The following is a 72,089-nucleotide window of genomic DNA, read 5'->3' on the forward strand; positions in this document are numbered from 1 at the left end:
AATGAAGGAACTTACGGTATTCAACAGATGGAGATAGAGGAACAACAATGATGTTGTGAATAAGGATTCAAGCTCAATCAGCTAAGAAATGAGCTTATCTATGAAGAAATGGTCCCAATTCAATACAATTTGAGCTCAAGGAAGAAGAAGAGGATGAGTATTGAAGAGGTGGATAGAAGACCCGAAAAATTAGGGCATCTGAATTTGTTGTCCATTATATTTTGCAATTGTTACTATTTTTGTCTATTTGGTTGTAATGGACCCGGTTTGGGGCAAAACAATTGGGCTCATTTTGAGTCCATTAGAAATTAAATAATAAAAGTCCATGGCCATCAAAATTTTTAAAAAAAGGACCTCAAAGGAAACCAATAGAGACCAAGGGGCAGATTCGGACCCCGTGGGTGTTCGCCCAGGATCTGCATGAGGGAGGAAAGCCCTGGGAGAAGGACCCTGAGCCCACTGAGGAAGAAGAACCAGAAGAAAAAGAGGAGGAACTAGAGCAAAAAGAGGAAGAACCTCAGGACATGGAAGAGCCTATCGACGTAGGGGTCGAAGGAGAAGAGAACCCGTTTGATATGTTCTCCGAGTTTCAAGGAAACGATGCAGATGAAGAGTCTGTTTATTATGCCCTCACTGATGAGGGAACCGACTTCTTTGCGCTTTCGCCCACGATGATACCCACCGTCTCCGCTATGGCTTCGGAACACTTTGGAAGGGTGAATCTCCCCACCCCAGCCTCGTGGAGCATAGCCTTCAAAGCTTGGTCTTCTCCATTCAGGGTAGCCCCGCTACCTATCACCTGTAAGGAAATATTCAGGAAAATGATGGCCGTCGGGATGAATTGCACCACTAGGGCTAGGTTGCCGGTCCCCGACTTGGTATACGCCTACAAAAGATGCCCATTTCACCTCAACCAGGCAGGGCACACCCTAAACGAGTGCATAGCATGGAGAAAAAGGATCGTTAGTCTCATAGACGACAAAATCATCGCGACCTTATAAGGGCCACACACTTTGCTGGTTCATGACCCCATCACTCCAGGAGAGGGGGTTACCCCCCGAAACCCAGATATGGCGGTACAATTTTACTGTCTTCGAAGAATCATATGCTCGCCTCTTCGCGACTTTGGCTTTGTTAAAAAGAGTCAGGCCTGTGGAACCTGCCTACGAGCCCGCACCGATAGGGCCCAACAGGAACAAGTTCTGCCTATACCATACCGGAGCGAGGGGACATGATATTAAAGAATGCCACGCTTTCAAGCTCGAACTCAAGAACATGATCAGGACCGGACAAATTTTGGTCCTACTTTCGCCGTGGTTCTGAGCAAAGAAAGGTCCGATAGAGAGAGAAAGTCCATAAGGATAACGGCTTGCAAGGATAATACTTTTGGGTAGATACTAGGTGTCCCATCTTTTGCACAACTGTTGCCCCCACCCTTATAAAAAATGTAAAGGAATCGCGCCGACCTGATATCCCAATGGAGGGATACGAGGGAAGCCCTAGTCGGGTCTGGTCTGGAAGGTCTGTAGCTAGGACTAGTCAAAAGGATATTTAGGAAAAATGTATATCCTGATTTGTAATTGAACTACGTAGGGCCTAATTTCCCACGGTGGGATACGTAGGCAGTCTACTTAAGACTCGGTCTTTTTCTGTTTCAATTTTAATTTCCCCGCCTCGTCCGCCTAAATGACAAGGCTCAGGGCTCGCTATTCTAAGTTAACCGCAGGGCTACCATACCAAGACCCTCCCAAACATGAAAGCCCAAAATATCCCACACTTTAGAATATCGGATCAAGAGTACTCAAGCTTCAATATACGATCTTATGTGCTACTTGCGTGGTAAATACCCATATTTGATATTGTGCTTTTTAATTGATGTGCAGAAAACTAACTCTCTTTACTGTTGTGTTATTCTTATCTTATAGAAAGAGGCCGGTTAGTGTGGTGTCAAAAGATGGCATATTTCACAAGATCCAAAGTCGTGTTAGCATCCCTCTCCGACAAAGGGAAGAACAAAATGACTGGTACTCCCGAGGAAACAAGAAATGAGCTCGTTTTTCGCAATAGGGATACCCAGGACTAGCAAGAGGCCGCCTCCCAAGAAGATGTAATCGCGACATTGTTAACTACCATCGCTACCCCTTCCCTGTGTTTAGTTCCACAATGCTCGGCCATTTTCTCATCTACCCGGCAGGAACCATGCCCTCATCACTAAACTTCGCCAACCCAAACCATGCCGGCCCTTCTTACTGTACCCCGCCACTAGGTAAAAATGCTCAAGGCCCAGGGCCATTCATTCGGTCCCCGCATGTCAGGCCCCCCAGCCGGTATTCTGCAATCAAGCCAGTCAAACGCACACACCAACCCCTCCTGTGGGACAGAACGTTGCCACCCCATTCAACTATGTCATCCCCCAGATGTCCTTCTTCACTCCCAATGTGCCAAATGAATCCTCCCCAGGGTACAAAGAACCAGATCACTACGAGGAAATAAAAAGGATTTGGAGAGCTGAATAGGATAAACGAGAGAAAGATATGGAGAAAAAGATGGAGGAGTTGCTGGAAAAGTCCACAAGGTCTACAAGGAAGGCGACATGCCTAAGCTATGACGACTTGTGCATGCATCTGGACCTAGACCAGCCAGAAGGGTTCAAGATCCCGAAGTTCGAGATGTTCAATGTAACAGGGAACCCCAAAGCGCACCTCAGTTCGTACTGTGACTAGTTGGTTGGAGTTAAGAAAAACGAACCTTGATCATGCGATTTGTTATACCCCGTATTTTTATACGTCTAATTATTCGCAAAGAGAATCGACTCAAGTTAAAGACTGGATCATTTTCGGATACAAAATAGGAACTTTTAATTTTCAATTTTAATTAGTACACAAATTGTTTATAAATTTTATTTAGTGTAGAAATATTATTAGAGATTAGGGACTAATTAATTGTGATTAGATTATTAAGTAAGAATTAGGGATTAATGAAAATTAATTAAGTTAATCATACCTTGAGTGGGCCCCACCCGTTTTTAATAAAACAAATATATAAAATAATAATAATTATAATAATAATAAATAAACAAAAATAAAATGATGATGCATTAAGGGGGGGGGGGGGCACGTGTAGGATCATTAGAATGCCTATAAATGGCATGTTAATGACTAAATATTAGCCATTTTAGCTCACTTTCATCTTCCACAAAAATTAGTTTAGAGAGAGAGAGACAAGCTAAGTTAGAGGGAGAGAAGGGCTACGGCCAGCTTGCTATTTTTTTAAAAAATAAAATAAAAAAAATTCTTGCTTTGATTAAATTCAAGTGCATTACAAGTTCAAGGAGGTGATAGCAACATTGGATATTAAGTTGGAGAAGAAGAAATTATAAAATTGGAGCAATTGAGCGTAGAAATTCCTCCGAGAAAAATTTGGTAAGATTTTCTTATTTTCTGGTGTAATTGTGTTAATAGTATTGGAATGGAATTATTAAAATTGGATTGGATGAAATTGGAATTAGGAAAATGCATGAAATTGTTGTTATATAAAAATTGTGGGTTGAAATGGATTCAGAAAGGTTGTTAGGTTGTTAGAATTGTTATGGGCTGAATTGTGCGAATTATGTACGTATATCTCTATTGTTGGTATTTCTGTGTTAACAGGAGGATAATTGAAAATTCGGGTTAGGCGAATATACAGGGGAAATGCTGCCCGATTTCCGTTAAGTCTTTAACTAATGAAAAACCCTCATCGAGAAAGTATAAGTTAAAGGATGAGTTCTATAAGCAATGAGCTATGGATTTACGAACTAGAAAGTATAGTTACTAATGGTAGCGTTACTTTTATATTAAATAGGCTAAAGGGGCGACGAAGCGAACGAGATTACGAATAACCTTCAGCAGGTATGTAAAGTTAACCCTTCTTTCTTTTTGGCATGATCTTTATGAAACGAACAGACGATGTGTATATGGTTCCAAAGAAATTCCTATTCTTAGAGCCACTAAGATGGCTAATGTTCTTGATTCCCAGAACTTACTTTATTATGTTTTGATACGTACATATGGTTCTAGAGTTCTATTTTGATATAATTCACAGTGACATTCGAAAGGTATTTGATATGACTATTGTCTTGATTTGTAAATGATGGTTCGTTTTGATTAATCCATTGAGTCTCAGATATGATTTAAATTGCATATAGTTGCTCACTACTCTGCTCGTGCGTGCCTCAATATGTCTTTCACTGAGTCCCGGGCCAGGACACGTTTTCGTGCACAGTTTCACTGCATTGTTCACCGAGTCCCTCACTAGAGGGTCGGGACACGTTATATATATATATATATGATGTGATGTATGATGGTGTGATGATGTGATGGTGTGATGATGTGATTATGGCGCCAAGGATGGTATGTGGCGACCTTATTCACCGAGTCCCTCACTAGAGGGCCGGGACACGTTATATATATGATATATGATATTGATATACATGATTTTCATTTCATAAGGCAAGTGTATTGATGTTTTAAAAGTCATACTTGTTTCTGATAATCTTTATTTCAGTTATGATCCTCTTTACTGTATTTCATGCTTTATATACTCGGTACATATTCCGTACTGACCCCCTTTCTTCGGGGGGCTGTGTTTCATGCCCGCAGGTACAGACGCTCGATTTGGTGGTCCCCCAGCTTAGGATTTCCTTTCAGCTGTCTTGGAGAGCTCTGTTGTTCCGGAGTCTAGACTTTTGGTACAGATCCTATGATATGTATGTATATGTTTATCCAGGGGTACGGCGGGGCCCTGTCCCGTCACATTTCGCTATCGATACTCTTAGAGGTTTGTAGACATATGTGTGGGTTGTGTATAAGTTCTGTTCAGTTGTGTCTATACGATGTGCTATGGATATGTTCGTCTGTAGTAGCAGCCTTGTCGGCTTGCATATGATATGATGTTCGTCTGTAGTGGCAGCCTCATCGGCTTGCGTATCATTTTATGATTTGATTAGTTGTGACTCCTCAGGGGACAGTATATCTGGATATATATATACATGACGACGTTATGAACCTTGGAGTTCCTTTACAAGTTTCCATATTGTTCTTAGATTCTGTATGACTATATCTAACAGGTACGTATACGGGTGTCTAGGTCGGGCACTAGTCATGGCCCTCGAGGTTGGGTCATGACAAAAGTGGTATCAGAGCAGTTCGTCCTCGGAGTGTCTACAGACCGTGTCTAGTAGAGTCTTGTTTATCGGTGTGTTGTGCACCACATCTATAAACAGGAAGCTACAGGACATTTAGGATGTTACCTTTCTTTCATATCTAAGATCGTGCGATAGATCCTACCCATAGGAAATGAAATTCCTTATACTAACCTTTGGTTTCAGCTGAAGAACGACATACACAGAAAAAAAAAGTGATTGATGATGTTGGAAGCTACACAGTACACAGGTAAGCAATGGTGCGAAAGGGGCATGTCGGATAAGGTAAGAATATTGAAATATGATTGAAATGTAAAGTTGAAGGATGAAAGAGAAGGTAGATGGAAAGGTATAACAGGACAGATCGTTAAAGGATCAGGTACGTCTCGAGGTGCGATATGTGAGGTAAGTTCCGACACCTTTATACTTTTTACTGGAAATTGGGAGCCCTGTGTGGCTATGATATGATATGATATATGCGTATATATGTTGGCCCTGTGAGGCATTGTTGGTATTTCCTATGTGCAGGTTTTGGGATAGTACGAAATACAGAGGAAACTCTGCCCAAATTTTCCCAGAAATAAGAAAAAGAAGAGAATGAGATATAAGTTCATAATATATCTTGAAAGTCGTTACCGATAGGGAAAATTTATTATGTTGGACTAAAGCTTTAAGAGATACTCCATGTCATTCGTAAAAGGCACCATTCTTATTTGGAAAATTTTATTTCGAAAAAGCATATATGAGTAGCAAAGTTTGGAATTCATTTTAACGGACCAGAATACTTTCCAACCACATTTTGCCTTAGAAAAAGGCTCATGTTGAAGGGAAAAAATGTCCAGTAATCAAGTTTCACTTTATTGGAAGAGTACAAAGCATACATCAAGTAGTTTGTGAACTAAATAGTTCGTTCATGACCCAAAAACAAATCTGAGGGTAAACTGTGTGAATTAAGCAATAAAAGTCTCGTGGTGCTTGTTGGATTCTAGTCCTTCTTGTGTAGTTTCGGAGGATGCTTCATGGTGACGTAACCTTGGAGTGGGAGTGTTCTTGTGTTCTCGAGGTAGCATTTCATCATGTCCTTGAGTTTATTAGTTTTAATAAACTAATTAGAAATAGAATTTGTGGAAGGAAAACTCAAACTTGTGAGCTGTCATGGATCATGTGTTCCACGTGTTATTGATGAAAAGCTAGGATAAATTGGAAAAAGCTTATGACACTGAGGGATGATGTAGGAAGAGGTGGAAAATCTTAACAAAACGTTTTATTGAGGTATCGAGTGAACCGATAAGTAGGGATAAATTACGACGAATTTACAGTTAAAAGGGAGTAGTAGTATGATGAGATAAAAATATGGAGGAGGAAGAGTTATGACAAATTATGAAGGTATTGATAAGACAGCTTGTGAGATACTAAGGGTAAGATCGATCAGAAAGGGTGAAGGGTTAAGCACGCCTAGCCCACATAGTGTAATTAAAACATAGTAAGAATCGTGAATAAGATTAAGAAGTGTTACGTTATAGGATGGATTACGAACAGGATGTAATGTGAATACCATAAGGATTGTTATAGGAATGAGTAAAGAAGTAACTAAAGGATATGATGTGATTAGTGTGAAACGGAAAAAGCAAATGTAGAACGAATAAGAAAGACCTACAAGTCCTATGAGGAAAGTTTAGAATAGAAGTCAAGTGGTAACGAAAGTAAAAGCGAGCACAGGAAGAGAAGAAGTTAATTGAAAGAAGAAGATAGGAAGAAAGCGAGTGGGATTACAGTGTAGCGATGTGTTATGACGAGCATAGCTAAGAAAACGAGTAATATAAATGACAGAATTGTGAAAGACCAACATAAAGGAAAATGAGCAACGAGATAGAATGAATGCCAGAAATGACTGGTGTGATAAGAACAAATAGGGATGAACAGAATATGTTTTGAAAATGAGAAAAGGGTTATGTAGAAATAGTGTTTACCGAAGGATACATGAGTAGCATGAAATTTCTCGTGCATAAGATAAAAGTTGGACATAGACTGGTGAAATGAAAGGAATACTAAAGGAAGCACTCAAGACAGACATAATTCATTGAGTATGAGTATAGGATAAAAGGGAAATATATAGCTACAAACTTAAGGTGTAGTACGACGAAAAAGGTGATAAGACAAGACCACTATTAAGACGAATTTGATATGATTTTGAGTAAGTTAGAAGTTAGCGTTGGATATACAACAAGAGAGAAAGAGTATGAGGCATAAAGGAGTACTGCGTATATGTGACCTCACCTCAAAAATAGTGAAATCCTTAAAGGACAAGGATTGTGGATTTGTGAAACAACTGATGCATTGTGAGTTTACTAGAGGAAACATGTGATATCCGTTGGGATAAAGATAGTATTATAAGAAAGCTTGGGACACTTATCATTAGAATATAAATTCTACCTAATTGAGAATTTGAAATGACTATAAGCACTAGCTAATTACTGATCGGAATAAATGGAATGTGGCTTCGGATAAATTGCTACATCAATTACACTACTTGAGTACCAACCATCAGATAAGCTTTTGTACTATATATCGAGAGTTCTCATCGCCTCGTGATTGTGTTGGGGTTTCATACATGGGTAATCTAAGTTATAGGTGATATAAAGGAAGACATGGATATGATGCAGTATACCAAATGTATTGGAAAAGAATCATATGAATTTGAAAATTTGAAATGGGGACATAGAGTAGAATATAAATAGATAATGATGTGGGTACACCCTAAAGGGGGGAAGCAGATGAGAGAAATGCAAGTGTAAGATGAAACCAACTGACACTGCAATACATTTAATGTGAAAACTTAAATTTTAAGTGAGATCCCTTGCTGAAACAAGTTAGTAAGATTTGAAAGCCAGCAATAAACGGATAGAAGCCAAGATGGTATTTAAGACAATACTGAGAATTATTGGTAAAAGATCTTGGATAATATGACATCAGAAGGCGGATGCTTATAAAAAGGAAGAATACGACAAGAGAATGCAAACGAGTAACGTAAAAGATATTATAAGGGATAGCAAAACTTTACTGGATTAGAGGTTAAGATGTTGGCAACAGAGTTATTGGCTAAGGATATTGTGACACATAAGTAGCAACGGAGAAGGGATAGGAAGCCTCTCCTATAGTATGATATGAGAAACCCAAATGGGGAATAAAGTAAAGGAAAGGAGTATGACAAGAAAGGCCACGAACGAATTTTAGTACGGATACATGAAGCATAATGAACTAGGAGAAGGAAGGACTACAACTAAGATTGGACATACTTTATACGAGTTGTATAAGAATAGTATGCGACCTATGAATATTTGTATGCCAAGAATGAGACCAAGGGAGTACTTGATAAGAAGATTAAGAATTCAGTAACAACAATGCGGTTGCGATATTTTGGATGCATCAAAGAAAGGTGTAAGATGGTTCGAGGCAAAACTACTGAGATAGAATTAGCACTGAGGGAAAAAGTCATAGTTGAGCCTTGATATCAATTGAAAGAGATAAGAGAAGAATATAGGGTCTGCATAAAGACTAGCCTGGTGACGCTAAGGTATTTTCCGAGCTGATTAGAACACCTACACATACTCGGGTAAAGATTGCAATAGGATGCGTGATAGGAGAACTAAGAGCAAATTTGAGTAAAGGGGCAATAGAAGAGTTTGAGTCAAAAATAAAGAAACGACGCGAGATAATATGCCTAAAATATTGCTAGTTAGGTTAAGGGAAATTACGAAATGATTTAACTGAGACAATCAGAACAAGTGGGTTACTGGTTACTAGATGACAGTAAAGTTATAACATGAAGGGACCCTAACGCTATTTGATAGCCAACCCTAAAGATCGAGATCAAGAAGTAAAAGAAAGTGATAGTTAAAGACCTTTAAAAGAAACTCAGAAAGTGACACATGATGCTGAGAATTTCAGAATACGGACAGTCATAGCGGAGTAAAGCAAGGACATTAGAGTACAAAAATGATACCCTCTGGGAAATTTCGTTTTACTCGTAGAACCTGTGAAGGGTCTACAGGTTACCAGAGGCATGCAATACTCTAGGGACATTAAAGTCTAATGAATCGATGGAGGATGTCTGCGCGTCACAAGATCGTGTTTAAAGATAAGAAGGTAAAGTGAAATGAATGATACATCATCTTAAAGGGGTAAGTATAGAAAGAAAAAGAGTCGAGTTATGACTACGTGCACCATGAGTACAAGTCTAAAACAATCAGTGACAATACAACTGAACAGTATGCAGACAAGAAAGACAGTAACATCTCAGCAGAAGAGCTCGCAATACAACTGACACCCAACTGCGAAATAAAGAGAAGAGTAAAGATAATGACGTGGAATTATTACTTCAAGAAGCAACTGAAAGAGGAAATATTACGGAAATGGTTACTTAGAGATCTGGGGTGAATTATAACAAATTGAAGGGAATCGACCGACGAAAGAGGCATGTGAAGGGTATAATTCAATAAAAAAAAAGAGGCATTTCAGGAAGTATTGGAAGCGCAGGACTAGTTCAACATTCGGGGACGAATGTTCTAAAGGGGGGAAGGATGTTACACCCCGTATTTTTATACGTCGAATTATTCGCAAAGAGAATCGACTCAAGTTAAAGACGGGATCATTTTCGGATACGAAATAGGAACTTTTAATTTTCAATTTTAATTAGTACACAAATTGTTTATAAATTTTATTTAGTGTAGAAATATTATTAGAGATTAGGGACTAATTAATTGTGATTAGATTATTAAGTAAGAATTAGGGATTAATTAAAATTAATTAAGTTAATTATACCTTGAGTGGGCCCCACCCGTTTTTTATAAAAAAAATATATATAAAATAATAATAATAAATAAACAAAAATAAAATGATGATGCACTAAGGGGGGGGGGGCATGTGTAGGATCATTAGAATGCCTATAAATGGCATGTTAATGACTAAAGATTAGCCATTTTAGCTCACTTTCATCTTCCACAAAAATTAGTTTAGAGAGAGAGAGACAAGCTAAGTTAGAGGGAGAGAAGGGCTACGGCCAGCTTGCTATTTTAAAAAAAAAAAAAAATTCTTGCTTTGATTAAATTCAAGTGCATTACAAGTTCAAGGAGGTGATAGCAACATTGGATATTAAGTTGGAGAAGAAGAAATTGTAAAATTGGAGCAATTGAGCGTAGAAATTCCTCCGAGCAAAAATTGTAAGATTTTCTTATTTTATGGTGTAATTGTGTTAATAGTATTGGAATGGAATTATTAAAATTGGATTGGATGAAATTGGAATTAGGAAAATGCATGAAATTGTTGTTATATAAAAATTGTGGGTTGAAATGGATTCAGAAAGGTTGTTGGGTTGTTAGAATTGTTATGGGCTGAATTGTGCGAATTATGTACGTATATCTCTATTGTTGGTATTTCTGTGTTAACAGGAGGATAATTGGAAATTCGGGTTAGGCGAATATACAGGGGAAATGCTACCCGATTTCTGTTAAGTCTTTAACTAATGAAAAACCCTCATCGAGAAAGTATAAGTTAAAGGATGAGTTCTATAAGCGATGAGCTATGGATTTACGAACTAGAAAGTATAGTTACTAACGGTAGCGTTACTTTTATATTAAATAGGCTAAAGGGGCGACGAAGCGAACGAGATTACGAATAACCTTCAGCAGGTATGTAAAGTTAACCCTTCTTTCTTTTTGGCATGATCTTTATGAAACGAACAGACGATGTGTATATGGATCCAAAGAAATTCCTATTCTTAGAGCCACTACGATGGCTAATGTTCTTGATTCCCAGAACTTACTTTATTATGTTTTGATACGTACATATGGTACCAGAGTTCTATTTTGATATAATTCACAGTGACATTCGAAAGGTATTTGATATGACCATTGTCTTGATTTGTAAATGATGGTTCGTTTTGATTATTCCATTGAGTCTCAGATATGATTTAAATTGCATATAGTTGCTCACTACTCTGCTCGTGCGTGCCTCAATATGTCTTTCACTGAGTCCCGGGCCAGGACACGTTTTCGTGCACAGTTTCACTGCATTGTTCACCGAGTCCCTCACTAGAGGGTCGGGACACGTTATATATATATATATATATATATGATGTGATGATATGATGGTGTGATGATATAATGGTGTGATGATGTGATTATGGCGCCAAGGATGGTATGTGGCAACCTTATTCACTGAGTCCCTCACTAGAGGGCCGGGACACGTTATATATATGATATATGATATTGATTTGCATGATTTTCATTTCATAAGGCAAGTGTATTGATGTTTTTAAAGTCATACTTGTTTCTGATAATCTCTATTTCAATTATGATCCTCTTTACTATATTTCATGCTTTATATACTCAGTACATATTTCGTACTGACCCCCTTTCTTCGGGGGGCTGCGTTTCATGCCCGTAGGTACAGACGCTCGATTTGGTGGTCCACCAGCTTTGGATTTCCTTTCAGCTGTCTTGGAGAGCTCCGTTGTTCCGGAGTCTAGACTTTTGGTACAGATCCTATGATATGTATGTATATGTTTATCCAGGGGTACGGCGGGGCCCTGTCCCGTCACATTTCGCTATCGATACTCTTAGAGGTTTGTAGACATATGTGTGGGTTGTGTATAAGTTTTGTTCAGTTGTGTCTATACGATGTGCTATGGATATGTTCGTCTGTAATGGCAGCCTTGTCGGCTTGCATATGATATGATGTTCGTCTGTAGTGGCAGCCTCGTCGGCTTGCGTATCATTTTATGATTTGATTAGTTGTGACTCCTCAGGGGACAGTATATCTGGATATATATATACATGACGACGTTATGAACCTTGGAGTTCCTTTACAAGTTTCCATATTGTTCTTAGATTCTGTATGACTATATCTAACAGGTACGTATACGGGTGTCCAGGTCGGGCACTAGTCATGGCCTACGGGGTTGGGTCGTGACACGATTGTTCAGTCGCAGCTTGACAAGTGAGGCCGCGAAATGGTTCGCCACACAGGACATGCGACAGTTGCTCCATTGGAAAGATATGGCGGAATCCTTCATGGAAAGGTTTCGGTTCAATATCGAGACCGTACCAGACCGCTACTACCTTGAAAAGGTCAAGCAAAAATCCATGGAAAATTATAGAGAATTTTCCAGTAAATGGAGGGCCGAAGCAACCCGCGTGCAGCCGCTCATGAAAGAAAGGGAGCTCATTTCCGTGTTTATCAGGTCACAAGAGCCGGATTTCTATGATAGGATGTTGTCAATGGCCGGAATACCATCCTCCGAGTTGGTAAAAATGGGAGAAGCCATAGAAGATGGCCTTAAGTCTGGGAAGATTGTCAGTATCTTCAACAAAACGTCTGGGCAAGCCTGTTGACACCCAATTTTGTCCCTCCTTTATTTCAATTTATTTCCTTGGCTTCTAAATTTATTAACGAGCTAAATACTTTATTTTCACTACTATTTTTATTGCCACTACTATTAGTATTATTATCTTTCTTATTACTTTCATCTTCACTATTTTACTATCAACATTACTAGCATTACTTTATCACAAATTTCAATGGTTTGTCATCATTTCATTTTAGGATTTGTACTCGTTAAATTAATTAATTATACTTTATTAAGTCCTTTATTTTCTACATATTAATCACTAATTGTCATCATAATATATATACAAGTAAATCACTTAGAAGTTGTAGAAATTAATCACTAAGAAACCCAAAAAGAATTAAGTTGAAGGAAGAAAAGGCCATAAAATTCAGCCAAATTGAGCCCAAATTAGCCATTACAAGACCCAACCCACGTTTTACACCCCAAGCCAAGCCCAACCAATGCATACACACTTTAATCTTCCTAACCTAATCTCAAAAGAGCCGCACCCTTCTTCCTTCCCCTTTGAGCAAGGTTCCAAGCTCTTCTCAGCCATGGCAGACTTTGCCATGCCATTTTCATACAAGTTTTTTCTCTCTCTTTACCTCAACATTCGGATTAGAATGAGTTGACTCAATCTCGAATCTTTTTAATTTCAAAATCCCGCCCAAACGAAACCCTAGAGTTTCAACTTCACCTATAAATAATCTCAAGAACTCAGCAGCAGAGAAAGGGGGGAACTCGACTGGTCATACAGATCCTTGCTCTCTATTTATTTACAATTTCTCATTCGATTTATCCCACAAGAAATACGAAAACTTTAGTTCGCTTGAACCCTCAATACTTTCGCTCGAACTTATTTGGCTCAAGATTCGGATCTGTTCATAACGAGAGAGTAGAATCGAGACCGTCGACGTCCCGTTCACTACACCCACAAAAGGTAATTTCTCTTTTCTTTCAGTAGTTTCTATTTTCCAGTTCTGTTAAGTTATTTGATTTTTCTGAGTTTGAATGTTTGTGGATTTCTCTTGGTCTTCGTGTGTGCAAGCATGAAGTGACCCTCCACCATATTTAATTTATGTTGTTAAACTTCTTGTGATTATGTTGAAGTAGGCATTTACACTCCTGTTGCTTTCCTTAACTCTGTAGGTTTGTTAAAGAAGCATAATTTTTTTTCTCTGTAATGTTCATTTCCATTATTAGTTAAGCCCCATTTGAAGTTTAACATAGCTGAGATGACTGTCTGCTTGTTATCTTTTTATTTGGTTCTATACCCAAATCCATGTCAAGTTTCATGTAGAACTCATGTTTCCATACCTTGGCCTCTACTTGTTTTAGGAGATGTAAGAATGACTATAGGAGTTGGTTGTAGTTGTTTTTTTTTAGTAGTATCCCTGCCTTCCCATTTCAGTCTTAGTTCCTTTGAAGATCATTGGGTGTAAAATGGTGATTGATCTTGTTGTGAGTCTGTCCAAGGTCTAGTTAAGTTCATGCTAGTTTAAATCTGTAATAAAAGGTTCTCTTTTAATCCTGGTTGGTTTATAGCGGATGAGGAGTCATCTTGGGTTTCTAATAGTTTGAGTGAAAGCATGCTAAGGCTAAACAACTTTTTACTGTCTTGTATGTTCATTGAGAATGTAGTTGAACTGAAATAATCCTCTAGGCAATAAAGAACAGTTCAAGAAACCTAAAAGAGGGCTTAACGGTGAAATACTCATCACGTTCTTAATTTCTATGCTCTTATTCTCTGTCAAGTCGTGACTTCAGTTTGAGAATGAATATGCACCTGTGATTTTTATTTATTGTTTTCTGCATTAGTTCAGTGTTGGTGGAATCACTTGAGCATTAGGAGATCAATTTATATTCTCTTCGTGCATTTACTGGCTAAATCCATACTCTCTGTTATGTGGTAAAATAGTCTAAACCCGTGTCAAAATTCTGTTAGATTCGTGAGTGTATCCCATGAGTTAGAAATCATGTGTTAGACTTTCTCTAGAGTTATGAAATCCCAGCCGTTAAAAGATTGCTTGCTAATTTGTTCTTTTAAATATTGTGTATATGCTGTGTCCCAAATATGATTGTTAAAAATCATGCCATATTAGTAATCTTCCTCTAAACCCCTGATGTTATTTGGCTAGAATACTGGTTTTTTTTTTTTTGGTTAAGCCTGTGATAAGCGAATATGACTTAAACTTTCTTTTATTTCAAGGTTAGAGATCTTGTCTGTATGCTAAAGCTAAAATGATTTGAAGACATCTTCTTATTACTGTAGTTGGTTATGCTATTGACCACAAGTTGCACTAGAAATCATGATTTCAAAATAATACTAGGCTCTGTTTATCTCCTTCTTTGTACTCTCATTTAGATGCATGACATGGTAAACTTTGATGTATATTAGCTTGCACAGTGATTACTTGGCTGCATCTAGTTTATTTTCTCTATTTTCTTACTAATGTTCGAGAGGCAGATGTTCCTTTTCTAATGGTTTGTCTTTTTATTTTCTTTGTTTCGCATGTACAACCTGAGCCGAAAAGTTTCACTTTGAAACTCAACGACACCGCTTACGGAGTTCGCATCCCTTCATTGTCCACCCGCTTATTTCGCTTGATCGAAAAATTGGTAGAATATCGATACTCCTTATGAAAGCTGGAAATGGCTTTTACCATTTTATGCTATATATTTTGCTTCTAGTTGGTGTTCTTAAAGTTTCCTGTGTTACTAGCTTTTTATTTCCATTTTTTGTGTTATTGACTGTTATGACCTAAGTTACCATCTAATTTATAGGTAATATTCAACAAACGTTTTAGGTTGTCACCCGTTTTTGTTTTACAAGTGAAGAAACATTTTCAAATCAAATTTCAGTTATTTGTGTTTGACTAAGTAGTAACGTAACAGATTTTTAAGAAGGTATGCCCAAATAATTAATTTCCTTTTCTAACATGAAGTAAGTTGTTCCAGATCAGGCAGCCTTTCAACATGTCAAGTTTGATTTGTTTAAGCAATTTAAATGTTTTCTACATATGAAACTTGAACCTCTTTAAAGTCTTTACATCAAGATAATGGCTACCACAGCTAAAATTGACATTTACAAATATTTTCTCTAAACTTAATACTGTTAGCTGTTTTCCTCTCTACACTTGGACTATAAAAAAAACATTAAGTTTTATCATGCGTTAATACTTAGCTTTTTTTTTTATCAACTCTAGGTCCGACCGGTTAACCATTTTTAATGGATCTTAAAGGTTGCTTAATACCTTCCCTTTAGATTAATTGAACCCTTACCTAGAATCTTTTGGTTTCGTAGACTTTAAAATGGAGTTAACTTTAGATAATTACTTTAATCAACTTTACGTGCCCTAATTCACCATAATAATTAGGTGGCGACTCCCTAACTTTAATTAACCCCGAAATTACCGGAATGTTGTAAACCATTTTGACTCCGGTTAAAATAAGGTATAACAAGGCCGCCACAGGGATCTTCCACAAGAGGAAAGAAGACGTGGCAAACATATCCTACGTCTCCGACCAAAACCCAAAAGGACCCTCACCATCCCACCAAGCCTCGCCCCTTCAAAATTGTTCCACCTCCTCATACAGCCCAACTCCCGTATATTACACCCAGCTAGCATTTACCATGGCTGCGCCAACATAATTGGCTCCGCCTGGCATCTGGGTATCCGCCCCTGCTTACCAACCACCACTACAATAGACATACCAACCACCACCACAACAAACATACCAACCACCACTCCAGCAAAACTACCGCCTACCAGAAAATAACCCCCCGCAAGCCTATCAAACCCAGAACTACCAAAATCAGCCACCCCCTACATATAATACGCCACGCCTAGCTTTCGAAAAGAGACCTATGAGGGAATTTATGATGCTTATCGAGCCAAGGGCCTGACTATTAGAAAGACTGCTGACCGCGGGACTAATTCAGAAATCCCCGCCGAAGTTAGTGCAACCTGGGAGCCGGTTCAACAGGGCCGATCAAACTTGTACTTACCATTCGGGAGGGATCCGGCACAGCACTGAAGATTGCATAAACCTAAAGCACAAAATGCAGGATCTAATCGATAAGAGAGAGATCGTTTTGGAGACTGCAGCCCCTAACGTAAACACAAACCCATTGCCAAACCATGAAAATAGCGGTGGTCCATATGATAGAGAGAGACGAAGAATGGAAAGCCTGCGCTACGCTGTCCCCCAGAATCACCCAGCCTCTGGAATAGACGATGGCTTCCCTCACACTCTAAGAACGTCCCAAGTTCAGAGTCTTGATCCCCAGTCCGAGGGTTCCTAAGGCCGTGTTCAGAACTTTGATCCCAGCACCTATGGTGACCAAGATAGTGCGACAGGCTGCGCCGGATCCCAAAAGGACGGTCACCGTGCAGACCGCGATGACCCGTTCAGGGAGATGTTACACCCTAGAAGAATTAGCCCAAAACGCCATAAAGAAAGAGAATGCTCAGAAAAGGGCGATAACTAAGGGAGAGGCCGAAGATTTCTGGCGACGTATGCAGCCCAAAGACTATTCCATCGTCAAGCATCAGAAGAAGAAGCCGGCATAAATTTCGATGCTGTCACTGTTGTCCAGTTCGCCGTCTTACAGGCACGCCCTCATGAGGGTATTAGATGATGCACACGTGCTAGCAGGGACCAGCAGTGAGGATTTAACCGGGTTGGTCTGTAAAGAAGAATTGCCCGTTAAAGGGACCTCCCACAACAAGGCCCTCTATATCACCCTGGAATGCCGTGACAAGGCGGTGGGAAGAGTATTGGTGGACAACGGGACAGGCCTTAATATCTGCCCCGCTACCACCTTGACGCAGCTTGGCTACGACGTAGGAAAGATTTGCCAGAGCGCAACAAGCGTCAGAGGTTTCGACGGGGCCCTAAGTGACTCTTTAGGTGAGGTCGACCTATAGATCCGGGTCGGATCTTCCTCCTTTACAGCAGAGTTCCAGGTCATGGCAATCACCGCCAATTACAACATACTCTTAGGAAGGCTTTGGATCCACTCCGCCGTGGCGGTACCGTTAAGTCTGCACTAGGCCATCAAATTCGAGTGGCAAGGACAAAAAATTATTGTGGCAGCTAAGAGGGTTGTTCAGAAGCCGCCTCACAACACCATCTCCACGATTGAAGGAAATTCCCTTTTCTTCGATTTTCACATAAGGAGATATGCAGGGGCAACCCATGCAGTAGAAGAGGTCAGCAACCCTATGCCGACCGTCTACCAGATGATTGCCTCTACACTGTTGAGAAATGGTTTCGAAATAGCAAAGGGTCTAGGAAAAGACCTCGAAGGGATAATAGAACCTGTGCCGATACCGGAGGAAAATTACCATTTTGGTCTAGGATATACCCCTAACGAGGATGAGCTCACGAGGGAAGTGAAAAGGGAACCCAGAACGGGGAAACTGCCTCGTCCGATCCTGAATTTGTACTAGTCATTCCCCAAAAAGATGCCAATGCTGAATGAAGAGGAAGCTGTTGAAAGTCTCAAATCCTTGTTTCAAGAAGAGAGATGCCACGTCGAGGCCGAGCCGGATGGCCAACCATGGTATGCCGACATCAAGACGTACCTGGAAAAAAGGCAATACCCCCCCCACAGAGTTCGACAAATCAGAGGAAGACAGTCAGAAGACTGGCCAACAGTTTCTTCCTGAACAAAGAAGTATTCTACAAAAGGACGCCTGATCTCGGTTTACTCCGATGTGTGGACGCTGAGGAAGCCACGAGATTATTGAAAGAGGTACACGCAGGGGCGTGCAACCCTCACATGAATAGGTTTGTCTTTCCAAAGAAAACACTAAGGACGGGATACTACTGGATGACCGTGGAGCACGACTCGTGCAAATTTTTGCAAAACTACCATCAATGCCAGATACATGGAGATTTAATCAAGGTTCCTCCTACCGAATTACACGCGATAAGCTCCCCCTGGCCCTTTGTAGCCTGGGGAATGGATGTCATAGGACCCATCGAACCACCTACCTCCAATGGACACTGTTTCATCTTGGTCGCCATTGACTATTTCACTAAATGGGTGGAAGCCACTTCCCACAAGTCGGCAACCAAGAAAGTCGTGACCAATTTTCTCCGAAACAATCTAATATGCCGCTTTGGTGTACCGCCACGGACAACGGTGCCAATCTGAACAGTCAATTGGTTAAGGAAATCTGCGAACGATTACGGATAACACACACAAACTCCATCGCCTACCGACTACAGATGAATGGAGCCGTAGAGGCTGCTAACAAGCACATTAAGAGAATCTTGAGAAAAATGATCGACAAGTACCAAGATTGGCACGAGCAGCTGCCTTACGCTTTGTTGGGGTACCGAACGACAACCCGCACTTCCACTGGGGCGACTTCTTATCTCCTCGTCTACGGTACGAAAGCGGTTATACCCGCAGAAGTGGAGATCCCCTCTCTCCGGATTATCCAGGAGGCAGAGCTGCAGGATGTCGGGTGGGTTAAGAGTCGTTACGAACAGCTAGCTATAATAGAAGAGAAGAGAATGGTGGCAGTGTGTCACAGACATCTATACAGGGAAAGGATATCTCGATCCTTCAATAAATGAGTCAGAACCCGGCTATTCCAGATCGGGCAACTCGTGCTCAACTGAGTGTTTCCCCACCAAGAAGAATATAAGGGATAATTCGCGCCAAACTGGCAAGGGCCATACATGGTCAGAAAAGTACTCTCGGGAGGAGCCGTGGTCTTAGTCGAGATGGACGGGCAAGAGTGGCCCAAGGCTATCAACACAGATGCACTCAAAAGATACTATGTTTAGGATTCCCTTTGCTTATAATTGCATTATTATTTCCTTGTAATCGCATCTTCCGCTTGTACTTGTACTAGAATAGGAGCAAAAACCTAGTCGCCTATGTAATGAACTATGCAATGACTTGATTTCCCATGGCGAGATACGTAGGCAGTCCATATCGGACTCGGTGCTTTATTAGAACCAAAACTCAATTACATTTACCCGAACTAAGTTCGAACTAAATTCCTGCTGCGACATGATACGTAGGCGCTTTTGAACTCGGTCGTCGCAAAATAAAAATTGAAAGCCATTAAGGAAACCCCAGAGGTAATGGAAACGACAAAATTTAAAACGCGAGAACTAACTAGTGTCAGACCAACACTGGGGCAGAATTTTTTAGAAGATCTCAAAAATTCCTACCGAGGAACAATCCGTGGAAAGTAGCGAGGGCCTCTCAAGGAAAGCCCGAACTTAGACAAAATTTTCAAGAAAGGTCTTGGAATCCCCTCGCCAAGTTCGGAGACAGCAGTCGTAGCTCCCAGGGATCTAGAAGACCGCGCCCACGGCCACATGTCATGACAAAATATTTTTTCAAAATGATAATAATACGTATATAATCGTTAGTATGAGCACACCCCAAAATCGTCTCTAGAAATGCCGAGCCCAAGAGGATTCAGAAGAATGTCCAGGGAAGATGCCAGACGGAATCACAATAGCGCTAATCGGCTTTTTAGAAAACTTACAATTTTTCTGTGGATAAAGGTCTTAACAGGAAAGGAGACAGAACCGGGGAGCTAAGTCTGGCGAAGACAACAAAATAAGCAAAAGACGAAGAAACGTCCAAACTAAAAGGGATAACAGAAAGACAAAGAGGCATCAAAGACACATTTGACCAAAGGGGTCATTACAAAGACAACGGGGCATATCCCGCCACGAGGGTCCCAACCCATGCATAACAAATCATCCAGCCACAAGGGTCATATCCGTATCTTTTAACTCCTTTCATTCATTCCAATTCTTTACTTTCCTGACGCTAAAAGGGCCATTGCATATTTATTTTCTGTCGCCAAAAGGACCATTGCATATTTATTTTTCTGTCGCCAAAAGAGCCAAGCCAAAAGGGCCATGGCATATTTATTTCTGTCGCCAAAAGGGCCATTGCATATTTATTTTTCTGTCCCCAAAAGGGCCATGCCAAAAGGGCCATTGCATATTTATTTTCTGTCGCAGAAACGGCCATGCTAAAAGGGCCATTGCATATTTATTTTTTGTCGCCAAAAAGGCCATTGCATATTTATTTTTTTCCACCGAGAAAGCCATGTCAAAGGGGCCATTCATACATTTCATACTGCCAAAAGGGCCATTCATACATTTCATACTGCCAAAAGGGTCATTCATAAATTTCATACTGCCAAAAGGGCCATTCATACATCTCATACTGCCAAAAGGGTCATTCATACATCTCATACTGCCAAAAGGGTCCTTCATACATCTCATACTGCCAAAAGGGCCATTCATACATCTCATACCGCCAAAAGGGCCATTCATACATCTCATACTGCCAAAAAAGCCATTCATACATTTCATACTGCCAAAAGGGCCATTCATACATTTCATACCACCAAAGGCGCTATTCATACATTTCATACTGCCAAGAGGGCCATTCATGCATCTCATACTGCCAAAAGGGTCATTCATGCATCCATTTAACACTGCCGAGGAGGCTATTCATTTCATTACATACTGCCATCACATGTTTGCTTTCGCTGCAGAAAGGATCATTTCAGGCAAATACACGAAGGCATCCGCGATATTATTGAGCTTCAAAAACAGGCGCATAATCTCCGAAAGAGAGCCGACCTGCTGAATCGGATCCAAACAAATCACGGAGCAAATGTGGAACTTTTCTTACACAGCCGGCCAAAAAGGGTGCCCGTGAGAGTTAAGCTCTCCGGACAGGATTTGGAGGACCCCACTCCCAGACTCAGCCAAGCCTGTTTGCTTTTGATTTCTTTTGCTAAAAATCACAACCGGTCGGGTTCATACCGAGAAATTCGAAGGTATTCCCGCATAGTGTACATACCCTTCTCCAGCAGGTCGAACTACATGTGGCCTAATTCCTATAGGCCAGGGATATGTAGGCGGTCTCACTACCAGAGAGCCGGCCACACTTCAACAAAACATCCGAGAAAAGTCGGGCACGATACCGGTGATCTCAGAACTCTCCCGCTGCACACTCGAAAGTCTTTAATAGAGTCGAACTACAAGTTTCTTGAACTCTCGTATAGCCCGAGATATGTAGGGAACCCAGCTGCCCGGGTCCGGCCACACTTATGTGAGTTGCGTGAAAATCGAAGGGAAAAGGAGTCAGGTCAGTCAAAACCAGGGTTAGTCAAATTTCGTTGCTCAGGGATGGTCTTGCCATCCCCGAATACCGAAGGGGCAGTTGTTGACACCTGATTTTTGACCTACCGTAATTTACTTTATTTACTCAAGGTCCTTGGATAATAAATAAGATAATTTTGCACACCCGCAGAGGTTATAGAATAATTTTAAACAATTATTCAGGTTAACATTTTACTTCCATAAATTAATGGTGATACTTTCAAAGCTTTATTAATTATTCAAAAATTTATCAGCATTTTACAGCACCTTCTATAATTCCCCCGGCAACCAATGCAATTTCAAATAATAGTTCATTTAAGTCAGCAAAAATTAGAAGAGTTAGATAAAAGGCATCTTCATTTATTTTTATCCAAGGGACTTGAGTAATTAAAAGAATTCGCTACTTTTACCCCTCGAGCTTTGAATTATTGCTATATAAGCATATTTGTGCCACTTATGGCAAAATTGTTTTTAATTATGATTTCTAGCCTAATTACTATTATTATGCATTAGTGACCGCCTCATGGTTAACCAACTCATGGTTCAATACAGCTGGGGTCGATTTTGCAAATTTCTGAATTCCGAATGACCTTAATTGAAATGTCCAAGTTATGGACGGATTAATTAAGGACGTTGACGCAAATTAGTCTTAATTGGTTAAATTAAATACCGGAGTAAGGCTATGCTTGTAAATAATTGATTGCGAGGATATTTGTGCAATTAATTAGAATGATTGACCGTAATTGCGATCTTTATTTACTAAAAAGACAGTTTGAGGCTTTTTCTGCAAAAGTAGGTTTCAAAACTCTTTTTAATTTCGTTACGTCTTCAATCGCCCTCGTTTTTAATTATTTCTTTTTATGATTATGTACTTTGAGTAACAACCCTTTTATTGGATTATTTATTTATTTATTTAATACTCCCTCGGTATAACACCCCCAAAACAGAGAGGGTGTTTGTTATTTTGTAACACGCCCCTCTATGCTCCCACGCCCCTACTCCCCTTTATACGACTGGTCACATTACCGATACTATTCGCCACTGGTGCGGTAACGTTGTGGGGTGGTTGAAAAGAGGACCAAGTATTAAAAGCTTCATCCTTTTTCCTCTGATTTTCGCTTGATTTTCATCCAATAGTACCTATGAGGTACAATCCGCGATTTACATTTATTTTACTCCACTTTACAGTTGTGAGGAACGATTGTAACCGTTGATGGCCATAAGCCTTGAATCTGAGCCCTTCCTCTGTGGATTTGGGCTTGAAATTGTGAAAATATGGAGTCCCACATCGTTGTTGTTAACCTTAGAAGCATCTTGGGGTTTCTATAAATAGAAACCCCCTTCCACGAGTGAAAGAGGAGAGACTTTAAACGGAGTTAAGAAATTGAAGATCTGAAAGGTCTCAAAGTTGAAAATTTTAACTTTTCTTAAGGTTATTTTGATTTGCTCAAAAACCTAGTCTAAATTCTAGTTTTTTATTTTATTTTATTGCTAGGCTTGTGTTTGGAGAGGGAGTCTCTTTTAAATCCACATTTGGTCTTGGCCGTGCCCAAAAAAAGGTAATAATCTTTTTGTTCATTGCCTTCCCTTTAATTCCTGTCGATTTGCTGTCATTAGTTTATTTTTGAATGATTTGTTGTTAAGTAGTTGTTCCAGCATTTAGTTATTATGGAAATTTGTTAGCTTTACTTAGGTTTAGAGATAAATGTAGATAATAGATGAAGGTTGTTGTTTTGATTAGGGTTATATTATGGCATTTGTTTCAATCTTAGAGAATCCAGTTATGTTGTAGAGAGGGCCTGGTCTGATATGATTTCAGTTGGCTTGTTTTTAAATGGTTTGTTGTCAGCACTGGATAATGTTTTGTTGGCTTTAGTTGTAATGGAAATTTCCTTGAATTAAAGTATAGTGCTGATAAATGTGGGCAGCAGGTAGTTTCGCTGGTTTGATTGAATCATGTTATGGTATTTATTCTTCCTTTATGAAGTCCAATTATGTGGTTAGAAGGAGTCTATTTCTGTGTTATGGGGGGAGTGCCTGTTTTTTGTTTGAACTTAGGATAAAAAAATAAACTATTTTAGTCTGAGATAGTGGTTTGAGGTTTTGTTTGATAATGGCATGCATGAGTAACATAATAGTTTAAAAGGGGGAAGGGAGTGACTAGTTATTTTGGTTGAATGGAAGGAAAGATGAAGTAAGCTTGTAGCTAGTAATTGTGATCCTAGCCTGATCTTAGATAGGTGCATGACCTCCTATTGGTGATACTATAACTGTGCATATGGTCTACTTCTTGATCCTGCTGGAACTTGTTAGGATTAAAATGGTCAGCGAGGGTATATGTTGCAGTCTAATGTTGGTATATGTTTATAGTGTGACTCCTACTTGCTGTTGAAAGGGGGAAGGGTCATGTGATAGCTTATTTGTCTTCCCTATTTGCTTCTTTGTGAATTATGAAAGCCTCTTGTGCCGAATTTGATCATTTGCACCGGATGCTAGTCTCTTGTCTAAAAAAATCCTATTTGTTTGTTCAAGCTATCTTCATCATGTATGTTATTGACACCATGTTTTTGGTCTCTTGTGAGGAAGTAGACTTAAGAGATATAATAGGGTTGTCTTCATGTGGTCTTGTAAGGGTTGGCCTTATGCTATTCCATGATCACCTAGATGTGTCATTTGTTTTCTATCACACATTACCTTAGGTGGTTAGCTCAACCTCTAGTCTGCAGTCTCTTCTTTAATCTGTTACATGTCTTCTCTGTGAACCTCTACTTGGGCAGTGTCAAAACTAAGTCACCCTAAGTCTGCTCTCACATAGATGATATCCCATGTTCCTTTTTTTTACTTGTTCATACTTGTTGAGTAGAGACCTACTCATCTTTTCCTTTAGGATATATGTGTGTGGCCTAGGTGTAGTTTGCCTCCCTTTTGTTAAGTAGGACTTGCTTACTTTCCTTCCTCTTTTCCTGAGTCTTGCTTCATTTTTCTCCCAACTTGCTAGCTAACTTGTATGAACTAGAGTTGAACAATACACCTTGGCACTTCTTTTGACTGGCCTTGAACCTACACCTATAATGCCATGCTTCAACTTTAATCCTCACACCCCTTCCCTTTGCCTTCCCACTAGCCTGGTCATGCTATTTGTATAAGTAACTCACCTAGAATGGACCTGCATATGCCCTTAGCCATCTGCATAGCACCTTGCCAAGCCTCCCTCTTGCCTTAGCCCAGGCTCAAACTAGTTAGTAAGCATGCCCTCTTTCTTTGGATAAGGTGTCCATATGGGTTGATCACCATGTTAGCTGTACCTGCATCCCATGTATACCTCTTGGTTGAAACTAGTTCTGTCTTCTCCTTGAACTGTCACCATGCTTGAAGTTTTTTTTTTTTTTTTTTTTTTGCATATCTGGCTTACCTGTTATTGTACTAAGTGTCTGATCATTCATGTCCTGTGTGTCTCTCTATGCCTCTGTCACCTATCAACAAAAAACATCCCTGCTTCATGACCATTGACTGATTGTCTAGACTGATTAAGTATATAATTTCCCTTTGGCCACTTCATCATAAAGACTTGCCTATCATATCCTTGTTTACCTCACCTTGCTTAGTGTTTGCCTATGTTTGGTCAAGTCTGCTTGTTTCTATTCTTTTTCTTTCTCTCTTTTCTTGTTCTTTTTTTTCTTTTCTGTCCTTGCTTGGTGTTGACATCTATAGTCCCTCCCTTTTTCTCTTAACATGACTGTCCCCTACCCCTATTTCCTTTGTTTGGCTGCACCATTTTGTTATTTTCGCCCCACCTAGTCATGGAGTCCTAGGTACCAACTTTGCCCACTCCTTGTACATTGCTGAAGTTTGCTCCTAACTATTTAATATCAATACAGAAATTGGTTCTTGTGGAATTTTTATGACTTGTGCTGAGCTTATGACCATGTTGCATTCCTTTGATGATGCTGAACTCTTCTGTTAAGACTTTCTTGCTTTGCCTTGTCTTGTTCTATGGTCTTCCCTGCTGGGTAAAAAGGGCCTGTTTGTTTGGAGCATTGGTCCTTTGTATGGCATCTTACTTAGGCTCCCATCATGTCCTTACCCCTGTCCATGCATAGTCTTGTCCAAACTGCCATGCTAGTGTGGTTAGTTGCTACTGTTCCCACACATATGTTTGATCACAAACCTCTTGTTTTAAGCAAGCTTGATGTTGTTTGCTTGTGTGTGCTAATTTTCCTGAGGATATCCCTGCATGGTCCTTGATCTGTAAAGACTTGACCTCATAATGGGCCTGATTGACTCTTCTTCTAGGGTTGATCTTGCTTCAATTGTGTTGTCATATTATTAGTAACCTTTGCTCTCCTTCAAACTTGCTATAAAATACTAGTAATACTCTCATGCTGTACCTCGGCTAATCTACTGAATCTCATCAAATTATTTCATAATCTTACTTGCATTTCTTGTTCCTGGACAGTGTTGTTGTTTTGTCATGTGTAAGCTTAGTTGATTTTGTTTAGTCTTCAAGTCTTATGCTCTCTACTGTCTCTCTTTGGGATTTATTAGTTTTGAAATGAGTTGTGGTAGTTGGGGTTGTCCAAGCTTTTCTCCCTAGAAACCCCTTGGAACTTGTGCGACATCGGGTCTACAGGACAAGGACCTAGTCCCCATGCCATGTCAAGTCTCGAACTAATAGAAACCCCATTTTGGGACTAGTACGGGGTAAGCATAAAACCTTTCTATGTTTTGTTTGATATGTATATATGTACATAAATATAGTTGATTATTATTATAGTGATAAGTTCAGCGATTATAAACTAACCGGTGTTTTCTTTCTTTTCCCCCCTCTCCTCCTATCACATGACTGCTCGGGTCCTAAAATGCATGAACCACCCAAGTAGGAATACCACTTCAAAAAATAGAGTCCGGGAAGACAAAGAAGATAGCGAGGTGCGCAGAAGGCCTAGCCATGGGTGAAAATGGCCAACTAGGGGCTTGGTACGCCCCTAGCCTAACTTAATCACTTCACATTTATTCAAAGACTTGTTCTTATTTTGGTGTGTTTGTACAAAATGTATTCAAACTCATATTTTATTGGAAATCCTTATGATTGTAATTAGACGTCTTAGGACAATGGTCCTTATGACGTTTAGTCGACTTTAGGTCCCCGTACGCGATTTTTCTGAAAAACCCACGGACTCAACAAAATTTCTTCCTTTTATAATTAAGTACTAAAGTAAGGCTTTAAACTGCTTCCAAATAGATCGCCACTGATTTTCCAAGCTTAAACGGACGAATCACGTTTTGTATGACTAAGTCGTTTCATAAAAAATGAGTTTATTTCCTACTCCAAACTAAATTTTCAAAATCAACCTTAATTGGACAGGTTTAACAATTGGATTCAATCTATACATGACCCATTTTTTGGCGTAATATTGGGCTGTTTTTTTTCGAGGACAAAAGATCAAATTTTTGCCTAAAAACATAAAAACCATCTCTAAATAATAAACGAGTGGAAGTTTTCTAGCACAAGCACTGTTTTGGTCCGAAATTGGCCCAAATCAACCTCTATTTTCAGGCGGGATATACTTGTTAAAAAATAAAATATCTTTACAAACGATTGCAAAAGCCTACGCATAATATAAAGTTCCGGATAAGACTGAAATGTACCAATACGTGACAACCCGAGCCTCAGTGTATGAGTGTAAAATAAACAAGTTTTCTTTATAGTTTATTTTTTAAAGGGAAACTATTTACATACGGATAATATAAATCCGAAACTACGATACCCCTATAAATAAAGGGGAATATATTCTTTCAAAACATATGATATGCATGACAGTTCTTCTTTTGCGGGAAAACAAATACAAAATAAGCAGTTTAAACAAATACTCATACACTGGGATTCGAAGGTCAACCGTATAGTACAGATCCTTAATAATGGGGTGCCTAACACCTTCTCCAGGGGATCATCAGAACCCTTACCTAGAATTCTGGATTACGAAGGTTTTGTCACTGTATTTGAATAAACCCTTCAAAACAGATTTTCCTAATTTCCTAAAACTTAGGTGGCGACTCTTTTAAAACAAAGTCCGGAACAGCACCAACGATTTCGAAGTAGCTTTTTTCCAAGGGCTAAACCCGCCCGCGAAAATGCGAACCATTACAGTCATAAGACGCGGTCGGGCACGTGATCCTCAGCGATATCCATATGTATCAACGGACACCGCGACCTTCACGAGGGCTCACAGGCCTACAAAACGCCGGCAGCTGATCCAATATCTGATCATACAGCGTCCATATAAAATCCTGCAAAAACAATTGAATTAGTTAACAATAAAAGACTAAAATAGTAATATATATATATATATATATATATACTAATGTTAAATCAAAAAACTTTCCGTGTCCGATGTCACACGATCTAGCTGATCCCTGAACAGGAGAATACTGTGCTGCGTATCCACATATCATATAATGCCACTCGTCCATCTCCGCGCATATGGCATCGCCTCAACAATATAGTTGAGCGGAGGATCAGGAGCTATGGGTTGAAAAAGTCTCATCCTAGTCCATACCCATATCTTAAAGGGTCATTAAAAAAAATATTTTATAAGGATGTTCGTTTCAAAAAGCTATATTTAGAATAAAATTACACACACTTAAATATAGTACCTAGAGGAGCGGGCAAAATGTAGCGATATCAGTCCTCGCGCCCATAGACGGTCGATAGAATCCTCGATACATGAAAGCCAGAACAGCAGTACCCCAACTGTAACATCCCAACTCGCCCAGATGCTCCAAAAATGGCAAATACCTTAAGCTCACATGAACTCGATGTGTTCGGGAACATGATTCTCTCTAATATGACGAGAAGGTACAGACGAGCACGTCGGTCAACATCCACCGGAGGTGTGTCCTCTGTAATCGGATGCTCCATGTCTATGAGGCGCAAGTGAGTGAAGAGGGAATGCATTGACAGCCGACTCTGTCCCCATATATCACGCTCCTGCGACGCGAAAGCAGTGAGCCTACTCAACTCCTGCAGATACGACTGCATCTGCTGAGGCTCCTCAATATACAAAACGCATCCATCTACCTAGAGACCGTAAATGACCTCCATTTCTTGAAGGGTGATGGTGGCCTCACCAGTGCGGAGATGAAATGTATGGGTCTCCAGTCGCCATTGCTCAATCATAGCCGTCACAAGAGCCCTATCATGCTGTATGCGATCAACAGTGACGCAACGGTAGATACCGCCCTGATATAATATATCTAAGATGCGAGGATGTGGGGGCCGAGCTGCTAAAATATCCCATGCTTGTTTCATAAACCTGGGACGGACCAAGCGGGTGGGATCTACATCCGAATCTCATACTAGCTGGGACTTATGCTGCTGCTGTAGATGAAGTACCTCTGGCTCGAAAGGGCCCCGGATGAAGTGGGGCGGGATCCGTGGAGGTGTCGTATCTGGTTAACGCATTTTTAATTAATCATTAACATGTAATATTAATAATGTAATCTTTTATCGAAAAATTATACTAAGGATATTAAGGTTTAACTAAGGATGTTCACTTATACTAACTAACTAAGACTTTAACGGGAAATTATATTAACTATCTAAATTTTTGAATTAATAATTGGTAATTAATTATTATACTAACTACAATTAACTAACTAATATAATATTCAGGCTATTTGAAATCTTAAATTAAGGATGTTCAAACCAAACCTAAGGATTAAATATAATTAACTAACAAATATAATCTTAAGGATATTATGGTTTAACTAAGGATGTTCAAATCTGAACTAAGGATGTTCAGACCTAAGCTAAGGATGTTCAATTATACTAACTAACTAAGACTTTAACGGGAAAATATATTAATTGTACTAACTAACTAAGACTTTAATGGGAAATTGTATTAACTATCTAAATTTGCGAATTAATAATTGTTAATTAATTATTATACTAACTACAATTATCTAGACCTAAGCTAAGGATGTTCAATTATACTAACTAACTAAGACTTTAACGGGAAATTATATCAATTGTACTAACTAACTAAGACTTTAATGGGAAATTGTATTAACTATCTAAATTTGCGAATTAATAATTGTTAATTAATTATTATACTAACTACAATTATCTAACTAATATTATATTAATGCTATTTTAAATCTTAAACTAAGGATGTTCAAACCTAACCTAAGGATTAAATATAATTAACTAACAAAGATAATCTTAAGGATATTAAGGTTTAACTAAGGATGTTCAATTATACTAACTAACTAAGACTTTAACGAGAAATTATATTAACTATCTAAATTTGCGAATTAATAATTAATTATTATACTAACTACAATTAACTAACTAATACTATATTAATGCTATTTTAAATCTTAAATTAAGGATGTTCAAACCTAAACTAAGGATTAAATACAATTGACTAACAAATATTATCTTAAATTAACTAAGGATGTTCAAACCTAAACTAAGGATGTTCAATCCTAAATTAACAAATATTTCACAAATAAAAATATAAAGATTAACAATTCATTATCATACAATTAACAATTAGCTAGAAAATAATTAACGAATAAACAATTAATTAATGAAACTATTAACAAATATTTAATAGCTAATTAATAAATAATTAACAAATAAACAATTAGCTAATCCGACAATTAAGAAATACTAAATAAATAATCAACAAGTAAAAAATTATCTAACAAACAATTAAGAACTAATTATTAAAAAATTAACAAATAAAAAATTACCTAACAAATAATTAACAATTAATTAATAAAAATTAAAAAAAAAATGAAAAAACGGGCAGTGGACTGCCCATTTGCGCATAAAAAAGTGTGTAGCATTTATTTTTCGTAATCCGCAACTATTACACAACAATGATGCTTAAGATAGTAATATATTTAACAATGTAATACAAAATTCGTAGTGAAATACCTAGATTGAAGGTGGTTTTTAGTTTTTGTAATCGAGTTCTACGCTGCTTTATTCCGAAATCAAAGCTTTGAAACTTGTTCCTTGCCTTGAATATACCAAGAATATTGACTTTTAAGGTTAAAAAAAACACGAAAACAACGTATTTGGAACATGGGGACCACTATTTTTTGGTCGTTAATGGAGGTTTTCTTTTTTAAAAAGGAAGGGGGACCCTCAGGGTGGCGAAGGTGGGGGGGGGGGGGGGGGGGACTTTTAGTAAACAGGTATTGCGCACTAATTTATTGTGTAAAAGGCATTTTGGTAACTTTTTTTTAGTGGATATTTTGGTACCTTTTGTCACTTTTTGGATTATTTAAGTTGCGAACTCGAATAAATACAGTAGTGTACATATTCTATATAATAATGATACAATTTCTATACATGTGCTTGAATTAGTTTAAAAAAAGCAACGAAATGAAATTATTTTAAAAAGGTAAAAAAAATAAATGTCTATTCAGCTTCTTGGGCCATCTGGTTGTCAATAGTTTGACCAAATGGCCATTTATGTTTTTGTCCCAAAATTTTATTGGGGATTTGGAGAAGGAAAGTCCCTACTTTTCTATTGAGGTTCCTCGTTAATTGAGTTGATCAAAGCGAAATATATATATATTTCATTTCATCATTTCTCTATATTCTTAATAGGCAAAATTCAAATTTGGCGTATCGAATTAAGAATGAAGAAGTATAATCCATCCCACCACGCGATTAATGGCGCTAAAAGAAATTAAAGTTACATCCTCACAATTCACAATCATTCTATGCTGAACACACTAGGCTTGTGAATCATGATTAACAGAAGTGGCCCTCCTTGTAAAATGGGCCTAAATGAGCTAGATGTGCAATGGTGTCAAATTGACACATATATGGATATTGTTCATGCTTCGTTTTGATCAAATGATTAAACTGCGCCTCAAAATCACTCTTTGATGTTAAATCTTTTTTGATTAATTTGTTATGCATAATTAAATCTAAAATTTTCTAATCGCTCCAATCATCTTAGCTTCAATTTTATTAAATCTAGAATTTTCTAATCGCTCCAATCATCTTAGTTTCAATTTTATTAAGTTAAATTCCAATACTTTCGAAATGTCATATAAGATGACCAATCTTACAAGGTTTCTCACTTGATACATAATAATAATAATGAACTTCAATACAACATTAAAAAAAAAAAATTGCAATTCTCTTATTAAGAAACAATAAATAAAGATGAGGGGAAAACATAAATACTCAAACACACGATTTTTCATTATTCAAACTGAAGCATTTCTTATAAATTGAAACAATTCTTACAAACTGAAATAGTTCTCATAAACTAGCCCAGTAAATAGAACGCGAAACCTTAGGTTACAATGTAGGTAAACATAAATGGTCAAACACACTATTTTTCATTATTCAATTTCGTTAAGTATATAGATGAGGGGACTATTGCTAAGGAATACGAAAGTAGAGTGGAATAGGATTATGTGGTTCTGGAGAAGAGTCCTACACAGAGAATGCGCAACTGAAATTCATCCATTTTTCAGTCATCTCTGGATAATGATGATCTATCTAACACATCTTTCAAGCTTTCAGTTGTATTCACCCATTCCCGTCCTTTCTTTGTGTATGTCTCCTCATTGCAATTGCTAGTGAAAGATTTATCTGCTTCGAGCCTCCTGGAAATTTTTTTAAATCAACTTTCTCTTGGTAGTTCTATAAGTAGGCATATTGTGCATGAAAGTTGTCTTATTTGTTGACAAATCGGTCGTTTGAGTCAAATTTGAATGGATCAGAAAATGAAGTTAATAGACAAGTCATAATTCAATCTACCCAAATTATGCTTGGATCAATATGAATAGGATCAAAATGAGTCAAATGATTAGTCATAACTTAAACCGCTTGACATGATAACCTCTCCTCTTTTCAATATATTTTTCATTCTAACATAATTTTTTCAAATCGACATAACTCTGCAATTCTTCGGAATTGATATAATTTCCAATCACAGAATTTTGGTTTGCATGCTTATTAGTTTTGGTTGAATTTTGATACATAGGGTTATATTGTTTTGATCCATTTGATTAGATACTTGGCGGGTCATATGGAGTTATTCAACCCATTGAATCAAGTCAATAAACGAATCATAACCTAATTCTTTTAAGCTTGAACCAATTGAGCAGAACGAGTAACGAATAAATGGATTGACTTTGTTACTTTTATTACCAACGTTGATGCCATGAGAAGGAATATGAAAAAGGCAGTCTCGGAGATGGCAAAACCCTTGATCTTTTTCTCTGCCGTTATTCCCACTAATAGATCCAATTCTTCTACATCATTACCATATACTTCACGGAGAGTTTTAATAGCTTCCTCATTATCCGTCAGATCTTCCCATTTAGAAATGGGAATTTGCAGCATCCTCCTGCGAAATTCATTGTATCTAGCAGCACTTCTTTCTTTGTCCCTGTAAACTGCCATCCAAACGTCATAATCAATTAATTTTGTGGATTTATATCTAATTCACTAGTGATTTAAAAAAATTAAAAACATTTATATATGGAACAAAAAAAACAAAAAAGAGCTTTCTTTATATTGTCTTTGTTAAATATGTATCGTTAAAAATTTACGGGGTCACATCTTTTTAATTTTTTTATGTGAAATTTGAAGACTGGAAAGTCACTGATGTAACAAGAGATAGTTTCGTAATTTGATGCCAAAAACTTATTTTTCCAATCATTTGTATTTTCTGAATAATTCGTATGTACATATAATTTAGTTACTTAAAATTAATGTGATAAAAAAAAAACAATTCAATAACTTTACTGTGGATAAAATTCAGTAATCATACTTGAAATTGACACCTTTTTCATTGTGATTATTCTAGTTCTAGTATATAATGAACTTACTTTCAAGAGCTGCAAGGTCAACATGATCTGGCCTATCATTCCCTTCAATATCTTGGATAACAAGATCCCTCATCCATATTGGATAATTCCAAAGCTCAAGAGCTCCACAACCTTGGTGGCCCACTGAAACCTTTTGCTTAGTAAGTTCAATTCGTGATAAATTCTTTTCTCCTTTCCCCACTATTAGATCTCCCATTGGGATCCTACAGTTTTCATGACAATTACATTAAGATAAAATGAGTGAAAATTTTGACTTATGGATTATGTAAAGAATTTTTGAACTATCGATATATTTTAATTTTTTATAGTAGATAACTTACTTTATTTTTAGATTACTAATCTCAAAATGTATAATTAAATTAATTTAGATAATTAAATTAATCTCAAGTAGAATATATACACTATGATGACTTACTCATTGGTCAAAGGGAGAGACTTGTTTGATCCAGGTGTTGCATCTACATTCCTTAGCTGAAGTTTATCGGGTAGAAGTTGATGCATTCGATAGACGCTTACAAACTCCTCTGTCAAGGAGTAAGGCACGCCATGCAGTGGCGGATCCAGAAATTTAAGTTAGTAGGTGCTGGCGTTAGTGACAAATGCAGGCTTCATGTTGCAGCTCGCAGTTCAACCCAACCCAGTATGTATATATATATATATATATATATATATATATATATATATATATAGGTTCATAGTCTTATAATTTTAGAGATTTTTACACATAAATGTGTGTTCTGCGTCAAAAGTATTGGTTTCAAATGAATCAGATACCTCAAAGCTCCATTGGCGGCCTTAGCTATCAAATTTAAATATAAATCTACAATTAATGGCCTTTCTTGAATACTAAATTGCTATCATCACAAAGTATGAGTGCACAACTATTTGAACACAAAAATGAAAAATTAATGGAAAAATTACAGTTAATGCTTAATACCCCAATTGGAAAGCAACACAGTGGACAGAGAAGGCAAAAGACGACCAGGCAGAACTTCTGTGGTTTTGTTTGGGGAATAAAAGGATTTAAAGGATGTTTCTTTTCTCTTTCTTTACCACAACAAATTGAATAAAAGAACTAATAAAAAATAAAAGGAGAAGTCAAGCAACTTAAAAGGACGAGTCAACAAAGAAAATATAATATAATACTATAAAACAAGAAAGAGTGTTTTGGAGAAAAAGAAGAAAATCATTTTAAAAAGGTTTTATCTGGAATCGAACCGTTGTACCGTTGCTAAATGCCACTTTTCGCACTGGGCTCCAGACCAACGCACCCACGAGTTACTTTTGATAGTGGGTGCTGCTAATCTATTTTGTCTACTTTCAAAGAAATTTCTACAAAAATAAACATAGCTTGCGTGAGGTTCAATGGGTGCTGGAGCCCCTAGCATGATACACGTGGGTCCGCCCCTGATGTCGCCATGATTCTCAGGTTTCTTCAATCCCACACAACCACCCAAAATGGAACCCCCAACATGCCCAAATGTATCTTTAAACTTCTTTCCTAACAATCTATACCTGCAATGAAAATAATTTTATCACCCAGCAACTAATTAATGAGCACGCCTGACAAAGTAAAATTAGCTATTGTATGAGAGTATGAACCAATTGGTACGTAGTGCTGCAAGCAAAGTCTCAGTTTTGAGAAGCTCAACGGTACAATCCATGGTATGAACTTTTGCAATGATTGCAGAAGTCACCAGCCTTACATGACGATACAAGTCTTCATCCTCCAATTCTAAATATTTTTTCTGCAATAATAAAGATCAAGCTAGTATTATATAAAAGTAAAAGGCTGAAGTGATGAAAACACCCCTAAAGTTGACACGGTTTCGTAGTTCAGTTCCTGAACTATTACTACACTTAAAAACAGACCTGATCTTGGCTATCTGGATTTTAATTCACCCCCGCATTGCCACATGGCATAGCAAGTGTGCACAAACACTTTCAGGTGCGCGGGAGGCTTCACATCAGTTTTTTTTTTTTAAATGAAAAATCAATTTTTTTAACATCTCTTTAATTTTTTTTCCTATTCCACCCCTTCCTCCATTAAAATGTATTTTTTTTAAATCCAAAAAACAATTTTTTTTAAATGTGGAAAACCCATTTTTTAAAAATAAATTTGGACTGGATGTTTTATTAAAAAAATTGGAACCTTTTAAATCTTGGAAACTAAATTTAAAAAAAAAAAAAGTGAGAAACCCGTTATTTAAAAAAAAAAATCTGGAAAATTGATTTTTTTTATTAATTAAAAAACCTGGACTTTTTTAAAATATGGAAAACTAAATAAATCCATTTTTCTAAAAAAGCATCTTGAAAATTGAATTTTTGATAAAAAATTTGGACTTTTTAAAAATCTGGAATACTGATTTTTTTAAGAATAAAGTGGAAAACTGATAAATTTTTTTCTAGATTTAAAAAATAATTTAATTTTCAGTGATTATCTAAAAAAAAAAAGTTTTCCACTTTTTTTAAGAAAATCAGTTTTTTCATATTGTATAAAACTCCAGTTTTAATCCACTATTTTCCAGTTCCTTTTTAAATAAGTGTCTTAAAAGAATAGTGAAAATTTGGATTTTTTAGGACACTTTTAAAGAAAATATCAAGTTTTTATTTATTTTAAAAAAAAATCCAATTTTTACAAATATTTTAATTAAAATTCTAGTTTTTCAGTTTTTTTTTTTAAATCAAATTTTCCAGATTTAAAATAAATATACCAATGTTCCAGATTTTTTATTAAAAAAAATCAATTTTACCGTTTTTTAATAAAAAAAGAATTAATTTTATATTTTTTAAAAAAAACAATTTATCTATGTGGAGGTCACATAAGACGAAAATGCCAAGTGGACGACGAGTGCATTCCACTTGTCGTGGCATGTCTACGCTGGGGTGAATTAAAATCCATTTAGTCAAGATCAGGTGTGTTTTTAAGTGTGGCAATAGTTCAGGGACTGAACTACGAAATCGTGTCAAGTTTAGGGGTGTTTTCATCACTTCAGCCAAAGTAAAAAGACACATGATAAATCTCCAACATAAACATACATAATAAGTATTATGATGGATTTAGCTTATATACATTATTACTATATTTTAACATGTTGCCCTACCAGGTAATCGATCTTACTTTGAGGTTATTAATCCAATTTTTATAAGTACAATTTACTATAATTAGGTTTTAGACTATCCAATAGTGTAAAATGCTTTTACACTATTAGTTTATAGAAGTAAAACTCTAATCAGGGATGGACTAAGTGAATTAACTACGAGTTTCTCTTAACTTACTTAGGCTTAGACCTTATATACGTATTAATGAAATAAGTTTGAAATCTGAGATCTGTATCTGATTCTAATATGATTGTACTTTTTGTATACGGTGAAAACCGAGTCAATGTAAGATCGGTGAAACCGGGCGCTGAGGGTAGGTCCAAATGAGCACGAGTATGTTCGGTCTTTTCTTTAGACCAGGGTGATTACACCGAATGCAGCTGACCCGAGATAAGAGAAGTGTATCCGTTGATCCGGTGTCTCCCAGTCAAACTCACGTGGCCGTTAGTCCGGTTTCTCCAAGTCAAACTCGCGTGGCCGTTAGTCCGGTTACTCCATGTCCGAACTGAACGTGGCCGTTGGTCCAGTTAACCAGTTGCAGTGCTGCCACGCGTCAAGACCGTTCTGTTATTTTGTACTGACGACTGTACGAGTGTCAGACCGTACGGTCCTACCTTATCCTTTTAGGGTTTCTTTATTCTAAAAAGGTTTTGTATTGTATTCAAGGCCCATGAGGCAAACCTATAAATAGAGGACATTTTCCACTTTTAGGGGTTGACTTTTTCAGATCTAGAACATTGAAATAAAAGAATATATTGAATCTCTCTCTCTCTCTCTGATTTTAGTCCGGATCTGTTGTATTCTTCGACTTTGCTCATCCATTCAATACTATATTTATATTGCCACACACACACACACATATATATATATATATATATATATATTGAGCTTAATCACCAATATCAATAAACTTATCCAAGGCATTAGCACACATATCTATATATATTATAGCAAACAAATGCATATATATTTCGTATCAACCAAAAATAGATTAAAATTCATCCACATATTTTATACCTCACTTACAAATTCAATTGTTACCGAAAATCGGGGTAAACACCTTTAAGGCGTCACAAACAACATTATGCTCTTGAACAAAGAGCGTCTGCAATGTCAAAAGTCCTGTCCAAGTGTTGCGAACATCACCAGAGATGATTTTTCCATTTTCATCTTGTTCAAGGAGCTCATCTGCTGATAGTTTTAACTTTCCATCTTTAAATGTTCTCACTTTCTTCAAAACCTCTACATAAGTTTGCACTGTTATATATATATATATAACAAGTTTGTAAAATAAAAATCCCGTTAGGATAATAAATAAAGCTAGAGAGATAGATATCTTAAAAAATCTAGAATACTTAGATTTAAAAATATACCCAGAAAAGAAGTATAGAGCATTAACAGACCATAGTATTATAAAGTGTAACTTTAGTAACGGAGATCATATATTACATAGTGAAGACAAACAGTTAAATACATTAGTAGATTTAGTCATAAATTTCAGTGAAAAAATACAAGAAAATAATAAAGATATCACTAGAATATTAGAAGTAGTAGCTACATCTCAGACTAAGCAAAAGAAAACCTTTGAAAAATTAGAACAAAACCTAGATTACTTAAAAACACAAGAATTAGAATTAGAAAAGAAAGTTCAGACTCTAGTTAATAAATTTAATCTAGAAAAATTACCTACAAAAACGGAAATAGAAAAGTTAGTTAAAATTATTATAGAAAAACCAAAAGAAATAGAACTAAAAACAACCCACATAGTCTCTAAAATAACACAACAAGTAGAAGTTTTAACTAGTGACATTAGAGAATTAAAAAAGACAGTAGCAGAACTAAAAGAAATCACTCTTTCATGAGTAGACCAACATTAGTTCAAGAAGAAACCTCAAAATTAATAGAAAAATCTATACCTTTACCAGCAGACTATAAAGATTATATACCTAGCGCTAAATCGGACCAAATAATAATACAACAGAATACTACTATAATTTCATTAATATTAGAAATAATAAAGAAAATAGAAAAAATAGTACCAAGGTTAGAATTATTAGACGAACGCATTTCGTGGTTAACTGAACAACAAAGAGAAAAAAATAAAGAAACGTTTAAAAATAAAGAAGTTGACGAATTAATAGACCAATTAAAAAAGGTAGAAATAACACCTCAAAAAGATAAAGTTAAAGTACTTAGAAAACCACAAAAATGGACCTTCTTTCAACTAGACAAAGAAACGAAGGAGGATCAGAAAGGCAAGAAACACAAAGAGTAAATTTTTCAGATAATAGAATAGGTAATAATTTCTTATCAAGAATTTTAAATAGAAGAACCCCAGAAGAAAATAATCAACAGTTAAGTGAGGTAATAGACGTAGATAGAGATATACAAGTTTTCCAACAAAATCAATTGAAACTGTTAAATCCAAAAACTCTATATAATATAGGACAGTTTTCAAGCACAGCCCAATTGTATAGACATTATAGAGGAGAACAAATATCAGCCATAGGAACTAAAATTACTACCATAAATTTAATAGACCCAGTAGCCGTAAGACAAATAAAAAATACTGGAAGAAGTTTAATGCATATAGGATTAATAGTAGTAGGATTAAAAGGACTAACTAGAAAAAACTTAGGAACCAAAGTTTTAATAGTAATTTATGACGATAGATGGTCAGACATGAAAAAATCAATAATAGGACTAACGGAAGTAGACATGACAAATAATGGAGGAATATTTTATATTAGCCCAGATTTTATAATGAATTTAGCAGAATTTGGAAAGCACATAAAAATAGGAATACAAACTAAGGGATATGAAGAGATGTGTGATGGAAATAATTTATTAATATGTGTGGGATTTCTAGGAAAAATGACTAATAATAGTAATACAAAATTTAAAATAAAAGTAGAAGATGTAGTGGAAATAATGGGAAATAGAGGAATAAGATTGATAAAGCCCATAAAAATAAACCCTGAAGAATATGCAGGGATGGAATGGAATCTAGAGGATTTTAATACAAAAAAGATTTTACAGCCAGAATCTCACCTAATGTACACTAATTCTAAGGGAGAGACATCTGTACGTTTTACTAATTATAATTATATGCCACAAAACGACATAGAAGAAGAAAGTACTCTAGACGAAAATGAAATTACAGACACAACTTTTATGAATATAGAATTAATACAAGACGAGTTTGCGGTAGACGAAGCTATAGAAAAAGCAAAAAGACTTCAAAAAGAAAACAAAAATATGCTTTTTAAATGTAAAGGATGTAAGTTAGGAGAATTAACAATAGAAGAAACCATAAGTCACTTTAAATTATGTGAAGCCCGAACTGATAATTGGGGATATAGAGTAGAACAGATAAACCAAAGAAAATCAGACAATTTTGATAAAATATTAGAAGACATGCAAAATAGTGATGACGAACTAGAAATAGACTCTATAATAAGTCAAAAAGAATTAATGGAATCTAGTGCATCTAGTTCTAGTCCATTTCAAAGAACAACGGGAGAACAATACACTATAGACACAAGCACAGGAAATGTACCTAGAAGAAGAGTTTTTAGAACAGGAGGAGAACCATTAAATAATGTCAAACCATCAGGAAAAAGAATGCCTATAGAAGAACCCATTATTCTTCAAGAAGGAGGTAATAAAGGTAAAATATTAAATATAGCAGCACATGACCCGCAAAGATGGAATTCAGTGATAGATCTTTGGAAAGGAATAGTAGTAGCAGACTATATAAAAACATATAGTGAAACAGACGCAGAAACAATGTATAAATATTTAGAAACATTTTTAGGAGAATCGGCCAAAGCTTTATGGGAAGCTTATAAAGAAAATTTTCCAATGGAATTTCAACACCTAGTATCCATGGGAGCAAACCCATATAATTTTACTAATAAAATACATACTTTGATTACAGGGGAAGATCCAAATAGTGGATTATTAGTACTACAAAGAAATGCAGTAATAAAATTAGAACAACTAAGCATAAGTAGTTGGTTTCATATTAAGAAATTTTTAAATGATTATTTTTACTACTGTACTATTAGTGGAAATGCATTTGATCAAGAATTAGGTAAAAAATTATTTAATAAACTACCAGGAGCCTTAGGAAGAGAAATAGAAGATAGATGGAATAAGAGAGACGGAGTAATGCAGAATCCTAATTTAACGTGGTCCATAGGACATAGGATACAACATATAATGGATATACTACAAGAAAAATGTACTCATATACAAATACAAAAACAGTTAAAAGAAAATGAAATGAACTTTTGTAAAAGCGTAGTTTACACTACACAAAGCTATGATAAAGACAATTATAAAAAGAAAAAGCATAAAAAATACCGAACGCAGTATAATAGAAATTATCCTCAATATAATAGAAAGAAATATTATCTTAGAAAATCAGCAGCTAGAAAACCTTATTTAGACAGAAATAGGCATGTAAGAAAATACCGAACAGAAAGAAATAAATTAGAATGCTTCACTTGTGGAAGTGTAGAACACTTAGCAAATACATGTCCAAAAAGAATAAATAATAAGACAAGAAATTCCCAGCTAATTGAAGATTTTCAAGAAACATTAATAAATGTAGACGAGTATATGTCAGATACAGAAAGCATATATTCTATAGTAAGTGTAGCCACTGAAGAAAAAATCAAAACAGACTCATCAGACTCAGAAGCAGACGAATTAATTAATGAAATAGGATTAGAAAATCTAGACTTAGAAGCAATGGATAATTTAGCAAATATAGCCGAAGACTGTAACCATGAGTTTGAACGAAATAAAGGATTGGATAGTAATGCATGTTTCTTTTGTAAATGGTATGCTAGTAGAGACAAAAGAGTTAAATGTAAAAATTGTTACATAGAAGGATGTACAATGTGTATAGAAAAAGAATTTAAAAAAAAAAAAATAAAGAAACAACTCATAAGAAAATTGAAGACCCTACTATTAGTCTAAGAATAATAACATTAGAAACAAGAATAAATGAATTAGAAACCAGATTATGTAACCTAGAAAGAGGAAAACAAAGAGAAGTAGATAGTGAAGACGAAGAAATAAGATTATCAAACATACAACCAATAATGAAACCATTAACAATAATACCAGAAGAATCTCAAGCAGAATTAATGAGCATAGAAGACCATGAAGCATTAGTATGTAATGAAGATAAAAAATTAGGAACAATAAAAATACTTGCAAGAATTAAAATAAATGATTATGAGATAGAAACATTAGCATTAGTAGATTCAGGGTGCACAAAGTGCATAATAAATAAAAGAATAGTTCCACCTAATTTAATAAAAATTCTGGAAAAACCAGTTGCGGCCATGCAAATGGATGGAACCCATAATATATATAGACATTATGTTCATAAAGCCTACATTAGCTTTATAAATACATGTTCAGAGTTTTACAAACCAAGTTATAAAATGGATAAGATATGGGTAAGAGACCTTAATATAAATGTAGACTTTGTCATAGGATTAGACTTCATGTTACATAATAATGGTAGCTGTATGATTACAAGAGATGGAGTAATTTTCTTAAAAAATATTACTCATACACCAGTACAAGTTCTTAAGACTGAAACAAGGATTCGTCCTAAAAAGAACCCTACCACAGACCTGCAAAAGAAAAAAGATAGTTGTTGTAAAGAATGTGAAGAAAAGAATACATGTTGTAAAGACAAACAAGAAATAAAAAATTTAACTTTAGAAGAAAAAGAAATTCTAGAAGAAGAGGAGTTCCTAGAAAAAGATTATACTTTAATAGATATAGAGACAGAGTTATATAATTTTAAAACAGGAATAGAAAAAATAGGAATAATAAAAAATCAAAAAGACCTAGATAATATAATAAAAATACTAGATGAAATAGAAATTATAGGAGAAAAACCATTAAAACATTGGAAAAATAACAGGATTGTATGTAAATTAGATATAACAAATCCAGACTATATAATTAAAACACCATCTATTGAAGCAACAAATCAAGATGTAGAAGATTTTAAAGAACAAATAAAAGAACTGTTGGATTTAGGAGTAATACGGAGATCTACTTCTAAACATAGATCTGCAGCATTTATGGTAAGAAATCATAGCGAAATAGTAAGAGGAAAAGCAAGAATGGTAATAAACTATAAAAGACTTAATGATAACACTAGAACAGATGGATATAAGTTACCAGACAAAACAGAACTAATAAATAGAATACAAGGAAAGAAAATATTTAGCAAATTTGATTGTAAATCAGGATATTGGCATGTACGAATGCATGAAGATAGTATAGAATGGACTGCATTTACCTGTCCTGAAGGACATTTCGAATGGTTAGTAATGCCATTTGGACTAAAGACAGCTCCACCAATTTTCCAAAGAAAAATGGATAGTATATTTGGAGAATATAAAAGGTTTGTATTAGTATATGTAGATGATATACTAGTGTTTAGTAGAGATATTAAAGAACATTTAGGACACCTACAAACGGTATTTAGATTATTTGTGGAAAATGGAATAATAATTAGTAAGAAGAAAATGGAATTATGTAAAAATTATATAAACTTTTTAGGAGTAGTATTAGCAGAAGGTAAAATAAAATTACAACCTCATATAGCCAAAAAAGCTTTAGAAATGCCAGACAAGTTAGACAATGTTAAAGAATTACAAAAATTCTTAGGAATAGTCAATTATGCTAGAAATTTTATAAAAGATTTAGGAAAAATAGCAGGACCATTATACTCAAAAACTGGATCTAATGGCCAAAAACATTTTAATACTGAAGACATTAAATTAGTACAAAAAATAAAAAAAAAAAAAAAAACATTCCCGATTTAAATATGCCTCTAGAAACAGACTATTTAATTATAGAGACAGACGGTAGTTTTAAATATAGTAATAAAAATGAAGAAAAGATATGTGCTTATCAAAGTGGTAAGTAAAAAGAAAAAGGAAATATGAGTAGTATAGATGCAGAAATTTTAGCCGTAATATATGGATTAAATAGTTTCAGACTATATATTCTAAATAAACCAGAAATACTAGTTAGAACGGACTGTGAAGCTATAGTTAAATTCTATCAAAAGATAAATGATAAAAATAGCAGTAGAAGGCGATGGTTAAATTTTTTAGATACCATTTCAATTTATAATTTAAAATTTGAACATATAAAAGGAAAAGATAATAATTTAGCAGATCAATTAAGTAGATTAAGTATTACTGCTAACTAAATTTTTTATTTGGACAGCATGAGACCTTCCAGTTCTCAGACAGCAGACAAGGGGAAAGGCATAGCCTCAACCCAAGACACATACAGACAGACAGTATTAGGTAACCTTCATTTTAGACCTACATCTTTATTAGAAAAAAATGCTATGGAAGAAAGAATACAATTCGGAGCCAATAATTTAGTAGCCTATCAGCCATCAAATTGGACTTTTAAAGTATTACCAGAATATGTAATAGATAAACAACAAAGATGCTTAGTGGATAATTTATGAATTTCGCGTAATAAAAAAGACGGAGCTAGTCATTTTGTAGCCACTATAAATGCACTTTGTCAATATTTTACAGACCGAAATTTAGACAAAAAATTTAAATTTTATGTTGTAGTTCACGGTAAAACTAATGATATTTTTCAGACTTGGATAGAAGTTGTAGAGTCTATTAAAGACATAAGAAAACCTCTTTTTAAGGGATTTAATAATTTTACTGAAGCATTAGACTATGCTAGAGGGACATTAGGTCCAAATTATTATATTTCTCCAGCTCTCAGACAAAACCCAGACAAAATCCCTCAGTACAATGTACAAAAAGACACAGACAAAATAATCTTTTGCGACTATTGTTCTACCATGACTGATGTAGTCAAAAGATTAAACCAGCAGAAAGAGACATTGGTTCAAGAAAAAATGCAAAGATTAGAATATAAATTACTACGATATATAAAATCTAGAAAGGCTTTAAAAAACCAAAAGCGATTTAGACCATATTGATTGTATGAGAACACTACCCTTTGTCAGACAAATACAAATTAATCATTGGTATTTATATAGAGATATAAAGAAAAGACGAGAAAATCAACAAGTAGAAAAAGCCCTAAGTGCATATTTAGAAATAATAAATTCAGAAACATTATCATCACTAATACAAAATAGACTTTTACAAAGTCAGATTAACGAAGAAACAATCTCTGCTATAACTTGGGAATTACACGGTATAAGAGAAGATATAGAAAGACTTACAACTAGTATAGAACATTAGAAACAAGTTTGTAAAATAAAAATCCCGTTAGGATAATAAATAAAGCTAGAGAGATAGATATCTTAAAAAATCTAGAATACTTAGACTTAAAAATATACCCAGAAAAGAAGTATAGAGCATTAACAGACCATAGTATTATAAAGTGTAACTTTAGTAACGGAGATCATATATTACATAGTGAAGACAAACAGTTAAATACATTAGTAGATTTAGTCATAAATTTCAGTGAAAAAATACAAGAAAATAATAAAGATATCACTAGAATATTAGAAGTAGTAGCTACATCTCAGACTAAGCAAAAGAAAACCTTTGAAAAATTAGAACAAAACCTAGATTACTTAAAAACACAAGAATTAGAATTAGAAAAGAAAGTTCAGACTCTAGTTAATAAATTTAATCTAGAAAAATTACCTACAAAAACGGAAATAGAAAAGTTAGTTAAAATTATTATAGAAAAACCAAAAGAAATAGAACTAAAAACAACCCACATAGTCTCTAAAATAACACAACAAGTAGAAGTTTTAACTAGTGACATTAGAGAATTAAAAAAGACAGTAGCAGAACTAAAAGAAATCACTCTTTCATGAGTAGACCAACATTAGTTCAAGAAGAAGCCTCAAAATTAATAGAAAAATCTATACCTTTACCAGCAGACTATAAAGATTATATACCTAGCGCTAAATCGGACCAAATAATAATACAACAGAATACTACTATAATTTCATTAATATTAGAAATAATAAAGAAAATAGAAAAATGGAAGGGGGTTATATTTTTTGTTTCAATAGATATATAAGTTTCAGTAGATATATTATTTTGATAGAAAGATAGCAATATTATGTGGTTTTTTACTAATGTTTTAAACAATCCTACTCGGTACTTCCTCACTCCTTGAATCTTCTTATCATGTAGGTGTTTTTCTTATTTTCTGCCTATTCTCCCAATTTTTATAATTTTCGTTTTTTTTTTTTTTTTTTTTAGAAAAATCTGTTTTAGTTATGAATCTTTATTACACTGTTCATCTCTTTCTCTTAATCTTGGTTCTTAATATCCGTCTTCTTTAATCACACCCCGGTTACCATGGCCAACATCGTCCTTTAATCATTTGGACATTAAAACGGCCTTTCAAACACCTAGGAATTTACAGGTTAATCCATCGAGTTTATTAAGAAATTAAGAGAATAACCATATACTAAGAGTAATAGATTCATAACAACAGGTAAGTAATTACTCAAATATTATCAACATAATATTTTAATTCAACATAATATTGAACATAAAATAATTTACATAGTAGGGAGATTAGTACAGAAAACGTAGATAAAACTTACATGTCTGAAGATGGAGAGAGGTTTCCCTTTCGGGGAACCCGAAAAACTACTTCACACTAAAAGAAAATTACTGGAAAGATTAAAACTATTTTACAGGAAAGTTATATTACAAAGGATTTTATTGGGAAAAGGAGTTGGGGCATTTTGTGAAAGGGAAGAGGAATATGGAGTGGTTGGTGTGAGAGAATTTCTCGTTGATTTTTGTTGAGTGTTTCTTGGTGATTGTTCTTGCTTTCTTGATCGATGTTAATTTTCTGATGCTCTCCTTCTCTGCAAAACACTGCTATTTATAGGGGCCTGACGGACTTCAAATTTGTGAAGAATCTTTTGAGTTCAGCCGGGTACTCTTAGGGGCCCCATTGTCACGTGAAACTTTTCAAAATATACTTTATAATTTTGTCCGTTTGCTGAGTTGTCCCATTTCTAGATAAAACTGCTACTTTATTAAAGCTACTTTAATAAAATCTGGTCTTCTTTTTTCTGAAGTGTCACCATCATTACTCCAACGTGTCTTGAAAGATTACAAAGTCCAAAGTCAAAAAGTCTTCTACCTCTATTATTGAGCTTGTCTCATCTCATTTTTTTAAAAGATGACTAATGTCCTTGTCTCTCTCTTTTCCATACCTTTGTCTTTAATTATTGTTTTCATGCCTTTTTTCAATGTTTTTGTCTTTTTCTTCATCTTTTCTCTGAACCAATTTCACCAATCTTTCACCTACCTTCTTTATTTATTTATTTTGTGCTGGCTAATGTCTTCATTTTTTTCCATTAACTGGTCTAAGTGTCTAAATTGTGTAAAGCAATTGAATCAAAACTCATGCCTGAGTCTACATCATTTGGGTCTTGAGAGTCTTGAAATGCCCTGTCTTGAGAATTAATATCATCTCCTTCAAAATCTGAATTGTGGACCGGTGACATCCCTTCTCTTGGAGATAATTCTGGACTAGGATCTTTGACTATATATTTATCTTTTTCTTTTGTCTGGAAAAATCTTTCTAGTGTCTCTTTTACTATATTTTATATTTTTTCATTTTTCTTCTTTTTTGCAAGTGTGCTTTTCCTTGTAGACATCGCTCCTTGCGTAAGTGTCTTTGTTAGTCTCCGTCTGGTTTGGAGAGATGAACATCCCTCATCTTCACTTTTTGGCAAAGTGACAGCCATCAACGGATTTGATAAGTCTTTACCGGCTACCGTTTGAACCGGACTAGCTGTATCCTTACCCGATACAGTGGGTCTAGTTGCATTCATTGGGGAATGCACACCCGTCTCATCCATTTTTTTCTGAGATGGAGAACCCTGAGTTTGTATCAATTCGAACTTTACCGCTTGTAGTCGTTGTTCTAATGTCTTCACTTGATCCAAGAGTTACATTTTTTCTTGAACCAATGTCTCTTTCTGCTGGTTTAATCTTTTGACTACATCAGTCATGGTAGAACAATAGTCGCAAAAGATTATTTTGTCTGTGTCTTTTTGTACATTGTACTGAGGGATTTTGTCTGGGTTTTGTCTGAGAGCTGGAGAAATATAATAATTTGGACCTAATGTCCCTCTAGCATAGTCTAATGCTTCAGTAAAATTATTAAATCCCTTAAAAAGAGGTTTTCTTATGTCTTTAATAGACTCTACAACTTCTATCCAAGTCTGAAAAATATCATTAGTTTTACCGTGAACTACAACATAAAATTTAAATTTTTTGTCTAAATTTCGGTCTGTAAAATATTGACAAAGTGCATTTATAGTGGCTACAAAATGACTAGCTCCGTCTTTTTTATTACGCGAAATTCATAAATTATCCACTAAGCATCTTTGTTGTTTATCTATTACATATTCTGGTAATACTTTAAAAGTCCAATTTGATGGCTGATAGGCTACTAAATTATTGGCTCCGAATTGTATTCTTTCTTCCATAGCATTTTTTTCTAATAAAGATGTAGGTCTAAAATGAAGGTTACCTAATACTGTCTGTCTGTATGTGTCTTGGGTTGAGGCTATGCCTTTCCCCTTGTCTGCTGTCTGAGAACTGGAAGGTCTCATGCTGTCCAAATAAAAAATTTAGTTAGCAGTAATACTTAATCTACTTAATTGATCTGCTAAATTATTATCTTTTCCTTTTATATGTTCAAATTTTAAATTATAAATTGAAATGGTATCTAAAAAATTTAACCATCGCCTTCTACTGCTATTTTTATCATTTATCTTTTGATAGAATTTAACTATAGCTTCACAGTCCGTTCTAACTAGTATTTCTGGTTTATTTAGAATATATAGTCTGAAACTATTTAATCCATATATTACGGCTAAAATTTCTGCATCTATACTACTCATATTTCCTTTTTCTTTTTACTTACCACTTTGATAAGCACATATCTTTTCTTCATTTTTATTACTATATTTAAAACTACCGTCTGTCTCTATAATTAAATAGTCTGTTTCTAGAGGCATATTTAAATCGGGAATGTTTTTTTTTTTTTTTTTATTTTTTGTACTAATTTAATGTCTTCAGTATTAAAATGTTTTTGGCCATTAGATCCAGTTTTTGAGTATAATGGTCCTGCTATTTTTCCTAAATCTTTTATAAAATTTCTAGCATAATTGACTATTCCTAAGAATTTTTGTAATTCTTTAACATTGTCTAACTTGTCTGGCATTTCTAAAGCTTTTTTGGCTATATGAGGTTGTAATTTTATTTTACCTTCTGCTAGTACTACTCCTAAAAAGTTTATATAATTTTTACATAATTCCATTTTCTTCTTACTAATTATTATTCCATTTTCCACAAATAATCTAAATACCGTTTGTAGGTGTCCTAAATGTTCTTTAATATCTCTACTAAACACTAGTATATCATCTACATATACTAATACAAACCTTTTATATTCTCCAAATATACTATCCATTTTTCTTTGGAAAATTGGTGGAGCTGTCTTTAGTCCAAATGGCATTACTAACCATTCGAAATGTCCTTCAGGACAGGTAAATGCAGTCCATTCTATACTATCTTCATGCATTCGTACATGCCAATATCCTGATTTACAATCAAATTTGCTAAATATTTTCTTTCCTTGTATTCTATTTATTAGTTCTGTTTTGTCTGGTAACTTATATCCATCTGTTCTAGTGTTATCATTAAGTCTTTTATAGTTTATTACCATTCTTGCTTTTCCTCTTACTATTTCGCTATGATTTCTTACCATAAATGCTGCAGATCTATGTTTAGAAGTAGATCTCCGTATTACTCCTAAATCCAACAGTTCTTTTATTTGTTCTTTAAAATCTTCTACATCTTGATTTGTTGCTTCAATAGATGGTGTTTTAATTATATAGTCTGGATTTGTTATATCTAATTTACATACAATCCTGTTATTTTTCCAATGTTTTAATGGTTTTTCTCCTATAATTTCTATTTCATCTAGTATTTTTATTATATTATCTAGGTCTTTTTGATTTTTTATTATTCCTATTTTTTCTATTCCTGTTTTAAAATTATATAACTCTGTCTCTATATCTATTAAAGTATAATCTTTTTCTAGGAACTCCTCTTCTTCTAGAATTTCTTTTTCTTCTAAAGTTAAATTTTTTATTTCTTGTTTGTCTTTACAACATGTATTCTTTTCTTCACATTCTTTACAACAACTATCTTTTTTCTTTTGCAGGTCTGTGGTAGGGTTCTTTTTAGGACGAATCCTTGTTTCAGTCTTAAGAACTTGTACTGGTGTATGAGTAATATTTTTTAAGAAAATTACTCCATCTCTTGTAATCATACAGCTACCATTATTATGTAACATGAAGTCTAATCCTATGACAAAGTCTACATTTATATTAAGGTCTCTTACCCATATCTTATCCATTTTATAACTTGGTTTGTAAAACTCTGAACATGTATTTATAAAGCTAATGTAGGCTTTATGAACATAATGTCTATATATATTATGGGTTCCATCCATTTGCATGGCCGCAACTGGTTTTTCCAGAATTTTTATTAAATTAGGTGGAACTATTCTTTTATTTATTATGCACTTTGTGCACCCTGAATCTACTAATGCTAATGTTTCTATCTCATAATCATTTATTTTAATTCTTGCAAGTATTTTTATTGTTCCTAATTTTTTATCTTCATTACATACTAATGCTTCATGGTCTTCTATGCTCATTAATTCTGCTTGAGATTCTTCTGGTATTATTGTTAATGGTTTCATTATTGGTTGTATGTTTGATAATCTTATTTCTTCGTCTTCACTATCTACTTCTCTTTGTTTTCCTCTTTCTAGGTTACATAATCTGGTTTCTAATTCATTTATTCTTGTTTCTAATGTTATTATTCTTAGACTAATAGTAGGGTCTTCAATTTTCTTATGAGTTGTTTCTTTATTTTTTTTTTTTTAAATTCTTTTTCTATACACATTGTACATCCTTCTATGTAACAATTTTTACATTTAACTCTTTTGTCTCTACTAGCATACCATTTACAAAAGAAACATGCATTACTATCCAATCCTTTATTTCGTTCAAACTCATGGTTACAGTCTTCGGCTATATTTGCTAAATTATCCATTGCTTCTAAGTCTAGATTTTCTAATCCTATTTCATTAATTAATTCGTCTGCTTCTGAGTCTGATGAGTCTGTTTTGATTTTTTCTTCAGTGGCTACACTTACTATAGAATATATGCTTTCTGTATCTGACATATACTCGTCTACATTTATTAATGTTTCTTGAAAATCTTCAATTAGCTGGGAATTTCTTGTCTTATTATTTATTCTTTTTGGACATGTATTTGCTAAGTGTTCTACACTTCCACAAGTGAAGCATTCTAATTTATTTCTTTCTGTTCGGTATTTTCTTACATGCCTATTTCTGTCTAAATAAGGTTTTCTAGCTGCTGATTTTCTAAGATAATATTTCTTTCTATTATATTGAGGATAATTTCTATTATACTGCGTTCGGTATTTTTTATGCTTTTTCTTTTTATAATTGTCTTTATCATAGCTTTGTGTAGTGTAAACTACGCTTTTACAAAAGTTCATTTCATTTTCTTTTAACTGTTTTTGTATTTGTATATGAGTACATTTTTCTTGTAGTATATCCATTATATGTTGTATCCTATGTCCTATGGACCACGTTAAATTAGGATTCTGCATTACTCCGTCTCTCTTATTCCATCTATCTTCTATTTCTCTTCCTAAGGCTCCTGGTAGTTTATTAAATAATTTTTTACCTAATTCTTGATCAAATGCATTTCCACTAATAGTACAGTAGTAAAAATAATCATTTAAAAATTTCTTAATATGAAACCAACTACTTATGCTTAGTTGTTCTAATTTTATTACTGCATTTCTTTGTAGTACTAATAATCCACTATTTGGATCTTCCCCTGTAATCAAAGTATGTATTTTATTAGTAAAATTATATGGGTTTGCTCCCATGGATACTAGGTGTTGAAATTCCATTGGAAAATTTTCTTTATAAGCTTCCCATAAAGCTTTGGCCGATTCTCCTAAAAATGTTTCTAAATATTTATACATTGTTTCTGCGTCTGTTTCACTATATGTTTTTATATAGTCTGCTACTACTATTCCTTTCCAAAGATCTATCACTGAATTCCATCTTTGCGGGTCATGTGCTGCTATATTTAATATTTTACCTTTATTACCTCCTTCTTGAAGAATAATGGGTTCTTCTATAGGCATTCTTTTTCCTGATGGTTTGACATTATTTAATGGTTCTCCTCCTGTTCTAAAAACTCTTCTTCTAGGTACATTTCCTGTGCTTGTGTCTATAGTGTATTGTTCTCCCGTTGTTCTTTGAAATGGACTAGAACTAGATGCACTAGATTCCATTAATTCTTTTTGACTTATTATAGAGTCTATTTCTAGTTCGTCATCACTATTTTGCATGTCTTCTAATATTTTATCAAAATTGTCTGATTTTCTTTGGTTTATCTGTTCTACTCTATATCCCCAATTATCAGTTCGGGCTTCACATAATTTAAAGTGACTTATGGTTTCTTCTATTGTTAATTCTCCTAACTTACATCCTTTACATTTAAAAAGCATATTTTTGTTTTCTTTTTGAAGTCTTTTTGCTTTTTCTATAGCTTCGTCTACCGCAAACTCGTCTTGTATTAATTCTATATTCATAAAAGTTGTGTCTGTAATTTCATTTTCGTCTAGAGTACTTTCTTCTTCTATGTCGTTTTGTGGCATATAATTATAATTAGTAAAACGTACAGATGTCTCTCCCTTAGAATTAGTGTACATTAGGTGAGATTCTGGCTGTAAAATCTTTTTTGTATTAAAATCCTCTAGATTCCATTCCATCCATGCATATTCTTCAGGGTTTATTTTTATGGGCTTTATCAATCTTATTCCTCTATTTCCCATTATTTCCACTACATCTTCTACTTTTATTTTAAATTTTGTATTACTATTATTAGTCATTTTTCCTAGAAATCCCACACATATTAATAAATTATTTCCATCACACATCTCTTCATATCCCTTAGTTTGTATTCCTATTTTTATGTGCTTTCCAAATTCTGCTAAATTCATTATAAAATCTGGGCTAATATAAAATATTCCTCCATTATTTGTCATGTCTACTTCCGTTAGTCCTATTATTGATTTTTTCATGTCTGACCATCTATCGTCATAAATTACTATTAAAACTTTGGTTCCTAAGTTTTTTCTAGTTAGTCCTTTTAATCCTACTACTATTAATCCTATATGCATTAAACTTCTTCCAGTATTTTTTATTTGTCTTACGGCTACTGGGTCTATTAAATTTATGGTAGTAATTTTAGTTCCTATGGCTGATATTTGTTCTCCTCTATAATGTCTATACAATTGGGCTGTGCTTGAAAACTGTCCTATATTATATAGAGTTTTTGGATTTAACAGTTTCAATTGATTTTGTTGGAAAACTTGTATATCTCTATCTACGTCTATTACCTCACTTAACTGTTGATTATTTTCTTCTGGGGTTCTTCTATTTAAAATTCTTGATAAGAAATTATTACCTATTCTATTATCTGAAAAATTTACTCTTTGTCTTTCTTGCCTTTCTGATCCTCCTTCGTTTCTTTGTCTAGTTGAAAGAAGGTCCATTTTTGTGATTTTCTAAGTACTTTAACTTTATCTTTTTGAGGTGTTATTTCTACCTTTTTTAATTGGTCTATTAATTCGTCAACTTCTTTATTTTTAAACGTTTCTTTATTTTTTTCTGTTTGTTGTTCAGTTAACCACGAAATGCGTTCGTCTAATAATTCTAACCTTGGTACTATTTTTTCTATTTTCTTTATTATTTCTAATATTAATGAAATTATAGTAGTATTCTGTTGTATTATTATTTGGTCCGATTTAGCGCTAGGTATATAATCTTTATAGTCTGCTGGTAAAGGTATAGATTTTTCTATTAATTTTGAGGCTTCTTCTTGAACTAATGTTGGTCTACTCATGAAAGAGTGATTTCTTTTAGTTCTGCTACTGTCTTTTTTAATTCTCTAATGTCACTAGTTAAAACTTCTACTTGTTGTGTTATTTTAGAGACTATGTGGGTTGTTTTTAGTTCTATTTCTTTTGGTTTTTTTATAATAACTTTAACTAACTTTTCTATTTCCGTTTTTGTAGGTAATTTTTCTAGATTAAATTTATTAACTAGAGTCTGAACTTTCTTTTCTAATTCTAATTCTTGTGTTTTTAAGTAATCTAGGTTTTGTTCTAATTTTTCAAAGGTTTTCTTTTGCTTAGTCTGAGATGTAGCTACTACTTCTAATATTCTAGTGATATCTTTATTATTTTCTTGTATTTTTTCACTGAAATTTATGACTAAATCTACTAATGTATTTAACTGTTTGTCTTCACTATGTAATATATGATCTCCGTTACTAAAGTTACACTTTATAATACTATGGTCTGTTAATGCTCTATACTTCTTTTCTGGGTATATTTTTAAGTCTAAGTATTCTAGATTTTTTAAGATATCTATCTCTCTAGCTTTATTTATTATCCTAACGGGATTTTTATTTTACAAACTTGTTTCTGATGTTCTATACTAGTTGTAAGTCTTTCTATATCTTCTCTTATACCGTGTAATTCCCAAGTTATAGCAGAGATTGTTTCTTCGTTAATCTGACTTTGTAAAAGTCTATTTTGTATTAGTGATGATAATGTTTCTGAATTTATTATCTCTAAATATGCACTTAGGGCTTTTTCTACTTGTTGATTTTCTCGTCTTTTCTTTATATCTCTATATAAATACCAATGATTAATTTGTATTTATCTGACAAAGGGTAGTGTTCTCATACAATCAATATGGTCTAAATCGCTTTTGGTTTTTTAAAGTCTTTCTAGATTTTATATATCGTAGTAATTTATATTCTAATCCTGATATTATATCTATTAACTCTTGTAGTCTTAACTGGTTTTCTTTGGTACTGCTTAATTTAGTATATTCCGGATATAATTTTTCTAATTCTTGTTTTACAGCTAAATAATTATCTTTCATTACCCAAAAAAAAAAAAGTAAAACTAGTTTATATTTTTGTCTAAAATATGGCTTTAAAATACAGATTTAGGTCCAAAATTCTTCTCGCTCTGATACCAAAAGGGTGATAGGGGGGTTATATTTTTGTTTCAATAAATATATAAGTTTTAATTTTTGTAGAAAGAAAAATAGCAATATTATGTGGTTTTTTTTTTTTTTTTTTACTTATATGTTAAACAATCCTACTCGGTACTTCCTCACTCCTTGAATCTTCTTATCATGTAGGTGTTTTTCTTATTTTCTGCCTATTCTCCCAATTTTTATAATTTTCGTTTTTTTTTTTTTTTTTTTTTGAAAAATCTGTTTTAGTTATGAATCTTTATTACACTGTTCATCTCTTTCTCTTAATCTTGGTTCTTAATATCCGTCTTCTTTAACCACACCCCGGTTACCATGGCCAACATCGTCCTTTTATCATTTGGACATTAAAACGGCCTTTCAAACACCTAGGAATTTACAGGTTAATCCATCGAGTATATCAAGAAATTAAGAGAATAACCATATACTAAGAGTAATAGATTCATAATAACAGGTAAGTAATTACTCAAATATTATCAACATAATTTTTTAATTCAACATAATATTGAACATAAAATAATTTACATAGTAGGGAGATTAGTACAGAAAACATAGATAAAACTTACATGTCTTAAGATGGAGAGAGGTTTCCCTTTCGGGGAACTCGAAAAACTACTTCACACTAAAAGAAAATTACTGGAAAGCTTAAAACTATTTTACAGGGAAGTTATATTACAAAGGTTTTTATTGGGAAAAGGAGTTGAGGCATTTGTTGAAAGGGAAGAGGAATATGGAGTGGTTGGTGTGAGAGAATTTCTCGTTGAAGACTTTTGTCTTGGTGATTGTTTCTTGGTTGATTGCTCGATGATGATTTTCTGATGCTCTCCTTTTCTGCAAAACACTGCTATTTATAGGGGTCTGACGGACTTCAAATGCGGACTTCAAATTTGTGAAGAATCTTTTGAGTTCAGCCGGGTACTCTTAGGGCCCCATCGTCACATGAAATTTTTCAAAAGATACTTTATAATTTTGTCCGTTTGCTGAGCTGTCCCATTTCTAGATAAAACTACTACTTTATTAAAGCTACTTTAATAAAATCTGGTCTTCTTTTTTCTGAACTGTCACCATTATTACTCCAACGTGTCTTGAAAGATTACAAAGTCCAAAGTCAAAAGTCTTCTACCTCTATTATTGTCTCATGTTATTTTTCTAAAAGATGACTAATGTCCTTGTCTCTCTCTTTTCGATGCCTTTGTCTTCAAGCTTGTCTCATCTTATTTTTCTAAAAGATGACTAATGTCCTTGTCTTTCTCTTTTCGATGCCTTTGTCTTTAATTATTGTTTTCATGCCTCAATGCTTTTGTCTTTTTCTTCATCTTTTCTCTGAACCAATTTCACCATCCTTCAACAGGCATCATATCCTACCAAAGAAAGAAAATTCAGTGCCTGCACCTTCATTGAAGGGGTCGTTGTATTTTTCATTGGCAGTTCTATTAGGGTCATCGGCTGGATTTGATCGGACACCGGTAGGTGTTCTACCGACGTTGATCAAATTGTATCCCTGATTAAGATGCCGACAAAGTGCAAGATAAAGTAGCCCCAAGAACACTGGTAGTCGGTGCCACATGTTTAATTTATCAACGAAATAAACTATCTGCATGCATGTCCTCACAGTTATAATAACAACAACAACATATGTACCCATTGTAATCCCACAAAGTGGTAAGAATAAACTTACGGTGACAAAAAAGTCTCCTAATTAGAGATGGTGACAAGTTTGACCAGCCAAGGTCAAACTTGTCTTAAAAATATGATTAACTTAAGTTGGGACTAAATTATAATTTTTAAAACTTATAATCTTTTATAAAATATAAAATGACCTCAACTTAATCCAAAAAAACCCACTAGCCCCCCTTCTCCTGCCCCCACCACTCACCCCCCCACCCCCCAACACCAATTTTTTTTTTTTTTTTAAAAGTTTTAAATTTTTTTATTTGCTTTATCACCAGCCCCCCTGCTCCCACCCATTCTCCACACCCCCTGCCCCCTCCCGCCCCCCCCCCCCCCCCAAAAAAAAAACCAACACCAATTTATTTTTTTAAAAAAAGTTTTAAATTTTTTTATTTGCTTTATCACCAGCCCCCTGCTCCCACCCCTCCTCCCCCCTCCCCCTCCCCCAACCCCCGCCCCAACACCATTTATTTTTTTAAAAAAAAAGTTTAAAATTTTTTTATTTGTTTTTTCACCAGCCCCCTGCTCCCACCCCTCCTCCGCCCCCCCTCGCCCCCCCCCCCAAACACCAATGTTTTTTTTAAAAAAAAGCTTTAAATTTTTTTATTTGCTTTTTCACCAGCCCCCTGCTCCCACCCCTCCTCCGCCCCCTCCCTCGCCCCCCCCCCCCCCCCCCCCCAACACCAATTTTTTTTTTTAAGTTTTAAATTTTTTTATTTGCTTTTTCACTAGACCCCCCCCCCCCCCCCCCCCCGCCCCAATTTTTTTTTTTTTTTTAAAGTTTTGATTTTATTAATTTGTTTTTGCACCCCGCCCCCCCCCCCCCCCACCCCAATTGTTTTTAACAACCCCCACTCCGACTCCTCCCACCCCTCACCCCCCCCCCCCCCCAAAAAAAAAAATTAAAAAGTTAGAAAAGTTTTTCTTTTTGTTTTTTTGCACCCACCACCCTTCCAAAAAAAATTATTTTAAAAAAAGAAGTCCCCCCCCCCCCCCCCCAAAACCAAAAAAAAAAATTGAAAAGAAGTTTTTGATTATTTTTTTTGGTTTCTTATTTCCCCCACCCACCCCAAAAAAAATTTGTTTTTAAAAAAAAGGTTTTGAAAAGTTGTTATTTTTGGTTTTTTGCACACCCCACCCACTCCAAAAAAAAACTTGAATGGACGTTTTGAATTTTTTTTTTTTGGGGCGGTTTAGGAAAAATTGGGATAAAATCCAGGTTGTTGTTGTGTGTTTGTAGTGAAATAGATGGTTTTTCTGTTGTTGTCCTGGTATGGTTCAGGGTTTAGGAAAATATATCCAACATATAATTTTTTGTTCTTGTACTGGTATTTATCTGGTTCTGTTTGTAGAAGATAACCAATAGATTTGTAGTTGTTGCAACAAGTTCTACACTTTTTGCAACAAGTGGGCAATTTGGTTTAACGACTCACTAATCTATTGGACATAGCTTCAGTTATTTGCTTCTATTTGTAGAAGATATCCAACAAATTTGTAGTTGTTGCAACAAGCTCTACACTTATTGTAACAAGTAGACAATCTGTTGCAACAACTACAAATCTGTTGGACATAGCTTCAGTTATTTGGTTCTATTTGTAGAAGATATCCTACAGATTTGTAGTTGTTGCAACAAGTTCTCCACTTGTTGCAACAAGTAGACAATCTGTTGTAACAACTACAAATCCGTTGGACATAGCTTCGATTATTTGGTTCTGTTTGTAGAAGATATCCAACAGATTTGTAGTTGTTGCAACAAGTGTAGTGCAACAAGTTCTACACTTGTTGCAACAAATAGACAATCTATTTATGAATCAGCAAATGTTGAGGAAAGATATATTCAAATTGACAGCCAAATTAGTAATCAATCCTCAGAAAGAGATGAAGAACAGAGCCAAGAAGCAGTAGATACAAATGAAGAAAGTGAAGAAAAACTAGAAGATGAAGAAACTAATAATGGAAACAAGCAGATGTAGTAGATCAAGGAAATCTACTACACCCCAGAAGGCAGTTGCTGAACAAATTATTACTTAAGTTGTGGTATTTTGAGCCAAGGTGTCTATTGAACAATTTTTGTTTATGAACTTATTTATTTTGCTTACTAATTGTTGCAATAGATGCATACAGTTGTTGAAGAAGTTGCAACAAGTTACTAATTTATTTCAACAAGTTACTAATCTGTTTCAACAAGTTACTAATCTTTTTAAACAAGTTGCTTAGTTGTTGCAACAAATTACTCACCTTGTTGGAAAAAATAAAAAAATTGCTTAAATTATTGCAAAAACTAAAAAATATGTCACAATAGATGAGTTAATTGTTGCAACAGATCATACATTTGTTGAAGAAGTTGCAACAAGTTACTAATCTGTTTTAACAGATGGATCAGATGTTTAAGCAAGTTGCGTAGTTGTTGCAACAACTTACTCACATGTTGCAGCAGATATCTCATATGTTGCAACAACTTACTCATATGTTGCCGCAAGTATCTCATATGTTGCAACAACTCCTCCGTTATTGCAACATATTCACGATATTGATCACATTGAACTCTTTTGTTTATATTGAATAACATTGAATTCATTTTTTTATCACTAAATATGGTCGAATTAAGTACTTCACATCAAATCACTCTAATGATCACTCAATTTAGGAAGAATACACTTAGAATTGCCCATCTAATCCATGAAATTACTATCTAATCCATTAAGGATGTTAGTAGACATATATATTCATCGCTAAATACCATTTATTTTCTTTGTTTAACGCTAAATATGGGTGAATCAAGTAGTTCGCATCAAATGACTCTAATGATCACTCGATTTAGTGCATACTGACTTAGTAGATCATCTCTCTTGACTCAAAATACATCAAATTGATTAAGTATTATACATTGATCACTAAATATCGTTGATTTCCTTTGTTTATCACCAAATATGGGTGAATCAAGTAGTTCACATCAATTCACTCTAATGACCACTTGATTTAGTGCATACTGACTTAGTAGATCATCTTTCCTGACTCAAAATATATCAAATTGATTAAGTATTATACATTGATCATTAAATATCGTTGATTTCCTTTGTTTATCACTAAATATGGGTTAATCAAGTAGCTCACATCAATTCACTCTAATGACCACTCGATTTAGTGCATACTGACTCAGTAAATTATCTTTCCTGACTCAAAATACATCAAATTGATTAAGTATTATACATTGATCACTATATATCGTTGATTTCCTTTGTTTATCACTAAATATCATTGATTCCCTTTGTTGATCACTAAATATGGGTGAATCAAATAGTATCTGTTGCAACAACTGTAATATCTGTTACAGCAAGTAGTATCTATTGCAACAACTGTAGTATCTGTTGTAGTGAGATACCTGTTCCAACAAGATACTAGTTGTTGCAACAAGTCTTATTACTTGTTGGATAAAACCCAACAAGTTACAGAGTTGTTGCAACAGATTCATTACTTGTTAGAAACTGTTCAGCAATTTATTAACAAGAATACACACATTTGTGATTTGAACACGGTCAACATATCATATAAACCAAGTTCACAAACACCAAGAACATAAATTATCATATAAAAAAGAACAATATTAAAATGTCATAAAGTTCCAAAAAATAACTATTTTTGTGCCAGCTGTTTTATATAAGGAGCATTTATTTTTCCTCATTCGCAATGATTCCCCGATTCCACACCTCCTCTTTGTCCGCCTTCTTCCGGGTTTGCTAGGATCAACATATGGAGGAGGTATCTCTCTCTCTCTGTCTCTCTAACTCAAAACTTCTTTTCAAGAATTTTTTTTTGGGGGGCGGGGGTGGTTGATGCAAAAACCAAAAAATAAAAAAAAATCAATATTTTTTTTTAAAACAAAATTTTTTTTTTTGGTGGGTGAGTGGAGTAAGAAACCAAAGAAAACATTTACTTTTGAAGATTTTTTTTTTGCGGGGAGAGGGGGGGGGGGGTTGGTGGATGGGGTGGGGGTGGTGCAAAAAATCAAAAACAAAAACTTTTCAAATTTGTTTTTTTAAATTTTTTTTTTTTTTGGGATGGTAGGGGGTGGTGCAAAAAAAAAAAACTTTTCAAAATCTTTTTTAAAAAAAATATTTTTTTTGTGGGGTTTGGGGGTGAGAGGTGGGGGTGGGGGTGGAGATGGGGGGAAAGGGCGGGGGGAGGGTGGATGGGGTGGGGTTGGTGCAAAAAACCAAAACCAAAAACTTTTCAAAACTTGTTTTTTAAAATAAAATTATTTTTTTTGGGTGGGTGGTACAAAAAACAAACAAAAAAAAACTTTTCATACTCTTTAAAAAAAAAAACATTTTTTTGTGGGGTTTGGGGGTGGGTGGAAAGGGCGGGGGGAGGGTGGGTGGAAAGGGCGGGGGAGGGTGGATGGGGTGGGGTGGTGCAAAAAACTAAAAACAAAAACTTTTCAAAACGTTTTTTAAAATAAAAGTAATTTTTTTGGGAGGGTGGGTATAAAAAACAAACAAAAAAAATTTCAAACTCTTTTTTAAAAAAACATTTTTTTTTCATGGGGGGTGGGGATGGGGGCAAGGTCAGGGGGAGGGGTGGATAGGGAGGGGGTGGTGCAAAAAATCAAAAACAAAAACCTTTCAAAACTTTTTTTAAAAAATAAAATTAATATTTTTGGGAGGGTGGGTGGTACAAAAAACAAACAAAAAAAACTTTTCAAAATCTTTTTTAAAAAAATATTTTTTTCTTGGGGGGTGGGGGTGGCGTGGGGGCAAGGGCGGGGTGAGGGGTGGATGGGTTGGGGTGGTGCAAAAAATTAAAAACAAAATCTTTTCAAAACTTTTTTTAAAAATAAAATAAATTGGTTTTTGGGGAGGGTGGGGGTGCTGGGGCGGGGGATGGGTGGTACAAAAAAACAAAAAAAAACTTTTCGAAATCTTTTTAAAAAAACATTTTTTTTATGGGGCGTGGGGGTGGGGGGTAAGGGCAGGGGCGGGGTGGGGGCTGGGGGCAGGGAGGGGATGGGGGCAGGGGGCAGGGAGGGGGTGGGGTTTTTTTTATGAGTTGGGTCAAAGTGTTAAAAATAAAACTTAAAGGCAAAGTGTAAAAAACAAAGCTTGGGGACAAAGTGTTAAAAATATAACTTTGGTGCAAGTCAAAACTCCCTAATCACTAATCCAAAGTTTATCACCCCGACTCAATTAAAAAAACTAGAGTTACCCCAACTTAATTTTTAAACCTTTTTGTCACCTTTAATTAAAAGCCCCCACAAAGTGGGGTTTGTAAGACTAAAAATAAAAAGGAACCGTAAAAGCTGGAAAATATTTCGAAGAGAGGAAAATGAATCAAACAAGTACGTATGAAGAATTGGTAAGCTTTGAGGATATAAAACCAAATCCTGTGATTTTATCTAGAATTTTTCTTCCATTTTTTCAAAAAAAAAAAAAGTTACAATAATTGAAGTAACAATTTTAAAATAATAATTCCTCCTGTTTAAATAATTAATGTTACGTTATAGGCTTGGACACAAGGATTAAAAAATTCACTTGCTCCTAAAATTAAGAGAAGTTTTGACTAAAATACCCTTAATTATGATTTTCTTTTCTTTTTAATTAGGTTGACATAATTATCATGGGGATTAGAAATATGTCAAGGAAAAATTTGAAACAAAATAACTAGATAAGCTATACTTTTTGATTTTTTGAAACATCAATTATTTTGGATCAATATTTAGAGATTAAAACATCAATTATTTTGAACATGAGGGATCATAACCATTCCAACAAATACGGGCTAAAGTTGAAAAGTGTAGTTTCAACAAGCCAAATATGAAATTTGTTCAACAAACCAGATATGAAATCTTCTAACTGCAACACCCACAATAAATTTATCATAGAAGGATGTCTTCCAGCAATTCTAAAGGTAAAATCCAGTTTATATGTAGAAGTAAGCCATTATGGCAATCAAGAAATTAGGGCAGAAAAATTTAAGCGAAAAAATTACTACCACAAACATAAGTTTGTCGACGAGAGTCATTTTGTCAACAATCTCATGAAAATCTGTGGATGAAACCACGAAGAGGGGAGAAGAAGAGATTCTTGAGCATAACCAAAGTCATGTTTCCTAGTTTTTATAAGAGAAATATCACTTGTAATATGATATTGTTGTATGCTTAAGTTGGAGTACATATGGAGGCAACATCCTCTCTCTATATATGATAAGTAACAGAAGCACAAGGCACGATCCTACAAAATAAAACAATATTATGTTAGATATATTTGGCTTTGACAAATTTTAATGAATAGCCAAATGAAGCAGTTCCATGCTTGAGATTTGCAACGAAAAAAATTTCGGCATAATACATAAACAGACCCTCAAACTTGACCTTAGTTAGCAAGTATGTCCACTTTGGGTGTGCATAAGTAGGCACTTCAACTTGTATAAAGTTGAACAAGTAAACACAAATGCTGACGGGGTAAATAAATTTTGGAGGTGTCTAGATGATCATTTTGTAAGTTGAAGTTTTCAACTAACAAAGTAGAGACAAGTTGAGGTGTCTGCTTATGCACACTCAAAGTTGGAGGATATATTTGCCAGTTGAGGCCAAGTTTGAGGGTCTGTTTATGTACTATGCAACAAAAAAAGTTTCCAGTACTTTACGTGTTGTCACCTTATGATTTAGTGTAATAGACATTTACTTTGTCTTGCTCCAGATTTGCAATGTAAATTGTAGATGATGGTTCCTGTTAGACCCCCAAGTTCAGACTTAGACGCATGCGGACGAGGGCAGTGTCAAGGGCTTGTACATTGCCCCTTGACATGGGCCTATGTGGTTGTTGGAAGCAATGTGCGGAGTTGCATGCCTATGGCATGGTGTGCAGCTAAGTCAAGGTGTTTGGGTGTTGGCAAAGCAGCTTGACGAATGTCAGTGGCACGGACAGGAGCATGGCACCAGACGGGCATGCGTGCAGGCAGTAGGTTGGCACAGGCAGACATGGGCATTGACATGGGTTGGCTGGGGCCAAGGCAGATGTGAATGGTAAAGGGTTGGCATGGTGTTAGCATGGCATTGGCATGAAGATGGGCGAAAAATATTCTAAGTGTTGGGCGAAGCTATGAGGCTAAAATCAGGCTAAGGCACGCGCGAGGCACATGAGCGAGGCAGGTGCACGGCACATGAGCGAGGCATGCGCGCGGCACATGCAGAAGGACCATGCGCGCGGCACATGCGTCGGTTACACAGTGTGCGCGGCATGTGCGACGGTTAAGGTCGGTTTTTGAAGGCTTTGCCCACATGGGAGAAATACTAGGCCTAGAATCTGTATGCCATGATCCCAATGTAACTGCTGGCACATGCCATGCACACCCCTCCCCTTGTAACTGCTTGTAACTGCCCCTAGCAGGTTTGTAAAGTAGACAGAATTTGGCTAAGGCATTATTCAGTTTTGTAAGCCTCCAAATTCGTGAGTCCTTTTGTATATCTGAGAGATAATAAAAAGGTTGGACATTGTGTGTTCCTTTCATTGTGTTTGACCCGAAATTAAATCTAAGTGTCAAAAGTGAGTGTGTGTGCGAAGGCTGAAGTTGGTTGTTACGTTGACTGCCGAGCAGTGGTGATGCTGAAAAAAATCACCCTTGTTTCAACTGGTATCAGAGCGTGGCTACGTTCGTGGCACGATGGCTGGCGGAAGTAGTACGTACAATGAACTGAGGAATAGAGTGGCTGCGTTGGAGGCGCTGGTGGGAATGGCTGAAAACGCTGATGATGTGACGTCTATAATCAGTCGCATTCATGGCTTGAACACGAAACTCGCTCAGTTTCGTGAGATTATGACAATAAGAACAACGGGATATGATGAACTTCGTGAAGAAGCCTTAGTTCAGATCGAGGATCTGAAAAAGGCAAACGAAACTGTGAACTTGGAAGTAGTAGTGCTGCGGAGGGCAATGGCTGGTTCTAACGCAGGCCATGAGGCAGAACGTTCCAAGGTGAAGATCCCTGAACCTAAAGCCTTTGCTGGTTCTAGATCTGCAAAGGAATTGGAAAATTTTCTGTGGGATATGGAACAGTACTTCATAACTACCCGTATTCCTGAGAACGACAAGTTAAGTATCACCACTATGTACTTGACTGGTGATGCGAAATTGTGGTGGAGGACCAGGGACGCGGATGATATGAGTGCTGGCAGGCCAAGGATCGATACTTGGGCCAAATTGAAGAAGGAAATGCGTGACCAGTTCCTTCCTAGCAATACATCTTGGATTGCTAGGGATCGCTTGAAAAAATTAAGGCAAACAGGTTCTGTTCGTGACTATATCAAGGAATTTACTTCTTTGATGTTAGACATCCAAAATATGTCGGATGAGGATAAGTTGCACAACTTCATTTCTGGGATGCAAGCATGGGCCCAAAACGAACTTAGGAGACAGAACGTGAAAGATCTCCCAAGTGCAATTGCGGCGGCAGATTCGTTGGTAGATTTTCGCTCAACACGTGTTCTATTTAAAATTCTCACTTCTTCTAAGTCCAAGAAAAAGACTGAAAAGGGGGGGGGGGGGGGGGTGGAAGACGGAAGGGCAGAAAAAAGGTGTTGTCAAAGGAAAGGCTGTTGCGGACGTTGGAAATTCAAAGAACAAGAAAAATTCAGCGAGTGACAAAGGTTGTTGGACTTGTGGAGGGTCTCACTTGGCCAAGAATTGTCCAAATCGTGAAAGGGTGGATGCTATGCTTGCGAGGAATGTAAATGCAAACGAGGAAGGTGCTGCAGTTGCTGTTTTGGCAAACCCACTTGGTTTACTCTTGAACAATCAAATTTCATTAGTGAACACGGTGGGGGAGTCATCTACAAATCCTCATTCTTCGTTACTGCACATTGAGATGAAGGTTGACGATAAAGTGTTAGTGGCGATGGTGGATACTAGAGCTACTCACATTTTTATTGATGTCAAACTTGCTACAAGATTCGGACTCAAATTGACAAAGAGCCCGAATTATATGAAAACTGTGAACCAGGTGGCCTAACTGATTGAAGGTATGGCGTATGACGTGAGGGTACTTGCGGGACCTTGGGCTGGAAAACACAGTTTGATGGTGATTCCGTTGGGAGATTTCGATATGATACTTGGAATCAATTTCTTGAGGAAGAACTGCTTCGTTCCAATGCCTCACTTGGACGGAGTTATGGTGATGCTAGAAAAGATGGCGGGGTTCATAAAGGTTGTTCATCCATATGGCGAGGCAGAAAAATTGAGTAAGTACAAGAGCCCCATTATTTCTGCTATTTCGGTTGAGAAAGGCTTAAAGAAAGGTGAAAAAACTTTCCTTGCTACTTTGGTTGAAATAAAACCTGATGTAAAGGTAGAGGTGCCTGATTGCGTGGCACAGGTTTTGGGGGAATTTAAAGATGTTATGCCACCTGAACTCCCTAAAACGTTGCCACCAAGAAGGGATATTGATCATAAGATTGAGTTGCTGTCGGGTTCTGTTGCTTCTGCACAAGCTCCTTATCGTATGGCTCCTAAGGAGTTGGCTGAATTGCAGAAACAATTGAATGAGTTGCTAGATGCGGGCCTGATTCAGCCCTCAAAGGCTCCGTATGGTGCACCTGTTTTATTCCAAAGGAAACAGGATGGGTCAATGAGAATGTGTGTGGACTATCAGGCACTGAACAAGGTGATTGTGAAGAACAGGTATCCTGTTCCATTGGTGCAGGACCTCATGGACAGATTGTGCAGGGCAAGCTGGTTCACTAAGCTAGACCTCAGGTCTGGATATTGGCAAGTAAGAATAGCAGAGGGTGATGAGTCAAAAACAACGTGTGTAACTAGATATGGCTCATATGAATTTCTTGTAATGCCGTTTGGGATGACTAACGCCCCGACTACTTTCTGTAATTTGATGAACAATGTTTTATTTGAGTACCTAGATGATTTTATTGTGGTGTACTTAGATGACATTGTAATCTATAGCTGCTCGTTGGAAGAACATGTAAGCCACTTGAAAATGGTACTGTCTCGGTTGCGGGAGTAGAAGCTTTATGTAAAGATGGAGAAATGCGAGTTTGCTCAACAAGAAATCAAGTTTCTTGGGCACTTGGTCAGCCAGAACCAAGTGAGGATGGACCCAAAGAAGGTGCAGGCTATTGTTGATTGGCAGGCGCCGCGGAGTGTGAAGGACTTGAGGTCATTCCTTGGGTTGGCAAACTATTATCACAATTTCATTGCAGGGTATTCAAAGAAGGTTGTTGTTTTGACTGATTTGCTGAAAAATAATGTGGTGTGGGCGTGGACTGAAAAATGTTATGGTGCATTCAACCTGTTAAAGAAGGCCATTGCTTCAGAACCCATACTAAGGCTGCCTGATTTCGAATTACCCTTCGAAGTGCATACTGATGTTTCTGGCAAGGCTGTGGGAGGCGTGTTGGTTTAAGAAGGTCATCCTGTGGCCTTTGAAATCATAAAGTTGAATGAAGCGGAACAACGATACTCTACTCATGAAAAGGAGATCGTTGTTATGGTACATTGCTTGCAGACTTGGCGCGTATATCTGCTAGGGACAAAGTTTATGGTGCGGACGGACAACGTTGCTAATACTTACTTTAAAACGCAACGCAAGCTGAGTCCCAATCAGTCCCGTTGGCAAGAGTTCTTGGCTGAATATGACTTCATATGGGATCATAAGCCGGGGAAACACAACCAGGTTGCTGATGCTTTGAGTAGAAAAGAGGTATTCGCTGCTATATATTCAATTGCTCGATTGGAGTCTGATTTTATTGATAAGATTAAACTGTGTGCTGCAAATGATTCATTATACACTAAGTTAATGAGTCAAATTAAAAAGGGGACAGTGCAGAGGTATTGGATCGAGGACGATCTGCTCTATTTCAAAGGGGGGGGGGGGGGGGGGGGGGGTGGGGGGGGGGGAGAATCGTGGTACCTCAAGGTGGTGGATTGCGTAAAGAACTAATGAAAGAGGCGCATGACACTACTTGGGCTGGACATTCGGGTGTTGAACGGATGTTGGCATTGCTGTCTAGGATGTATTTCTGGCCAAAGATAGAAGATGATGTTGAATCTTATGTGAAAAATTGTCTGGTTTGTCAACTAAATAAAACTGAGCGCAAGAAGGAAGCGGGTTTGCTGCAGCCTCTTCCTATTCCTGAAAGGCCTTGGATGTCTGTTTCGATGGACTTTATTAATGGGTTTCCGAAGGTAAACGGTACGGCATCAGTCATGGTGGTGGTGGACAGGTTCTTAAAGTATGTTGTTTTTATTGCTGCCACAGTTGTGTGTTCGTCGGATGTTGCTGCAGATTTGTTTTACAAAAATGTGGTTAAGTTCTTTGGTGTACCAGCGGATATCATCAGTGATAGGGATACTCGGTTCACGGGTCGGTTCTGGACTTCTTTGTTTAATATGATGGGAACTTATTTGAAATTTTCTACGGCGAACCATCCTTAAACTGATGGGCAAACTGAAAGATTAATCATTTGTTGGAAGAATAACTGAGACACTTTGTGACAGCAAGTCAGCGGAACTGGGTGGACTTATTGGACAGTGCACAATTTTGCTATAATTTGCATAAGTCGTCGGCAACGGAGATGAGCTCGTTTGAGTTAGTCCTAGGCAGGCAGCCTATGACTCCACTTGATGTTGCTAAGCAGAAGACTCAAGGGAAATGCCCTGCTGCCTATCGTTATGTCAGGGACAAGCAAGAAGTGCTTGCAGAAGCGCAAGACAGTTTGCGCAAGGCCCAGAAACGGATGAAAAAGTATGCAGACCAGCGTAGAAGAGCGTTGGAATTTAATGTTGGTGATAGGGTGCTACTCAAGCTTACTCCCCAAATCTGGAAACAGATTACAAGTAAGTTTAGGCACCGCGGTTTAATCCCAAAATATGATGGACCATTTGAAGTACTCCAGAAGGTTGGTGAAGTTTCTTATAGGTTGAAACTACCTGAAAGGTTGAAACTACCTGAAAGGTTGAAATTACACCCAACCTTCCATGTAAGTTTTCTGAAGCCTTATTATAAAGATGCTGATGATCCGGACAGGAACCAGTCAAAGAGAGCACCGGCTGTGGTGCGCACACAGTTCGACGCTGAGATTGAAAAGATATTGGATCACCGGGTACTTGGTGTCAAGAAGAATAGGCGGACAGAATTTCTGATTCAGTGGAAGGGTAAGCAAGAAGCCGATGCTACTTGGGAAAAGACTAAGTCACTTTGGCAGTTTGACAAGCAATTTGAGGACTACCTAAAAACAGGCTCGATGAGGACGTCGAGTTCAACTGGTGGGGGTGGTTTGTTAGACCCCCAAGTTCGGACTTAGACGCATGCGGAAGAGGGCAGTTTCAAGGGCTTGTACATTGCCCCTTGACATGGGTCTATATGGTTGTTGGAAGCAATGTGCGGAGTTGCATGCCTATGGCATGGTGTGCAACTAAGTCAAGGTGTTTGGGTGTTGGCAAAGCAGCTTGACGAATGTCAGTGGCACGGACAGGTGCATGGCACCAGACGGGCATGCGTGCAGGCAGTAGGTTGGCACAGGCAGACATGGGCTGGCTGGGGCCAAGGCAGATGGGAAAGGTAAAGGGTTGGCATGGTGTTGGCATAGCATTGGCATGAAGATGGGAGAAAAATATTCTAAGTGTTGGGCGAAGCTATGAGGCGAAAATCAGGCTAAGGCACGCGCGAGGCACATGAGCGAGGCAGGTGCACGGCACATGAGCGAGGCATGCGCGCGGCACATGCAGAAGGGCCATGCGCGTAGCACATGCGTCAGTTACACAGTGTGCGCGGCATGTGCGACGGTTAAGGTCGGTTTTTGAAGGCTTTGCCCACATGGGAGAAATACTAGGCCTAGAATCTGTATGCCATGATCCCAATGTAACTGCTGGCACATGCCATGCACGCCCCTCCCCTTGTAACTGCTTGTAACTGCCCCTGGCAGGTTTGTAAAGTAGACAGAATTTGGCTAAGGCATTATTCAGTTTTGTAAGCCTCCAAATTCATGAGTCCTTTTGTATATCTGAGAGATAATAAAAAGGTTGGGCATTGCCTGTAAACATTGTGTGTTCCTTTCATTGTGTTTGACCCGAAATTAAATCTAAGTGTCAAAAGTGATTGTGTGTGCGAAGGCTGAAGTTGGTTGTGACGCTGAAAAAAATCACCCCTGTTTCAGTTCCCTATCTAACTGAATAGCCAGTTATTTTAAAACCCATTAAATTTTGTGGTCGGATGTATGAGATTTCTCTATCCTTAATTAGAAGTCTTGGGTTCGAACTTTGTGAATGGAGAAACTCTTGAGAAGTAGCATTTTCCAAGTTGCAGATGGGATTGCTAAATTTGTCATATTTTCCAAAGCTGGCAACAAATTCTGGGCATCTAGAAAGGGGCATACCATCTTGACAAATCTCAAATAGCTGGTTTTAAAATTAGATATGATAAAGGCCAACTTTTTGTTAGTTAGGCCTGTTGTATGTATATATGCTAGCTGACAAATCTCAGATACCTAGTTTTCAAATTAGATATGATAAAGGCGAACTGTTTGTTAGTTAGGCCTGTTGTATGTATATATGCTAGTCTAAGAACTAACAACTTTCGTAGAGTTGAACTCAATGGTGCATGGATCTTGTAAGTCTTTGCTGGAGGGAATTATAACATGCACATCTAATGCTGGATATAATTTGTTAAAACAACGTAGCATTTTTTCATTAATGGATCCTACATGATGTAAATTTGAATTAGTGCGTCGACGTCGAGTCAGTAAAATTCTAATATCAAATGTAATAAAAATATTGTAGAAAAGAATCTCACTTGACTTGAGTCAGGCAGGTGGGCAGGTTACTAAATTTAAAACTATTTTTACATGCATATTCATTCAAAGTGAGGTAATCTGCTTCGTCGTTATTTAGATATGGCAGTGTCAATTGTGTGCAACGATGGAAACTAACGACATACTCGAAACATTTTAAAATTGCATATGACAGTTTAAAGTTGTGTAACTCGGAGAGAAGAGGAATAATAAATTGTAGAAATGATATCATGTCGTGTACCTTTGTCGGTGTTATGCGCACAATGTTTATGTGCCGCAGTTTTATATTAAAACTAGTAAAGTTGTTCACGCTTCGCGCCGTCATAAAAATCATTAAATTTACAAAATGATAGTTGGGAAAATAATTCTCTGAGAAAGGAAGAAATGAATATTTCATGTAATCTCTGAGCCAGATTAGTCATACTTCTCCGTTAACTACCTTAAAGACCATACATCTTGCCAAGACAACAATATATTTCATATTCATAAAAAGCAAAGTTTCACTTTTCGAAATAACAGGAAGCCGGTCTTTCTCGTTGGTCGATCAAAACTATTCAGTTGGACTAGCAATTTCATTTTTAAAGGGTAAAAAATTCTCTGAAACTTTTAAAAAATAAATAAATATATAAACGTTAATCTTCCCTACTTGTAAATTACACTGGGCATGTTGTTGTTATAAATGTTAATCTTACGTCTCTACAGAATTAAACTGGAAAACAAAATATAAACATATATCAAGAAAACTTCTTTACAACTAAACTACCCTTACATCATTAATTGAATGTAAATTATTCTTATAAACATAAAACAGTCGAGAAACATTTGATAATTAAAGTGATTCTATGACATAAATTGCAGAATGTTATCATGTTTCAAAATGAGGTCTCCACAAATATTTATGAAATGAAAAATAAATTTATAGTTAAGCAAGCAAAAACCCATGTACACAGATCTCGGAAAGATCTATTTACAAATTTGAAATCGATTAACATGTGTAAATATTTTAATTCTAACAAAGAAATACATGCAGCTATAAAAACTTGATATTACTTAAAACTTACTAGACACTCATGCCCTTCACCAAAAGTTGAAACTGAAGATAGATTAAAACTTTTAAAATTCCTATCAACAAAATAGTACTAATGTCAACCCAAAAAAGCAAAATTCTGGAACACGGGAATGAGAATGAAAGTGTCAAAAGTAAAGCAAGTAGACTTAGATAACAAAGGAAAACATTAACAACTAATAGAAATAATGAGCATGAGGCTTTGATGATCATGTAATGGTTGTTTCAGTTATTTTGTATTAAAACGTTACGAAAGGAGCATGAGGCTTTGATGTTCCAAAAGATTCATTCCCCAAAACATAGTTTGCTTCAGTTTTTAACGCCTGTAGCTCTAAAATGTATAATAACGGCTGGAACATACCATAACACACCTATTAATGGCAGTATTTCTTTCGTTAATTAATGTATGAATATTTTAAAATTAGGTGAGACGTCAAAACAATGACATATATATATATATATATATATATATATATATATATATATATATATATTGTTTTGCTATCAAGCCAGTTCCGTTCTTTGTTCCGTCGTTCCTATTTCTTGCTTTTTTCTCCAGTATGCCGCTCCGCCAGCAAGGAGTGAAAGAACCAAGTTTTCTGTGGTGAT

General features: G+C 35.9%; 1 pseudogene; it reads right to left on the minus strand.

Annotated features, from left to right (window-relative positions):
* Positions 1-32,148: 32,148 nt before the first annotated feature.
* LOC132613181 (alpha-dioxygenase PIOX-like) lies at positions 32,149-56,514 on the minus strand (annotated as a pseudogene).
* Positions 56,515-72,089: the final 15,575 nt, after the last annotated feature.

The sequence above is a fragment of the Lycium barbarum genome, chromosome 10 (assembly GCF_019175385.1).
Source record: "Lycium barbarum isolate Lr01 chromosome 10, ASM1917538v2, whole genome shotgun sequence".
Lineage (NCBI taxonomy): Eukaryota > Viridiplantae > Streptophyta > Magnoliopsida > Solanales > Solanaceae > Lycium > Lycium barbarum.